This window comes from Podarcis muralis, chromosome 6 (genome assembly GCF_964188315.1).
Source record: "Podarcis muralis chromosome 6, rPodMur119.hap1.1, whole genome shotgun sequence".
Lineage (NCBI taxonomy): Eukaryota > Metazoa > Chordata > Lepidosauria > Squamata > Lacertidae > Podarcis > Podarcis muralis.
In genome coordinates, this window is record NC_135660.1 from 88,432,860 (window position 1) to 88,493,807 (window position 60,948).

The window sequence follows — 60,948 nt, forward strand, 5'->3', positions numbered from 1 at the left end:
ACCTTTTCTGCCGGTTAGGTTCTCAAGGGCTGATTTCTTTTCCTGTGATAAAAAAACCTTCTGTTTCGACCGACAAACCTCTCAGGGGAGCATTTGCAACCGTTTGGCACCATTTTTGAGTGAATGGCCGAAAGTCAGATTTTTGATGAAATTGTGACCCTGGGGCTTAGGGAGTTTTTCAAAAAAATCTTTTTCTGCCGGTTAAGTTGTTGAGGGCTGATTTCTGTCCCTGAGATATAAAGCCTTCTGTTTCGACCGCCAAACCTCTCAGGGGAGCATTTGCAACCGTTTGGCACCATTTTTGAGTGAATGACCGAAAGTCAGATTTTTGATGAAATTGTGACCCCGGGGCTTAGGGATTTTTTTTTTAAAAAAAATTCTGCCAGTTAAGTTGTCGAGGGTTGATTTCTTTTCCAGAGCTAAAAAGCCTTCTGTTTCGACCGCCAAACCTCTCAGGGGAGCATTTGCAACCGTTTGGCACCAATTTTGAGTGAATGGCCGAAAGTCAGATTTTTGATGAAATTGTGACCCCGGGGCTGAGGGATTTTTTCAAAAAAATCTATTTCTGCCGGTTAAGCTGTCGAGGGCTGGTTTCTTTTCCAGTGATAAAAAGCTTTCTGTTTCGACCGCCAAACCTCTCAGGGGAGCAATTGCAACCGTTTGGCACCATTTTTGAGTGAACGGCCAAAAGTCAGATTTTTGATGAAATTCTGACCCCGGGGCTTAGGGGTTTTTTCAAAAAAAGCTTTTTCTGCCGGTTAAGTTGTCAAGGGCTGATTTCTTTTCCAGTGATAAAAAGCTTTCTGTTTTGACCGCCAAACCTCTCAGGGGAGCATTTGCAACCGTTTGGCACCATTTTTGAGTGAATGGCCGAAAGTCAGACCGGGGCTTAGGGATTTTTTCAAAAAAAAAAAATCTGCCAGTTAAGTTGTCGAGGGTTGATTTCTTTTCCTGAGATAAAAACCATCTGTTTCGACCGACAAACCTCTCAGGGGAGCATTTCCAACCGTTTGGCACCATTTTTGAGTGCATGGCCAAAAGTCAGATTTTTGTTGAAATTGTGACCCCAGGGCTTAGGGAGTTTTTCAAAAAAATCTTTTTCTGCCGGTTAAGTTGTTGAGGGCTGATTTCTTTCCCTGAGATATAAAGCCTTCTGTTTCGACCGCCAAACCTCTCAGGGGAGCATTTGCAACCGTTTGGCACCATTTTTGAGTGAATGACCGAAAGTCAGATTTTTGTTGAAATTGTGACACCGGGGCTTAGGGATTTTTTCAAAAAAAAAAATTCTGCCAGTTAAGTTGTCGAGGGTTGATTTCTTTTCCAGAGCTAAAAAGCCTTCTGTTTCGACTGCCAAACCTCTCAGGGGAGCATTTGCAACCGTTTGGCACCAATTTTGAGTGAATGGCCGAAAGTCAGATTTCTGATGAAATTGTGACGCCGGGACTTAGGGAGTTTTTCACCCAAAAACTTTTTCTGCCGGTTAAGTTGTCGAGGACTGATTACTTTTTTTGTGATAAAAACGCTTCTGTTTCGACCGCCAAACCTCTCAGGAAAGCATTTGCAACCATTTGGCACCATTTTTGAGTGAATGGCCAAAAGTCAGATTTTTGATGAAATTCTGACCCCGGGGCTTAGGGGTTTTTTCAAAAAAAGCTTTTTCTGCCGGTTAAGTTGTCAAGGGCTGATTTCTTTTCCAGTGATAAAAAGCTTTCTGTTTCGACCGCCAAACCTCTCAGGGGAGCAATTGCTACCGTTTGGCACCATTTTTGAGTGAATTTCCGAAAATCAGATTTCTGATGAAATTGTGACCCCGGGGCTTAGGGAGTTTTTCAAAAAAATCTTTTTGTGCCGGTTAAGTTGTCGAGGGCTGATTTCTTTTTTTGTGATAAAAACGCTTCTGTTTCGACCGCCAAACCTCTCAGGGGAGCATTTCCAACCATTTGGCACCATTTTTGAGTGGATGGTCGAAAGTCAGATTTTTTATGAAATTGTGACCCCAGGGCTTAGAGATTTTTTCAAAAAAAATAATTTTCTGCCGGTTAAGTTCTCAAGGGCTAATTTCTTTTCATGTGATAAAAACCCTTCTGTTTCGACCGCCAAACCTCGCAGGGGAGCATTTGCAACCGTTTGGCACCATTTTTGAGTGAATGGCCGAAAGTCAGATATTTGATGAAATTGTGACCCCGGGGCTTAGAGATTTTTTCAAAAAAAATCATTTTCTGCCGGTTAGGTTCTCAAGGGCTGATTTCTTTTCCTGTGATAAAAAACCTTCTGTTTCGACCGACAAACCTCTCAGGGGAGCATTTGCAACCGTTTGGCACCATTTTTGAGTGAATGGCCGAAAGTCAGATTTCTGATGAAATTGTGACCCCGGGGCTTAGGGATTTTTTCAAAAAAATCTATTTCTGCCGGTTAAGTTGTCGAGGGCTGGTTTCTTTTCCAGTGATAAAAAGCTTTCTGTTTCGACCGCCAAACCTCTCAGGGGAGCAATTGCAACCGTTTGGCACCATTTTTGAGTGAACGGCCAAAAGTCAGATTTTTGATGAAATTCTGACCCCGGGGCTTAGGGGTTTTTTCAAAAAAATCTTTTTCTGCCGGTTAAGTTGTCAAGGGCTGATTTCTTTTCCAGTGATAAAAAGCTTTCTGTTTTGACCGCCAAACCTCTCAGGGGAGCATTTGCAACCGTTTGGCACCATTTTTGAGTGAATGGCCGAAAGTCAGACCGGGGCTTAGGGATTTTTTCAAAAAAAAAAAAAATCTGCCAGTTAAGTTGTTGAGGGTTGATTTCTTTTCCTGAGATAAAAACCATCTGTTTCGACCGACAAACCTCTCAGGGGAGCATTTCCAACCGTTTGGCACCATTTTTGAGTGCATGGCCAAAAGTCAGATTTTTGTGGAAATTGTGACCCCAGGGCTTAGGGAGTTTTTCAAAAACATCTTTTTCTGCCGGTTCAGTTGTTGAGGGCTGATTTCTTTCCCTGAGATATAAAGCCTTCTGTTTCGACCGCCAAACCTCTCAGGGGAGCATTTGCAACCGTTTGGCACCATTTTTGAGTGAATGACCGAAAGTCAGATTTTTGTTGAAATTGTGACACCGGGGCTTAGGGATTTTTTCAAAAAAAAAAAATTCTGCCAGTTAAGTTGTCGAGGGTTGATTTCTTTTCCAGAGCTAAAAAGCCTTCTGTTTCGACTGCCAAACCTCTCAGGGGAGCATTTGCAACCGTTTGCCACCATTTTTGAGTGAATGGCCGAAAGTCAGATTTTTGATGAAATTGTGACTCTCCGGGGCTTAGGGATTTTTTCAAAAAAAAAAATTCTGCCGGTTAAGTTGTCGAGGGTTGATTTCTTTTCCAGAGCTAAAAAGCCTTCTGTTTCGACCGCCAAACCTCTCAGGGGCGCATTTGCAACCGTTTGGCACCATTTTTGAGTGCATGGCCAAAAGTCAGATTTTTGTTGAAATTGTGACCCCAGGGCTTAGGGATTTTTTCAAAAAAATCTTTTTCTGCCGGTTAAGTTGTTGAGGGCTGATTTCTTTCCCTGAGATATAAAGCCTTCTGTTTCGACCGCCAAACCTCTCAGGGGAGCATTTGCAACCGTTTGGCACCATTTTTGAGTGAATGACCGAAAGTCAGATTTTTGTTGAAATTGTGACACCGGGGCTTAGGGATTTTTTCAAAAAAAAAAATTCTGCCAGTTAAGTTGTCGAGGGCTGATTACTTTTTTTGTGATAAAAACGCTTCTGTTTCGACCGCCAAACCTCTCAGGAAAGCATTTGCAACCATTTGGCACCATTTTTGAGTGAATGGCCAAAAGTCAGATTTTTGATGAAATTCTGACCCCGGGGCTTAGGGGTTTTTTCAAAAAAAGCTTTTTCTGCCGGTTAAGTTGTCAAGGGCTGATTTCTTTTCCAGTGATAAAAAGCTTTCTGTTTCGACCGCCAAACCTCTCAGGGGAGCAATTGCTACCGTTTGGCACCATTTTTGAGTGAATTTCCGAAAATCAGATTTCTGATGAAATTGTGACCCCGGGGCTTAGGGAGTTTTTCAAAAAAATCTTTTTGTGCCGGTTAAGTTGTTGAGGGCTGATTTCTTTTTTTGTGATAAAAACGCTTCTGTTTCGACCGCCAAACCTCTCAGGGGAGCATTTCCAACCATTTGGCACCATTTTTGAGTGGATGGTCGAAAGTCAGATTTTTTATGAAATTGTGACCCCAGGGCTTAGAGATTTTTTCAAAAAAAATAATTTTCTGCCGGTTAAGTTCTCAAGGGCTAATTTCTTTTCATGTGATAAAAACCCTTCTGTTTCGACCGCCAAACCTCGCAGGGGAGCATTTGCAACCGTTTGGCACCATTTTTGAGTGAATGGCCGAAAGTCAGATATTTGATGAAATTGTGACCCTGGGGCTTAGGGATTTTTTCAAAAAAAAAATTTCTGCCGATTAAGTTGTCGAGGGCTGATTTCTTTTCCAGAGCTAAAAAGCCTTCTGTTTCGACCGCCAAACCTCTCAGGGGAGCATTTGCAACCGTTTGGCACCATTTTTGAGTGAATGGCCGAAAGTCAGATTTTTGATGAAATTGTGACTCCGGGGCTTAGGGATTTTTTCAAAAAAAAAAATTCTGCCGGTTAAGTTGTCGAGGGTTGATTTCTTTTCCAGAGCTAAAAAGCCTTCTGTTTCGACCGCCAAACCTCTCAGGGAAGCATTTGCAACCGTTTGGCACCATTTTTGAATGGATGGTCGAAAGTCAGATTTTTTATGAAATTGTGACCCCGGGCCTTAGGGATTTTTTTAAAAAAAAAAAATTTCTGCCGGTTAAGTTCTCAAGGGCTAATTTCTTTTCATGTGATAAAAACCCTTCTGTTTCGACCGCCAAACCTCGCAGGGGAGCATTTGCAACCGTTTGGCACCATTTTTGAGTGAATGGCCGAAAGTCAGATTTTTGATGAAATTGTGACCCCGGGGCTTAGGGATTTTTTAAAAAAAAAAACCTTTTCTGCCGGTTAGGTTCTCAAGGGCTGATTTCTTTTCCAGAGCTAAAAAGCCTTCTGTTTCGACCGCCAAACCTCTCAGGGGAGCATTGGCAACCGTTTGCCACCATTTTTGAGTGAATGGCCGAAAGTCAGATTTTTGATGAAATTGTGACCCCGGGGCTTAGGGATTTTTTTTTAAAAAAAAAATTCTGCCGGTTAAGTTGTCGAGGGTTGATTTCTTTTCCAGAGCTAAAAAGCCTTCTGTTTCGACCGCCAAACCTCTCAGGGGAGCATTTGCAACCGTTTGGCACCATTTTTGAGTGGATGGTCGAAAGTCAGATTTTTTATGAAATTGTGACCCCGGGGCTTACGGATTTTTTCAAAAAAAAAAATTTCTGCCGGTTAAGTTCTCAAGGGCTAATTTCTATTCATGTGATAAAAACCCTTCTGTTTCGACCGCCAAACCTCGCAGGGGAGCATTTGCAACCGTTTGGCACCATTTTTGAGTGAATGGCCGAAAGTCAGATTTTTGATGAAATTGTGACCCCGGGGCTTAGGGATTTTTTCAAAAAAAAAACTTTTCTGCCGGTTAGGTTCTCAAGGGCTGATTTATTTTCCTGAGATAAAAAGCCTTCTGTTTCGACCGCCAAACCTCTCAGGGGAGCATTTGCAACCATTTGGCATGATTTTTGAGTGAATGGCCGAAGGTCAGATTTCTGATGAAATTGTGACCCCGGGGCTTATGGATTTTTTCAAATAAAATCATTTTCTGCCGGTTAGGTTCTCAAGGGCTGATTTCTTTTCCTGTGATAAAAAAACCTTCTGTTTCGACCGACAAACCTCTCAGGGGAGCATTTGCAACCGTTTGGCACCATTTTTGAGTGAATGGCCGAAAGTCAGATTTTTGATGAAATTGTGACCCTGAGGCTTAGGGAGTTTTTCAAAAAAATCTTTTTCTGCCGGTTAAGTTGTTGAGGGCTGATTTCTTTCCCTGAGATATAAAGCCTTCTGTTTCGACCGCCAAACCTCTCAGGGGGTTTGGCACCATTTTTGAGTGAATGACCGAAAGTCAGATTTTTGATGAAATTGTGACCCCGGGGCTTAGGGATTTTTTTTTTAAAAAAAAATTCTGCCAGTGAAGTTGTCGAGGGTTGATTTCTTTTCCAGAGCTAAAAAGCCTTCTGTTTCGACCGCCAAACCTCTCAGGGGAGCATTTGCAACCGTTTGGCACCAATTTTGAGTGAATGGCCGAAAGTCAGATTTTTGATGAAATTGTGACCCCGGGGCTGAGGGATTTTTTCAAAAAAATCTATTTCTGCCGGTTAAGTTGTCGAGGGCTGGTTTCTTTTCCGGTGATAAAAAGCTTTCTGTTTCGACCGCCAAACCTCTCAGGGGAGCATTTCCAACCGTTTGGCACCATTTTTGAGTGCATGGCCAAAAGTCAGATTTTTGTTGAAATTGTGACCCCAGGGCTTAGGGAGTTTTTCAAAAAAATCTTTTTCTGCCGGTTAAGTTGTTGAGGGCTGATTTCTTTCCCTGAGATATAAAGCCTTCTGTTTCGACCGCCAAACCTCTCAGGGGAGCATTTGCAACCGTTTGGCACCATTTTTGAGTGAATGACCGAAAGTCAGATTTTTGTTGAAATTGTGACACCGGGGCTTAGGGATTTTTTCAAAAAAAAAAATTCTGCCAGTTAAGTTGTCGAGGGTTGATTTCTTTTCCAGAGCTAAAAAGCCTTCTGTTTCGACTGCCAAACCTCTCAGGGGCGCATTTGCAACCGTTTGGCACCAATTTTGAGTGAATGGCCGAAAGTCAGATTTCTGATGAAATTGTGACGCCGGGACTTAGGGAGTTTTTCACCCAAAAACTTTTTCTGCCGGTTAAGTTGTCAAGGACTGATTACTTTTTTTGTGATAAAAACGCTTCTGTTTCGACCGCCAAACCTCTCAGGAAAGCATTTGCAACCATTTGGCACCATTTTTGAGTGAATGGCCAAAAGTCAGATTTTTGATGAAATTCTGACCCCGGGGCTTAGGGGTTTTTTCAAAAAAAGCTTTTTCTGCCGGTTAAGTTGTCAAGGGCTGATTTCTTTTCCAGTGATAAAAAGCTTTCTGTTTCGACCGCCAAACCTCTCAGGGGAGTATTTGCAACCGTTTGGCACCATTTTTGAGTGAATTTCCGAAAATCAGATTTCTGATGAAATTGTGACCCCGGGGCTTAGGGAGTTTTTCAAAAAAATCTTTTTGTGCCGGTTAAGTTGTCAAGGGCTGATTTCTTTTTTTGTGATAAAAACGCTTCTGTTTCGACCGCCAAACCTCTCAGGGGAGCATTTCCAACCATTTGGCACCATTTTTGAGTGGATGGTCGAAAGTCAGATTTTTTATGAAATTGTGACCCCAGGGCTTAGAGATTTTTTCAAAAAAAATAATTTTCTGCCGGTTAAGTTCTCAAGGGCTAATTTCTTTTCATGTGATAAAAACCCTTCTGTTTCGACCGCCAAACCTCGCAGGGGAGCATTTGCAACCGTTTGGCACCATTTTTGAGTGAATGGCCGAAAGTCAGATATTTGATGAAATTGTGACCCCGGGGCTTAGGGATTTTTTCAAAAAAAAATTTTCTGCCGATTAAGTTGTCGAGGGCTGATTTCTTTTCCAGAGCTAAAAAGCCTTCTGTTTCGACCGCCAAACCTCTCAGGGGAGCATTTGCAACCGTTTGGCACCATTTTTGAGTGAATGGCCGAAAGTCAGATTTTTGATGAAATTGTGACCCCGGGGCTTAGAGATTTTTTCAAAAAAAATCATTTTCTGCCGGTTAGGTTCTCAAGGGCTGATTTCTTTTCCTGTGATAAAAAACCTTCTGTTTCGACCGACAAACCTCTCAGGGGAGCATTTGCAACCGTTTGGCACCATTTTTGAGTGAATGGCCGAAAGTCAGATTTCTGATGAAATTGTGACCCCGGGGCTTAGGGATTTTTTCAAAAAAATCTATTTCTGCCGGTTAAGTTTTAGAGGGCTGGTTTCTTTTCCAGTGATAAAAAGCTTTCTGTTTCGACCGCCAAACCTCTCAGGGGAGCAATTGCAACCGTTTGGCACCATTTTTGAGTGAACGGCCAAAAGTCAGATTTTTGATGAAATTCTGACCCCGGGGCTTAGGGGTTTTTTCAAAAAAAGCTTTTTCTGCCGGTTAAGTTGTCAAGGGCTGATTTCTTTTCCAGTGATAAAAAGCTTTCTGTTTTGACCGCCAAACCTCTCAGGGGAGCATTTGCAACCGTTTGGCACCATTTTTGAGTGAATGGCCGAAAGTCAGACCGGGGCTTAGGGATTTTTTCAAAAAAAAAAAATCTGCCAGTTAAGTTGTCGAGGGTTGATTTCTTTTCCAGTGATAAAAAGCTTTCTGTTTCGACCGACAAACCTCTCAGGGGAGCATTTCCAACCGTTTGGCACCATTTTTGAGTGCATGGCCAAAAGTCAGATTTTTGTTGAAATTGTGACCCCAGGGCTTAGGGAGTTTTTCAAAAAAATCTTTTTCTGCCGGTTAAGTTGTTGAGGGCTGATTTCTTTCCCTGAGATATAAAGCCTTCTGTTTCGACCGCCAAACCTCTCAGGGGAGCATTTGCAACCGTTTGGCACCATTTTTGAGTGAATTTCCGAAAATCAGATTTCTGATGAAATTGTGACCCCGGGGCTTAGGGAGTTTTTCAAAAAAATCTTTTTGTGCCGGTTAAGTTGTCGAGGGCTGATTTCTTTTTTTGTGATAAAAACGCTTCTGTTTCGACCGCCAAACCTCTCAGGGGAGCATTTCCAACCATTTGGCACCATTTTTGAGTGGATGGTCGAAAGTCAGATTTTTTATGAAATTGTGACCCCAGGGCTTAGAGATTTTTTCAAAAAAAATAATTTTCTGCCGGTTAAGTTCTCAAGGGCTAATTTCTTTTCATGTGATAAAAACCCTTCTGTTTCGACCGCCAAACCTCGCAGGGGAGCATTTGCAACCGTTTGGCACCATTTTTGAGTGAATGGCCGAAAGTCAGATATTTGATGAAATTGTGACCCCGGGGCTTAGGGATTTTTTCAAAAAAAAAATTTCTGCCGATTAAGTTGTCGAGGGCTGATTTCTTTTCCAGAGCTAAAAAGCCTTCTGTTTCGACCGCCAAACCTCTCAGGGGAGCATTTGCAACCGTTTGGCACCATTTTTGAGTGAATGGCCGAAAGTCAGATTTTTGATGAAATTGTGACTCCGGGGCTTAGGGATTTTTTTTAAAAAAAAAAATTTCTGCCGGTTAAGTTCTCAAGGGCTAATTTCTTTTCATGTGATAAAAACCCTTCTGTTTCGACCGCCAAACCTCGCAGGGGAGCATTTGCAACCGTTTGGCACCATTTTTGAGTGAATGGCCGAAAGTCAGATTTTTGATGAAATTGTGACCCCGGGGCTTAGGGATTTTTTCAAAAAAAAACCTTTTCTGCCGGTTAGGTTCTCAAGGGCTGATTTCTTTTCCTGTGATAAAAAAACCTTCTGTTTCGACCGACAAACCTCTCAGGGGAGCATTTGCAACCGTTTGGCACCATTTTTGAGTGAATGGCCGAAAGTCAGACCGGGGCTTAGGGATTTTTTCAAAAAAAATATTCTGCCAGTTAAGTTGTCGAGGGTTGATTTCTTTTCCAGAGCTAAAAAGCCTTCTGTTTCGACCGCCAAACCTCTCAGGGGAGCATTGGCAACCGTTTGGCACCATTTTTCATTGAATGGCGGAAAGTCAGATTTTTGATGAAATTGTGACCCCGGGGCTTAGGGATTTTTTCAAAAAAATCTTTTTCTGCCGTTTAAGCTTTCGAGGGCTGATTTATTTTCCTGAGATAAAAAGCCTTCTGTTTCGACCGCCAAACCTCTCAGGGGAGCATTTGCAACCATTTGGCACAATTTTTGAGTGAATGGCCGAAGGTCAGATTTCTGATGAAATTGTGACCCCGGGGCTTATGGATTTTTTCAAATAAAATCATTTTCTGCCGGTTAGGTTCTCAAGGGCTGATTTCTTTTCCTGTGATAAAAAAACCTTCTGTTTCGACCGACAAACCTCTCAGGGGAGCATTTGCAACCGTTTGGCACCATTTTTGAGTGAATGGCCGAAAGTCAGACCGGGGCTTAGGGATTTTTTCAAAAAAAATATTCTGCCAGTTAAGTTGTCGAGGGTTGATTTCTTTTCCAGAGCTAAAAAGCCTTCTGTTTCGACCGCCAAACCTCTCAGGGGAGCATTGGCAACCGTTTGGCACCATTTTTCATTGAATGGCGGAAAGTCAGATTTTTGATGAAATTGTGACCCCGGGGCTTAGGGATTTTTTCAAAAAAATCTTTTTCTGCCGTTTAAGCTTTCGAGGGCTGATTTATTTTCCTGAGATAAAAAGCCTTCTGTTTCGACCGCCAAACCTCTCAGGGGAGCATTTGCAACCATTTGGCACAATTTTTGAGTGAATGGCCGAAGGTCAGATTTCTGATGAAATTGTGACCCCGGGGCTTATGGATTTTTTCAAATAAAATCATTTTCTGCCGGTTAGGTTCTCAAGGGCTGATTTCTTTTCCTGTGATAAAAAAACCTTCTGTTTCGACCGACAAACCTCTCAGGGGAGCATTTGCAACCGTTTGGCACCATTTTTGAGTGAATGGCCGAAAGTCAGATTTTTGATGAAATTGTGACTCCGGGGCTTAGGGATTTTTTCAAAAAAAAAAATTCTGCCGGTTAAGTTGTCGAGGGTTGATTTCTTTTCCAGAGCTAAAAAGCCTTCTGTTTCGACCGCCAAACCTCTCAGGGAAGCATTTGCAACCGTTTGGCACCATTTTTGAGTGGATGGTCGAAAGTCAGATTTTTTATGAAATTGTGACCCCGGGGCTTAGGGATTTTTTTTAAAAAAAAAAATTTCTGCCGGTTAAGTTCTCAAGGGCTAATTTCTTTTCATGTGATAAAAACCCTTCTGTTTCGACCGCCAAACCTCGCAGGGGAGCATTTGCAACCGTTTGGCACCATTTTTGAGTGAATGGCCGAAAGTCAGATTTTTGATGAAATTGTGACCCCGGGGCTTAGGGATTTTTTCAAAAAAAAACCTTTTCTGCCGGTTAGGTTCTCAAGGGCTGATTTCTTTTCCTGTGATAAAAAAACCTTCTGTTTCGACCGACAAACCTCTCAGGGGAGCATTTGCAACCGTTTGGCACCATTTTTGAGTGAATGGCCGAAAGTCAGACCGGGGCTTAGGGATTTTTTCAAAAAAAATATTCTGCCAGTTAAGTTGTCGAGGGTTGATTTCTTTTCCAGAGCTAAAAAGCCTTCTGTTTCGACCGCCAAACCTCTCAGGGGAGCATTGGCAACCGTTTGGCACCATTTTTGAGTGAATGGCCGAAAGTCAGATTTTTGATGAAATTGTGACCCTGGGGCTTAGGGATTTTTTCAAAAAAATCTTTTTCTGCCGTTTAAGCTTTCGAGGGCTGATTTATTTTCCTGAGATAAAAAGCCTTCTGTTTCGACCGACAAACCTCTCAGGGGAGCATTTGCAACTGTTTGGCACCATTTTTGAGTGAATGGCCGAAAGTCAGATTTTTGATGAAATTGTGACCCTGGGGCTTAGGGAGTTTTTCAAAAAAATCTTTTTCTGCCGGTTAAGTTGTTGAGGGCTGATTTCTTTCCCTGAGATATAAAGCCTTCTGTTTCGACCGCCAAACCTCTCAGGGGAGCATTTGCAACCGTTTGGCACCATTTTTGAGTGAATGACCGAAAGTCAGATTTTTGATGAAATTGTGACCCCGGGGCTTAGGGATTTTTTTTAAAAAAAAAATTCTGCCAGTTAAGTTGTCGAGGGTTGATTCCTTTTCAAGAGCTAAAAAGCCTTCTGTTTCGACCGCCAAACCTCTCAGGGGAGCAATTGCAACCGTTTGGCACCATTTTTGAGTGAACGGCCAAAAGTCAGATTTTTGATGAAATTCTGACCCCGGGGCTTAGGGGTTTTTTCAAAAAAAGCTTTTTCTGCCGGTTAAGTTGTCAAGGGCTGATTTCTTTTCCAGTGATAAAAAGCTTTCTGTTTTGACCGCCAAACCTCTCAGGGGAGCATTTGCAACCGTTTGGCACCATTTTTGAGTGAATGGCCGAAAGTCAGACCGGGGCTTAGGGATTTTTTCAAAAAAAAAAAAATCTGCCAGTTAAGTTGTCGAGGGTTGATTTCTTTTCCTGAGATAAAAACCATCTGTTTCGACCGACAAACCTCTCAGGGGAGCATTTCCAACCGTTTGGCACCATTTTTGAGTGCATGGCCAAAAGTCAGATTTTTGTTGAAATTGTGACCCCAGGGCTTAGGGAGTTTTTCAAAAAAATCTTTTTCTGCCGGTTAAGTTGTTGAGGGCTGATTTCTTTCCCTGAGATATAAAGCCTTCTGTTTCGACTGCCAAACCTCTCAGGGGAGCATTTGCAACCGTTTGGCACCATTTTTGAGTGAATGGCCGAAAGTCAGATTTTTGATGAAATTGTGACCCCGGGGCTTAGAGATTTTTTCAAAAAAAATCATTTTCTGCCGGTTAGGTTCTCAAGGGCTGATTTCTTTTCCTGTGATAAAAAAACCTTCTGTTTCGACCGACAAACCTCTCAGGGGAGCATTTGCAACCGTTTGGCACCATTTTTGAGTGAATGACCGAAAGTCAGATTTTTGTTGAAATTGTGACACCGGGGCTTAGGGATTTTTTCAAAAAAAAAAATTCTGCCAGTTAAGTTGTCGAGGGTTGATTTCTTTTCCAGAGCTAAAAAGCCTTCTGTTTCGACTGCCAAACCTCTCAGGGGAGCATTTGCAACCGTTTGGCACCAATTTTGAGTGAATGGCCAAAAGTCAGATTTCTGATGAAATTGTGACGCCGGGACTTAGGGAGTTTTTCACCCAAAAACTTTTTCTGCCGGTTAAGTTGTCGAGGACTGATTACTTTTTTTGTGATAAAAACGCTTCTGTTTCGACCGCCAAACCTCTCAGGAAAGCATTTGCAACCATTTGGCACCATTTTTGAGTGAATGGCCAAAAGTCAGATTTTTGATGAAATTCTGACCCCGGGGCTTAGGGGTTTTTTCAAAAAAAGCTTTTTCTGCCGGTTAAGTTGTCAAGGGTTGATTTCTTTTCCAGTGATAAAAAGCTTTCTGTTTCGACCGCCAAACCTCTCAGGGGAGCAATTGCTACCGTTTGGCACCATTTTTGAGTGAATTTCCGAAAATCAGATTTCTGATGAAATTGTGACCCCGGGGCTTAGGGAGTTTTTCAAAAAAATCTTTTTGTGCCGGTTAAGTTGTCGAGGGCTGATTTCTTTTTTTGTGATAAAAACGCTTCTGTTTCGACCGCCAAACCTCTCAGGGGAGCATTTCCAACCATTTGGCACCATTTTTGAGTGGATGGTCGAAAGTCAGATTTTTTATGAAATTGTGACCCCAGGGCTTAGAGATTTTTTCAAAAAAAATAATTTTCTGCCGGTTAAGTTCTCAAGGGCTAATTTCTTTTCATGTGATAAAAACCCTTCTGTTTCGACCGCCAAACCTCGCAGGGGAGCATTTGCAACCGTTTGGCACCATTTTTGAGTGAATGGCCGAAAGTCAGATTTTTGATGAAATTGTGACCCCGGGGCTTAGAGATTTTTTCAAAAAAAAATCATTTTCTGCCGGTTAGGTTCTCAAGGGCTGATTTCTTTTCCTGTGATAAAAAAACCTTCTGTTTCGACCGACAAACCTCTCAGGGGAGCATTTGCAACCGTTTGGCACCATTTTTGAGTGAATGGCCGAAAGTCAGATTTCTGATGAAATTGTGACCCCGGGGCTTAGGGAGTTTTTCAAAAAAAATATTCTGCCAGTTAAGTTGTCGAGGGTTGATTTCTTTTCCAGAGCTAAAAAGCCTTCTGTTTCGACCGCCAAACCTCTCAGTGGAGCATTGGCAACCGTTTGCCACCATTTTTGAGTGAATGGCCGAAAATCAGATATTTGATGAAATTGTGACCCCGGGGCTTAGGGATTTTTTCAAAAAAAAAATTTCTGCCGATTAAGTTGTCGAGGGCTGATTTCTTTTCCAGAGCTAAAAAGCCTTCTGTTTCGACCGCCAAACCTCTCAGGGGAGCATTTGCAACCGTTTGGCACCATTTTTGAGTGAATGGCCGAAAGTCAGATTTTTGATGAAATTGTGACTCCGGGGCTTAGGGATTTTTTCAAAAAAAAAATTTCTGCCGATTAAGTTGTCGAGGGCTGATTTCTTTTCCAGAGCTAAAAAGCCTTCTGTTTCGACCGCCAAACCTCTTAGGGAAGCATTTGCAACCGTTTGGCACCATTTTTGAGTGGATAGTCGAAAGTCAGATTTTTTATGAAATTGTGACCCCGGGGCTTAGGGATTTTTTTTTAAAAAAAAAAATTTCTGCCGGTTAAGTTCTCAAGGGCTAATTTCTTTTCATGTAATAAAAACCCTTCTGTTTCGACCGCCAAACCTCGCAGGGGAGCATTTGCAACCGTTTGGCACCATTTTTGAGTGAATGGCCGAAAGTCAGATTTTTGATGAAATTGTGACCCCGGGGCTTAGGGATTTTTTCAAAAAAAAACCTTTTCTGCCGGTTAGGTTCTCAAGGGCTGATTTCTTTTCCTGTGATAAAAAAACCTTCTGTTTCGACCGACAAACCTCTCAGGGGAGCATTTGCAACCGTTTGGCACCATTTTTGAGTGAATGGCCGAAAGTCAGACCGGGGCTTAGGGATTTTTTCAAAAAAAAAAATTCTGCCGGTTAAGTTGTCGAGGGTTGATTTCTTTTCCAGAGCTAAAAAGCCTTCTGTTTCGACCGCCAAACCTCTCAGGGGAGCATTGGCAACCGTTTGCCACCATTTTTGAGTGAATGGCCGAAAGTCAGATTTTTGATGAAATTGTGACCCTGGGGCTTAGGGAGTTTTTCAAAAAAATCTTTTTCTGCCGGTTAAGTTGTTGAGGGCTGATTTCTTTCCCTGAGATATAAAGCCTTCTGTTTCGACCGCCAAACCTCTCAGGGGAGCATTTGCAACCGTTTGGCACCATTTTTGAGTGAATGACCGAAAGTCAGATTTTTGATGAAATTGTGACCCCGGGGCTTAGGGATTTTTTCAAAAAAAAAAATTCTGAAAGTTAAGTTGCCGAGGGTTGATTTCTTTTCCAGAGCTAAAAAGCCTTCTGTTTCGACCGCCAAACCTCTCAGGGGAGCATTTGCAACCGTTTGGCACCAATTTTGAGTGAATGGCCGAAAGTCAGATTTTTGATGAAATTGTGACCCCGGGTCTTAGGGAGTTTTTCACCCAAAAACTTTTTCTGCCGGTTAAGTTGTCGAGGGCTGATTACTTTTTTTGTGATAAAAGCGCTTCTGTTTCGACCGCCAAACCTCTCAGGAAAGCATTTGCAACCATTTGGCACCATTTTTGAGTGGATGGTCGAAAGTCAGATTTTTTATGAAATTGTGACCCCGGGGCTTACGGATTTTTTCAGAAAAAAAAAATTCTGCCGGTTAAGTTCTCAAGGGCTAATTTCTATTCATGTGATAAAAACCCTTCTGTTTCGACCGCCAAACCTCGCAGGGGAGCATTTGCAACCGTTTGGCACCATTTTTGAGTGAATGGCCGAAAGTCAGATTTTTTATGAAATTGTGACCCCGGGGCTTAGGGGTTTTTTCAAAAAAAAACCTTTTCTGCCGGTTAGGTTCTCAAGGGCTGATTTCTTTTCCTGTGATAAAAAAAACTTCTGTTTCGACCGACAAACCTCTCAGGGGAGCATTTGCAACCGTTTGCCACCATTTTTGAGTGAATGGCCGAAAGTCAGATTTTTGATGAAATTGTGACCCTGGGGCTTAGGGATTTTTTCAAAAAAATCTTTTTCTGCCGTTTAAGCTTTCGAGGGCTGATTTATTTTCCTGAGATAAAAAGCCTTCTGTTTCGACCGCCAAACCTCTCAGGGGAGCATTTGCAACCATTTGGCACGATTTTTGAGTGAATGGCCGAAAGTCAGATTTTTGATGAAATTGTGACCCTGGGGCTTAGGGAGTTTTTCAAAAGAATCTTTTTCTGCCGGTTAAGTTGTTGAGGGCTGATTTCTTTCCCTGAGATATAAAGCCTTCTGTTTCGACCGCCAAACCTCTCAGGGGAGCATTTGCAACCGTTTGGCACCATTTTTGAGTGAATGACCGAAAGTCAGATTTTTGATGAAATTGTGACCCCGGGGCTTAGGGATTTTTTTTTAAAAAAAAATTCTGCCAGTTAAGTTGTCGAGGGTTGATTTCTTTTCCAGAGCTAAAAAGCCTTCTGTTTCGACCGCCAAACCTCTCAGGGGAGCATTTGCAACCGTTTGGCACCAATTTTGAGTGAATGGCCGAAAGTCAGATTTTTGATGAAATTGTGACGCCGGGGCTGAGGGATTTTTTCAAAAAAATCTTTTTCTGCCGGTTAAGTTGTCGAGGGCTGGTTTCTTTTCCAGTGATAAAAAGCTTTCTGTTTCGACCGCCAAACCTCTCAGGGGAGCAATTGCAACCGTTTGGCACCATTTTTGAGTGAACGGCCAAAAGTCAGATTTTTGATGAAATTCTGACCCCGGGGCTTAGGGGTTTTTTCAAAAAAAGCTTTTTCTGCCGGTTAAGTTGTCAAGGGCTGATTTCTTTTCCAGTGATAAAAAGCTTTCTGTTTCGACCGCCAAACCTCTCAGGGGAGCAATTGCAACCGTTTGGCACCATTTTTGAGTGAATTTCCGAAAATCAGATTTCTGATGAAATTGTGACCCCGGGACTTCGGGAGTTTTTCAAAAAAAAAAATTCTGCCGATTAAGTTGTCGAGGGCTGATTTCTTTTCCAGAGCTAAAAAGCCTTCTGTTTCGACCGCCAAACCTCTCAGGGGAGCATTTGCAACCGTTTGGCACCATTTTTGAGTGAATGGCCGAAAGTCAGATTTTTGATGAAATTGTGACCCCGGGGCTTAGGGATTTTTTCAAAAAAAATCATTTTCTGCCGGTTAGGTTCTCAAGGGCTGATTTCTTTTCCTGTGATAAAAAAACCTTCTGTTTCGACCGACAAACCTCTCAGGGGAGCATTTGCAACCGTTTGGCACCATTTTTGAGTGAATGGCCGAAAGTCAGACCGGGGCTTAGGGATTTTTTCAAAAAAAATATTCTGCCAGTTCAGTTGTCGAGGGTTGATTTCTTTTCCAGAGCTAAAAAGCCTTCTGTTTCGACCGCCAAACCTCTCAGGGGAGCATTTGCAACCGTTTGGCACCATTTTTGAGTGAATGGCCGAAAGTCAGATTTTTGATGAAATTGTGACGCCGGGACTTAGGGAGTTTTTCACCCAAAAACTTTTTCTGCCGGTTAAGTTGTCGAGGGCTGATTACTTTTTTTGTGATAAAAACGCTTCTGTTTCGACCGCCAAACCTCTCAGGAAAGCATTTGCAACCATTTGGCACCATTTTTGAGTGAATGGGCAAAAGTCAGATTTTTGATGAAATTGTGACCGCGGGGCTTAGGGATTTTTTCAAAAAAAAAAATTCTGCCGATTAAGTTGTCGAGGGCTGATTTCTTTTCCAGAGCGAAAAAGCCTTCTGTTTCGACCGCCAAACCTCTCAGGGGAGCATTTGCAACCGTTTGGCACCATTTTTGAGTGAATGGCCGAAAGTCAGATTTTTGATGAAATTGTGACCCCGGGGCTTAGGGATTTTTTCCAAAAAAATCATTTTCTGCCGGTTAGGTTCTCAAGGGCTGATTTCTTTTCCTGTGATAAAAAAACCTTCTGTTTCGACCGACAAACCTCTCAGGGGAGCATTTGCAACCGTTTGGCACCATTTTTGAGTGAATGGCCGAAAGTCAGATTTTTGATGAAATTGTGACCCTGGGGCTTAGGGAGTTTTTCAAAAAAATCTTTTTCTGCCGGTTAAGTTGTTGAGGGCTGATTTCTTTCCCTGAGATATAAAGCCTTCTGTTTCGACCGCCAAACCTCTCAGGGGAGCATTTGCAACCGTTTGGCACCATTTTTGAGTGAATGGCCGAAAGTCAGATTTTTGATGAAATTGTGACGCCGGGGCTGAGGGATTTTTTCAAAAAAATCTTTTTCTGCCGGTTAAGTTGTCGAGGGCTGGTTTCTTTTCCAGTGATAAAAAGCTTTCTGTTTCGACCGCCAAACCTCTCAGGGGAGCATTTGCAACCGTTTGGCACCATTTTTGAGTGAATGGCCGAAAGTCAGATTTTTGATGAAATTGTGACGCCGGGACTTAGGGAGTTTTTCACCCAAAAACTTTTTCTGCCGGTTAAGTTGTCGAGGGCTGATTACTTTTTTTGTGATAAAAACGCTTCTGTTTCGACCGCCAAACCTCTCAGGAAAGCATTTGCAACCATTTGGCACCATTTTTGAGTGAATGGGCAAAAGTCAGATTTTTGATGAAATTGTGACCGCGGGGCTTAGGGATTTTTTCAAAAAAAAAAATTCTGCCGATTAAGTTGTCGAGGGCTGATTTCTTTTACAGAGCGAAAAAGCCTTCTGTTTCGACCGCCAAACCTCTCAGGGGAGCGTTTGCAACCGTTTGGCACCATTTTTGAGTGAATGGCCGAAAGTCAGATTTTTGATGAAATTGTGACGCCAGGACTTAGAGAGTTTTTCACCCAAAAACTTTTTCTGCCGGTTAAGTTGTCGAGGGCTGATTACTTTTTTTGTGATAAAAACGCTTCTGTTTCGACCGCCAAACCTCTCAGGAAAGCATTTGCAACCATTTGGCACCATTTTTGAGTGAATGGCCATAAGTCAGATTTTTGATGAAATTCTGACCCCGGGGCTTAGGGATTTTTTCAAAAAAAGCTTTTTCTGCCGGTTAAGTTGTCAAGGGCTGATTTCTTTTCCAGTGATAAAAAGCTTTCTGTTTCGACCGCCAAACCTCTCAGGGGAGCAATTGCAACCGTTTGGCACCATTTTTGAGTGAATTTCCGAAAATCAGATTTCTGATGAAATTGTGACCCCGGGGCTTAGGGAGTTTTTAAAAAAAAAAAATTCTGCCGATTAAGTTGTCGAGGGCTGATTTCTTTTCCAGAGCTAAAAAGCCTTCTGTTTCGACCGCCAAACCTCTCAGGGGAGCATTTGCAACCGTTTGGCACCATTTTTGAGTGAATGGCCGAAAGTCAGATTTTTGATGAAATTGTGACCCCGGGGCTTAGGGATTTTTTTAAAAAAAATCATTTTCTGCCGGTTAGGTTCTCAAGGGCTGATTTCTTTTCCTGTGATAAAAAAACCTTCTGTTTCGACCGACAAACCTCTCAGGGGAGCATTTGCAACCGTTTGGCACCATTTTTGAGTGAATGGCCGAAAGTCAGACCGGGGCTTAGGGATTTTTTCAAAAAAAATATTCTGCCAGTTCAGTTGTCGAGGGTTGATTTCTTTTCCAGAGCTAAAAAGCCTTCTGTTTCGACCGCCAAACCTCTCAGGGGAGCATTTGCAACCGTTTGGCACCATTTTTGAGTGAATGGCCGAAAGTCAGATTTTTGATGAAATTGTGACGCCGGGACTTAGGGAGTTTTTCACCCAAAAACTTTTTCTACTGGTTAAGTTGTCGAGGGCTGATTACTTTTTTTGTGATAAAAACGCTTCTGTTTCGACCGCCAAACCTCTCAGGAAAGCATTTGCAACCATTTGGCACCATTTTTGAGTGAATGGCCAAAAGTCAGATTTTTGATGAAATTGTCACCGCGGGGCTTAGGGATTTTTTTTTAAAAAAAAATTCTGCCGATTAAGTTGTCGTTGGCTGATTTCTTTTCCAGAGCTAAAAAGCCTTCTGTTTCGACCGCCAAACCTCTCAGGGGAGCATTTGCAACCGTTTGGCACCATTTTTGAGTGAATGGCCGAAAGTCAGATTTTTGATGAAATTGTGACCCCGGGGCTTAGGGATTTTTTCCAAAAAAATCATTTTCTGCCGGTTAGGTTCTCAAGGGCTGATTTCTTTTCCTGTGATAAAAAAACCTTCTGTTTCGACCGACAAACCTCTCAGGGGAGCATTTGCAACCGTTTGGCACCATTTTTGAGTGAATGGCCGAAAGTCAGACCTGGGCTTAGGGATTTTTTCAAAAAAAATATTCTGCCAGTTCAGTTGTCGAGGGTTGATTTCTTTTCCAGAGCTAAAAAGCCTTCTGTTTCGACCGCCAAACCTCTCAGGGGAGCATCTGCAACCGTTTGCCACCATTTTTGAGTGAATGGCCGAAAGTCAGATTTCTGATGAAATTGTGACCCCGGGGCTTAGGGATTTTTTCAAAAAAATCTTTTTCTGCTGTTTAAGCTTTCGAGGGCTGATTTATTTTCCTGAGATAAAAAGCCTTCTGTTTCGACCGCCAAACCTCTCAGGGGAGCATTTGCAACCGTTTGGCAGTATTTTTGAGTGAATGGCCGAAAGTCAGATTTCTGATGAAATTGTGACGCCGGGACTTAGGGAGTTTTTCAAAAAAATGTTTTTCTGCCGGTTAAGTTGTCGAGAGCTGATTTCTTTTCCTGAGATAAAAACCATCTGTTTCGACCGACAAACCTCTCAGGGGAGCATTTCCAACCGTTTGGCACCATTTTTGAGTGCATGGCCAAAAGTCAGATTTTTGTTGAAATTGTGACCCCAGGGCTTAGGGAGTTTTTCAAAAAAATCTTTTTCTGCCGGTTAAGTTGTCGAGGGCTGATTTCTTTTCCAGAGCTAAAAAGCCTTCTGTTTCGACCGCCAAACCTCTCAGGGGAGCATTTGCAACCGTTTGGCACCATTTTTGAGTGAATGACCGAAAGTCAGATTTTTGATGAAATTGTGACCCCGGGGCCTAGGGATTTTTTCAAAAAAAAAAAAATTCTGCCAGTTAAGTTGTCGAGGGTTGATTTCTTTTCCAGAGCTAAAAAGCCTTCTGTTTCGACCGCCAATCCTCTCAGGGGAGCATTTGCAACCGTTTGGCACCATTTTTGAGTGAATGGCCGAAAGTCAGATTTTTGATGAAATTGTGACGCCAGGACTTAGAGAGTTTTTCACCCAAAAACTTTTTCTGCCGGTTAAGTTGTCGAGGGCTGATTACTTTTTTTGTGATAAAAACGCTTCTGTTTCGACCGCCAAACCTCTCAGGAAAGCATTTGCAACCATTTGGCACCATTTTTGAGTGAATGGCCATAAGTCAGATTTTTGATGAAATTCTGACCCCGGGGCTTAGGGATTTTTTCAAAAAAAGCTTTTTCTGCCGGTTAAGTTGTCAAGGGCTGATTTCTTTTCCAGTGATAAAAAGCTTTCTGTTTCGACCGCCAAACCTCTCAGGGGAGCAATTGCAACCGTTTGGCACCATTTTTGAGTGAATTTCCGAAAATCAGATTTCTGATGAAATTGTGACCCCGGGGCTTAGGGAGTTTTTCAAAAAAAAAAATTCTGCCGATTAAGTTGTCGAGGGCTGATTTCTTTTCCAGAGCTAAAAAGCCTTCTGTTTCGACCGCCAAACCTCTCAGGGGAGCATTTGCAACCGTTTGGCACCATTTTTGAGTGAATGGCCGAAAGTCAGATTTTTGATGAAATTGTGACCCCGGGGCTTAGGGATTTTTTCAAAAAAAATCATTTTCTGCCGGTTAGGTTCTCAAGGGCTGATTTCTTTTCCTGTGATAAAAAAACCTTCTGTTTCGACCGACAAACCTCTCAGGGGAGCATTTGCAACCGTTTGGCACCATTTTTGAGTGAATGGCCGAAAGTCAGACCGGGGCTTAGGGATTTTTTCAAAAAAAATATTCTGCCAGTTCAGTTGTCGAGGGTTGATTTCTTTTCCAGAGCTAAAAAGCCTTCTGTTTCGACCGCCAAACCTCTCAGGGGAGCATTTGCAACCGTTTGGCACCATTTTTGAGTGAATGGCCGAAAGTCAGATTTTTGATGAAATTGTGACGCCGGGACTTAGGGAGTTTTTCACCCAAAAACTTTTTCTGCCGGTTAAGTTGTCGAGGGCTGATTACTTTTTTTGTGATAAAAACGCTTCTGTTTCGACCGCCAAACCTCTCAGGAAAGCATTTGCAACCATTTGGCACCATTTTTGAGTGAATGGCCAAAAGTCAGATTTTTGATGAAATTGTGACCACGGGGCTTAGGGATTTTTTTTAAAAAAAAAATTCTGCCAATTAAGTTGTCGAGGGCTGATTTCTTTTCCAGAGCGAAAAAGCCTTCTGTTTCGACCGCCAAACCTCTCAGGGGAGCATTTGCAACCGTTTGGCACCATTTTTGAGTGAATGGCCGAAAGTCAGATTTTTGATGAAATTGTGACCCCGGGGCTTAGGGATTTTTTCCAAAAAAATCATTTTCTGCCGGTTAGGTTCTCAAGGGCTGATTTCTTTTCCTGTGATAAAAAAACCTTCTGTTTCGACCGACAAACCTCTCAGGGGAGCATTTGCAACCGTTTGGCACCATTTTTGAGTGAATGGCCGAAAGTCAGACCTGGGCTTAGGGATTTTTTCAAAAAAAATATTCTGCCAGTTCAGTTGTCGAGGGTTGATTTCTTTTCCAGAGCTAAAAAGCCTTCTGTTTCGACCGCCAAACCTCTCAGGGGAGCAGTGGCAACCGTTTGCCACCATTTTTGAGTGAATGGCCGAAAGTCAGATTTCTGATGAAATTGTGACCCCGGGGCTTAGGGATTTTTTCAAAAAAATCTTTTTCTGCTGTTTAAGCTTTCGAGGGCTGATTTATTTTCCTGAGATAAAAAGCCTTCTGTTTCGACCGCCAAACCTCTCAGGGGAGCATTTGCAACCATTTGGCACGATTTTTGAGTGAATGGCCGAAGGTCAGATTTCTGATGAAATTGTGACGCCGGGACTTAGGGAGTTTTTCAAAAAAATGTTTTTCTGCCGGTTAAGTTGTCGAGAGCTGATTTCTTTTCCTGAGATAAAAACCATCTGTTTCGACCGACAAACCTCTCAGGGGAGCATTTCCAACCGTTTGGCACCATTTTTGAGTGCATGGCCAAAAGTCAGATTTTTGTTGAAATTGTGACCCCAGGGCTTAGGGAGTTTTTCAAAAAAATCTTTTTCTGCCGGTTAAGTTGTTGAGGGCTGATTTCTTTCCCTGAGATATAAAGCCTTCTGTTTCGACCGCCAAACCTCTCAGGGGAGCATTTGCCACCGTTTGGCACCATTTTTGAGTGAATGACCGAAAGTCAGATTGTCATGAAATTGTGACCCCGGGGCTTAGGGATTTTTTCAAAAAAAAAAAAATTCTGCCAGTTAAGTTGTCGAGGGTTGATTTCTTTTCCAGAGCTAAAAAGCCTTCTGTTTCGACCGCCAAACCTCTCAGGGGAGCACTTGCAACCGTTTGGCACCATTTTTGAGTGAATGGCCGAAAGTCAGATTTTTGATGAAATTGTGACGCCGGGACTTAGAGACTTTTTCACCCAAAAACTTTTTCTGCCGGTTAAGTTGTCGAGGGCTGATTACTTTTTTTGTGATAAAAACGCTTCTGTTTCGACCGCCAAACCTCTCAGGAAAGCATTTGCAACCATTTGGCACCATTTTTGAGTGAATGGCCATAAGTCAGATTTTTGATGAAATTCTGACCCCGGGGCTTAGGGATTTTTTCAAAAAAAGCTTTTTCTGCCGGTTAAGTTGTCAAGGGCTGATTTCTTTTCCAGTGATAAAAAGCTTTCTGTTTCGACCGCCAAACCTCTCAGGGGAGCAATTGCAACCGTTTGGCACCATTTTTGAGTGAATTTCCGAAAATCAGATTTCTGATGAAATTGTGACCCCGGGGCTTAGGGAGTTTTTCAAAAAAATCTTTTTGTGCTGGTTAAGTTGTCGAGGGCTGATTTCTTTTTTTGTGATAAAAACGCTTCTGTTTCGACCGCCAAACCTCTCAGGGGAGCAGTTCCAACCATTTGGCACCATTTTTGAGTGGATGGTCGAAAGTCAGATTTTTTATGAAATTGTGACCCCAGGGCTTAGAGATTTTTTCAAAAAAAATTATTTTCTGCCGGTTAAGTTCTCAAGGGCTAATTTCTTTTCATGTGATAAAAACCCTTCTGTTTCGACCGCCAAACCTCGCAGGGGAGCATTTGCAACCGTTTGGCACCATTTTTGAGTGAATGGCCGAAAGTCAGATTTTTGATGAAATTGTGACCCCGGGGCTTAGGGATTTTTTCAAAAAAAATCATTTTCTGCCGGTTAAGTTCTCAAGGGCTGATTTCTTTTCCTGTGATAAAAACTCTTCTGTTTCGACCGACAAACCTCTCAGGGGAGCATTTGCAACCGTTTGCCACCATTTTTGAGTGAATGGCCGAAAGTCAGATTTTTGATGAAATTGTGACCCTGGGGCTTAGGGATTTTTTCAAAAAAATCTTTTTTTGCCGGTTAAGTTGTCGAGGGCTGATTTTTTTTCCAGAGATAAAAAGCCTTTTGTTTCGATCGCCAAACCTCTCAGGGGAGCATTTGCAACCGTTTGGCACCATTTTTGAGTGAATGGCCGAAAGTCAGATTTTTGATGAAATAGTGACCCCGGGCCTGAGGGATTTTTTCAAAAAAAATCATTTTCTCCCGGTTAGGTTTTCAAGGGCTGATTTCTTTTCCTGTGATAAAAAAACCTTCTGTTTCGACCGACAAACCTCTCAGGGGAGCATTTGCAACCGTTTGGCACCATTTTTGAGTGAATGGCCGAAAGTCAGACCGGGGCTTAGGGATTTTTTCAAAAAAAAAAAATTCTGCCAGTTAAGTTGTCGAGGGTTGATTTCTTTTCCAGAGCTAAAAAGCCTTCTGTTTCGACCGCCAAACCTCTCAGGGGAGCATTTGCAACCGGTTGGCACCATTTTTGAGGGAATGGCCGAAGGTCAGATTTTTGATGAAATTCTGACCCCGGGGCTTAGGGATTTTTTTTAAAAAAACCTTTTTCTGCCGGTTAAGTTGTCGAGGGCTGATTTCTTTCCCTGAGATATAAAGCCTTCTGTTTCGACCGCCAAACCTCTCCGGGGAGCATTTCCAACCGTTTGGCACCATTTTTGAGTGAATGGCCGAAAGTCAGATTTTTGATGAAATTGTGACCCCGGGGCTTAGGGATTTTTTCAAAAAAATCTTTTTCTGCCGGTTAAGTTGTCGAGGGCTGATTTCTTTTCCTGTGATAAAGAGCCTTCTGTTTCGACCGCCAAACCTCTCAGGGGAGCATTTGCAACCGGTTGGCACCATTTTTGAGGGAATGGCCGAAGGTCAGATTTTTGATGAAATTCTGACCCCGGGGCTTAGGGATTTTTTCAAAAAAAAACTTTTTCTGCCGGTTAAGTTGTCGAGGGCTGATTTCTTTTCCGGTGATAAAAAGCCTTCTGTTTCGACCACCAAACCTCTCAGGGGAGCATCTGCAACCGTTTGGCACCATTTTTGAGTAAATCGCCGAAGGTCAGATTTTTGATGAAATTCTGACCCCAGGGCTTAGGGATTTTTTCAAAAAAAACTTTTTCTGCCGGTTAAGTTGTCGAGGAATAAAATTTACTGCATGTAATGCTTTGCAACAGAATGTGATGAAAATGATGTATAGATGCTATATAACACCAGTGAAACTAGCTAAAATGTATAAAGTAAGCAACACATGTTGGAAATGTAAGGATGAAGAACGTACCTGTCAGAGCTGCCCGAGGTCCCAGCTCACAAAGGACCAACGCCAGTTCGTTTTATATAAAACAGTCTTTATTGAAGTTCAGTTTCGCTTCCACAGCCGCGGCGCGCAGCTCTACGTCTCAAACTCTAGACCGCTGAAGCTCCGTCTGAATCTCCTCCCCCCAGACACCAGTTTAAGACTCTAGCCTTGCTCCACCTCTTCCTTTGCTCTTTCCTCCTCTGGTTCCGCCTGTCCGCTGGGGTCTTGCCCTTCCTAGACTCTTCTGACGCTGAGTCCCCTGAGTCTTCCCCCTGCCTCCGGCGGGCTTTAGGACCTGGTTCCCAATCCGGGTTTTCTGCTGTCCCGCGCGCCTGTACATTCGAACTTGGCGCGCGCGCCCAGCCGGCCACCTTCCTCCTGACCGTTACACTGCTCCTGTCACTGCTTCCCCCTTCAGGGAGGCTAGCTGGACCTGACCTCCCCTCCGTTCCCCCACTCTCCGATAGAGGCGTGGTCAGCCCTGACTCATCTTCTCTCCCTGCTGGAGGAGACACTGGCCCTGACACATGGGACTCTTCCCCCCCACTACGCTCTGGTGGGGAAGCTGGTCCTGATCTCCCGCTGCTGCTTTGGGAGTCCCCGCTGGCCCCTTGCTTCTGGTGCGTCCCCCCTGGGACCCCCCTTGCCCTGACCATCGGCGCCCCCTTCTGGGAATCTTCTGATTCACTGGAGAAGCTCATGGAATCTCTCGGGTCACTGTCATTCTCCCCTACGCTGCCCTCAGATTCTTCCCCTTCGCTCTCCATTTCCTCTCTCCCCTGTGCCTCTGCTCCTGAGCCCCTGACAGTACCTTTTATCATATGTGGTGGGAATGTAAGAAAATGAAAGGCTTCTGGGAAATGATATACAATTAACTTAAAAGGATGTTGAAATATACATTTGTTAAAAAACCAAAAGCATTTCTACTTGGAATTGTAGGTACCGAAATAAATAGACAAAAAATTATTTTTATATGCAACTACGGCTGCAAGAACATTATTAACACAGTAATGGAAACAAGAAGAATTGCTGACCAAAGAAGAATGGCAGATGAAATTGATGGATTATGCAGAACTGGCAAAAAAGACAGGGAGAATCTGAGAACAGCGGGACCAGAAGTTCCTGAAAGACTGGAGTAAATTTGTAAATTATTTGAAAGACAATTGTAGTCAAATGACTAGGTTTGTAGAGTTACAAGAAGTTTTGTAATGATAATTATAAGAAATATTGTTGATGAGATTTAACAGAATTGATTAGAGGATTTTGATGACTAAGCAATAGTTATGAGATAAAATGCAGGAATAGGAGATGAATTTTGAAAATCATTAGGAGGGATTGATGGAAGACATAGGCTAACAATAGCCACCAATGTATAAGAAGAGAAGGGGTGGTTGCTTTGTTTGGAAAGTATGTTAAAACTAATAAAAATAAAATAAAATCTGCACCTTTTCAGAACCCAAACCTGCCTCTGACATGAGTCCGTCTTTGGTAGACTATAGAGGCAGAGTAAGTTAGAAGTCATCTACCGAACAGAATGGAGAGCCAAAAACCACCTCTGCCCAAGACACACGATCAAATACAATAGGGTGACAAGCGATATACAAGCTACACACAAATTAAATACAGCCAAGTTGGCCAATTTAGAAGGAAAATAAATCTAAATTAGGGCAACGGACTTATTAGGTCAACCAAAATGTGACAAGACAGCGTATAAGTTCTCCAGAAGACTAAATAAGACTAAATAAGCCAAGTGGAGTAAGGGTGGAATCCTTAAATGAAACAGGTTGGGAAGGAGGTAGCAAATATTCAGACGAGACTTGGTTGGGTGCTGTGCAGGTTTGGGAAGGCAAAACATAAAAGGTTTATTACCCATCTTTAGAAAAAACCAAAATCTTATATGCATGTAATTACATTTCCATACCCTCCAACATTTCTCCGATGAAAATAGGGACATCCTCCCCTCACCCCCAGAACAGCAAACTTGTAACTTTAAACATTTTCAAAGGATAAGCTTTTGTAGACTAGATTCCACTTCATCAAACTGTTACCCGCACCTGGCAGGGGGTAACAGTGGATTTTTGGAGGAATGGCACCAAACTGCAATTAAATGCAAAAAAAGTGGGGGGGGGGGCGGTGATTGTGACAATTGATGTAAAACTCAAGATAAAGCAACTATTCACAGCTGTACTGACTGGTGATAAAGGCACCATCCCAAATTTGTTGTGTTAATTAACACCTGCAATGAAACGGAGAGCCAACATCTTTATCCAAGCTTCAAAGGATACATTTCCAAGCTGAGCAGCTAAATTAAATTTCTAATTTAGCAGTTTCAGGCTAATCTCCCTCCTTTTGAAAGGCAAATCTGGAGGATGCCCAACATTTTTATTGGCAGGGGTTCCTCTCTCTTTTAACAAACTGAAATTTGTTAAATTTCAAATTTAAATTCAACAGGAGAAGCTTTTCAACCACCTTGGTTTAATCTCCCTGCTTGGAGAGGCTTTACTTATCTCTGCCTGTTATGCAAACACATGAACTCCGTGAGAGGAAAAAAAGTGAAGAAACCTGTAAAAGAGTTGATGTGAAACAGGAAAGAAGAGGTAAAATGTGCAAGGCAGGGAGGGATAAAGATTAATATATTTTTTGCAGGGGAAGCCTTAAAATTGCTGCGTATTATTTTACACTAAAAATTAGAAATGGATTTATCAGCATTTCTTGTGAAGCCTTCACCCTGTACTTGTGAGGAGTGCGGGAACTCCAGTGGGCAATGTTGCTGCAAAGGAAGGTTTGCACACTTCTTTCACAGAATCCGGGAATGGGAAGGGACCCTGAGGGTCATCCAGTCCAACCCACTGCAACAACAGATCCCTTTCTGAGGAGCAGCAGCAGCAGAGTGCATTTAACCTGTAAGGTTTAAGTGCTAAGAATCAAGGCAGCAGCCACAGGGAAGGAGGGTCGGGGGCTGTGATGGCAGAGAAGGGGACGTGGCGAGACCCAAAGGTTAGAGCATGGGTAGGGAAACTAAAGGGACACGGGTGGTGCTGTGGGTTAAACCACAGAGCCTAGGGCTTGCCGATCAGAAGGTCGGTGGTTTGAATACCCGCGATGGGGTGAGCTCCCGTTGCTCGGTCCCAGCTCCTGTCAACCTAGCAGTTCGAAAGCACGTCCAAGTGCAAGTAGATAAATAGGTACCGCTCCGGCGGGAAGGTAAACGGCGTTTCCGTGCGCTGCTCTGGTTCGCCAGAAGCGGCTTAGTCATGCTGGCCACATGACCCGGAAGCTGTACGCTGGCTCCCTCAGCCAATAAAGCGAGATGAGCGCTGCAACCCCAGAGTCGGCCACGACTGGACCTAATAGTCAGGGGTCCTTTACCTTTAGGCAAACTAAGGCCCAGGGGCCGGATCCGGCCCAATCGCCTTCTCAATCCGGCCCGCGGACGTTCCGGGAATCAGCATGCCTTTACGTGAGTAGAATGGGTCCTTTTATTTAAAATGCATCTCTGGTTTATTTGTAGGGCATAGGAATTCGTTCATTTTTACCCCCAAAATATAGTCCGGGCCCCCACAGGGTCTGAGGGACAGTGGACCAGCCCCCCACTGAAAAAGTTTGCTGACCCCTGGGTTAGAGCTTCTACATCATTATGGTTCTTGCTGGCATTGGTTGAAGTGCAGAGAGATAAGGAAAGATCGTATTCCCTCCTCCAAACTCGCCCATGTCCTGAGGTCTTCAGAAGAGACCCTTCTCTCCATCCTGCGCCCTCACTGGCACGCTTGGGGGTGGGCGCGGGAAATGGCCTTATCGGTGGTGGCTCCTCCCACACAACTTTGGAACTCCCTGCTTAGGGAAGCTACGCTGGTTCCTTGCTTGGTGCCTTTCTGCTGACAGCGAAAGACCCTTCTCATGCCACCCGGCTTGGGGGAACTGACTGCTTCTGGTGAAGGGGCTGGGGGTGTGCTATATCGATTGCAATTCTCTGCGTGTTTTTAATATTGAATATTCTCTTTTAATCGTGTTTTTATTGCAGTTATTGGCTTGTTTTTAACAGAGCCCCCCCACTATGATCAAAACATATATTTGGTATTTATTTTTCCCCTTAACTTGTCTTATTTTTAAGCCACCTATACCCTGCTTGAGTGTAAAAATAAAATAAAATCAAAAACTCTGAAAGCAGGTATTTAATTTTAAACATGCGACTTTTATTTTATTTTTAATTTTTGCTTTTGTATCTGCCGACCAATAACCACCAGTGTTTGTTACAAAGGTCCGTATAGTTAAAAGCCATTGTTTTCCTAGTCGTGATATATGGAAGTGAGAGCTGGACCATAACGAAGGCTGATCGCCGAAGAATTGATGCTTTTGAATTATGGTGCTGGAGGAGACTCTTGAGAGTCCCATGGACGGCAAGAAGATCAAACCGCTCCATTCTTAAGGAAATCAGCCCTGAGTGCTCACTGGAAGGACAGATCCTGAAGCTGAGGCTCCAAGACTTTGGCCACCTCATGAGAAGAGAAGACTCCCTGGAAAAGACCCTGATGTTGGGAAAGATGGAGGGCACAAGGAGAAGGGGACGACAGAGGACGAGATGGTTGGACAGTGTTCTTGAAGCTACCAGCATGAGTTTGACCAAACTGCGGGAGGCAGTGGAAGACAGGAGTGCCTGGTGTGCTCTGGCCCATGGGGTCACGAAGAGTCGGATACGACTAAACAACAATTATATATATATATGTGTGTGTGTGTGTGTGTGTGTGTGTGTACAGTATAGGGAGAACCCGAATATATTTATAACGTAGCTGTTTCAGGGGAAACTGTGTTATTATTATTGCTGCTATTTTTAAACACACACACACACACACACACACAGAGAGAGAGAGATAGATATATAATTATCGCTATTTTTAAACAAATATGCATTATTGCTAGTTATTTTAAATAATTATTGTGTGTGTGTGTGTGTGTGTTACAAAACAGTAATTGTTTAAAATAACTAGCAATAATTATATATATTTGTTTAAAAATAGCAACTATATATATAAGCAATATATATGTGTATCTACTGTTATGTTTAAACAAATAAATTGTTAAAAAATAACAGTAAATAGATACACACAATTTTTAAACAATTGTGTGTGTGTGTGTGTGTGTGTGTGTGTGTGTGTATTTGTTTAAAAATAACAGTAGCAATAACGGCAGTTCCCCGTGAAACAGCTACGTTAGAAATATATTGGGTTTCTGCCATTTCGCCTCCGGACTGACTCTTCCCCTTTCCTTACAACGCAGGCGAAAGGGGCAAATAGCTCAGCCCGTAGTAGCGCATGGAACTCCGAATCTCGGGGTCGCGGGTTCGACTCCCGACGTCGGACTACAGAACCCTGCCTCGCGAGGGGGTCGGACTAGATGACCCCTGGGGTCCCTCGACGGCTATCCTGAGCCAACGACTCCCATCGAAAAGCCCGCAGCGCGTCCCTCTACCCTTTTCCCTCTGCTATCTCTCTAGGGATTTGTTGTCTCGGCTATCCTGAGCCGACAACTCCCCTCGAGAAGCCCGCAGCGCGTCCCTCTACCCTTTTCCCTCTGCTATCTCTCTAGGGATTTGTTGTCTCGGCTATCCTGAGCCGACAACTCCCCTCGAGAAGCCCGCAGCGCGTCCCTCTACCCTTTTCCCTCTGCTATCTCTCTAGGCATTTGTTGTCTCGGGAGTTTCCCGCGAAAGCGCCGCTTCGTTCCCCCTCTTCTCGCGATATTTGGAAAGCGCGCGGTTTTTTTTCACCCCTCCCCCGCCCACTCCGCCGGAAGCGCCGCGAGGCGTTCGAAACCCGGCGCGAGTCAGAAGCAGCGGCGCGATGCCCGTGGAGGAGAACGGCGGAGCCTCGTCCGGGAGCCACGCAGGTGGGGAGCCGCCAAGGGAGGCCGGGCTGCCTCCTCAGGGTCCTGGGGGGGGGGGAGGGATGTTTATTGTAGGCTAAGGGGTCTCCCGAGCATGTGCAGAGCGCTCGTGCTCTCTCTCCGCCTCGCCCGCAGAAAGCCCGGGAAGGAAAGCCCAGCAGCAGCAGCAGCGGCGCCCTTCTTTTTATCGCTTATTGTGCAGGCGAGGCTATCTCCCCCCAGGTTGCCCTAGAGCATGTGCAGAGTGCGCTCCCCTCCAAAAAAATAATAAGCGCCCTTATTTTTCCTATTTATTGTTCTTTGCACGCCGCCATCGCTTTGGCTCGATGGTAGCTTTGGAAGCCTGGAGGAGCTCTCTATGTATATCTATAGATATCTATAACTATATATGACTATATATATAATATATAAATCTATATATTATCTATATATATATTAAATATATACATCTCTCTATATAAATATATATCTATAGATATTTATATAAAATATATATTTATATTTAATATCTATTATATTAAATATAAATATCTATATAGGTATGCGAGAGGAGGGAAGTCAGAGAGGCGGAAAAAAATATGGGGCTGGTGTTGGTGGGATTATAACCTCCTTCATGAGGATAAGTCGGAATTTAGCTAAGTAGGGTGCAGCTTTCCTCCCCCCCCCTCCAAAAAACAAACAAACAGGAAAGTTTGTAGCACTGATCCTCGAGCCAAAGTACAACTTTTAACATGCTGCTATTATTTTCCACCTCATTTCGCTTTGTAGCTGGTGTATCCGTTACTTGTTTGTATTGTTCTTGATGAACGCTATATTATAAAGAGACAACAAGAGGGGACGATGGAAGAATTCGGGAAATAGATGGTGGCAAAGGGGTTGGAAGTCTTTTAAGATAGAGGATTCAGGAGCTAGAACCAACAAGTACTGTGTTTTATGTGTGTGTGTGTGTGTGTGTGTGTGTGTGTGTGTGTAACACATAACAAGAAGCAACAGGTACTCTGTGTGTGTGTGTGTGTGTGTATTAAACTCTGCTGCCCCCTCTCCCCGGCCTGCTTTTCTTTTTGCCCAGGTCAAAGTGTGCCCTAGACCCATGTTAGCGGTTTCCTAGTCATGCTTGTCTTGTGTTTTTCTTTAGGACACCTGCAGGAAGACATGGGTGCAGAAGCTGGAGCCACCGAAATCACAGCAGCGATGCTGCAGGAGGAGAAGCAGCTTGAGGCAGAAGGAATAGAGGAAGAGAGGCAGATAATGGAGAAGGTAAATTGCGTTTGCTGCAAGGAGAGTTTGGGTTTAAGGGGGGTGGAGTATGCAGTTATTAATAAACAATAACCAGAAATCCTTTTATTTGAAGTATTTGTGTCCTGCTGTTCCTCATAAAATGTTTCTGGGCAGCTCGCAGAATAACCCAAGAAATAAACTATATAATAAATAAGAAACACAGCTTGCGTGGAATTAAAAGCAGTCACAGCTGGCTTTGTGACAATGCTGCAGTCCAAACCAAGGTGATTTTTAGATACTTGTTTCAACTTGTAGGTTGAAAAATTTGCTGTAGGCATTGAAGTGAGATCCCTGCTACTGGCTTGTTGAAAAATTCCCATAATCTGTTAATCACTTAAGAACCCAAGAAGAGCTGGATCACACCAAAGGCCTGTCTCCCCCATCCGGCATCTGTTTCCCCCGCAGTGGCCATCCAGAGGCCAATGGTAAATCATGCCCTTAGTTATCACTTGCATGATGGAAATACAGTGGTACCTCGGGTTAAGTACTTAATTCGTTCAGGAGGTCTGTTCTTAACCTGAAACTGTTCTTAACCTGAAGCACCACTTTAGCTAATGGGGTCTCCCGCTGCTGCCATTCCGCTGGAGCCCGATTTCTGTTCTCATCCTGAAGCAAAGTTATTAACCCGAGGTACTATTTCTTGGTTAGCGGAGTCTGTAACCTGAAGCATATGTAACCTGAAGCGCATGTAACCCGAGCTACCACTGTAGTGGGTCATATCTAGGGCCGTGTGCTCAGAGCTCGCACAATGGGACTTGCATTTTGTCTCTTCCCCCAACCCTCTGAAGCAGATTTTGAGGATGTGCAGGGGGCTTCAGAGGAGAGATGGGGAAAGTTCAGTTGCACATGTAGAATTGGAGCATTTGATACAGTGTAAAGTTCTAGGTTATGGGATGCGGGTTAAAAACCACAGAGCCTAGGACTTACTGATCAGAAGGTCGGCGGTTTGAATCCCCACGATGGGGTGAGCTCAGTCCCTGCTCCTGCCAGCCTTGTAGTTCGAAAGCACATCAAAGTGTAAGTAGATAAATAGGTACCGCTCCGGCAGGAAGGTAAACGGTGTTTCCATGCGCTGCTCTGGTTCGCCAGAAGCGGCTTAGTCATGCTGGCCACATGACCCGGAAGCTCTACGCCGGCCCCCTCGGCCAATAAAGCGTGATGAGCACCACAACCCCATAGTCGGTCACGACTGGACCTAATGGTCAGGGGTCCCTTTACCTTTACCTTTTAAAGCTCTAGCTTACTTAAGAACTTTTAAGAGATTAACATAAAAGTGTAGAAGTGGAGCACCATCTTGTCCCTTCGAACATCCCCGTCTATAGCTACCTCTGAATGCTGTTCTGGTGGGTCCACCACACATGCTCCAAGCAGCCTAATTCTTCAAGCCACTCTTGAACTGAGGATTTTCTTCCCTTCCTGTTCAAGGCAGTGAATGTAATAGAGCTGGTTTAGCAATGTGACCATAACTTACCCAAAATACAGAACCAGAAAAATAAAGGGGCATAGTAAGACATTTTTCCAAGGACATAATTGTCACAGCCTTTCATTTTCTTAAGATTTTTTGGGACATAAGGTAAAGGTAAAGGTACCCCTGCCCGTACGGGCCAGTCTTGACAGATTCTAGGGTTGTGCGCCCATCTCACTCAAGGGGCCGGGGGCCAGCGCTGTCCGGAGACACTTCCGGGTCACGTGGCCAGCGTGACATCGCTGCTCTGGCGAGCCAGAGCCGCACACGGAAACGTCGTTTACCTTCCCGCTAGTAAGCGGTCCCTATTTATCTACTTGCACCCAGGGGTGCTTTCGAACTGCTAGGTTGGCAGGCGCTGGGACCGAGCAGCGGGAGCGCACCCCGCCGCGGGGATTCGAACTGCCGACCTTTCGATCGGCAAGCCTTAGGCGCTGAGGCTTTTACCCACAGCGCCACCCGCATCCCCTGTTTTTGGGACATACAGCCGATATAAATACAGTGGTACCTCAGGTTAAGAACTTAATTCGTTCCAGAGGTCCGTTCTTAACCTGAAGCACCACTTTAGCTAATGGGGCCTCCCGCTGCCGCCGCCATGCGATTTCTGTTCTCATCCTGAAGCAAAGTTCTTAACCCGAGGTTCTATTTCGGGGTTAGCGGAGTCTGTAACCTGAAGCGTCTGTAACCTGAGGTACCACTGTAGTCTGTAACACCCCCCCTTTTTTTTGACTGAAGTGTCTAGTGCTTAATATAAACAAATTTTATGTTATTTCCTTAAGAAAATAGGTTACTCTGATGGTTCCCCTACCTTCTTGGGCCCTTTTCTCCAAGGTTAGAGGATACGTTTTAAAGAATGGGAATAAAATGTATGGCATTTGCTGTTTCCTTTAAATTTGAAGCCTGGATAGTAAGCGTGTGTTCAGATGCATCCTGCTTGCTAGGGCTTCCATCATTTAGATTAAGGAAATGTTGGGTAGTGTAATCTGGAACTTTAAAAAGGCCCTACATAAATTGATTGAGGCAGCTCTTCCATCATGACTAGTGCTGTCCCAGAAGGTGCTGTTGATTAACCCTTGCACTATGGTTGATGTTGTGACCTAGGTACAATTATTGTAAGATACCGCATTTCAGATTTAAATTCTTTGGGGCAAACTCTCCAGAGATTCTTTGAAATAAAATTTGGTTGCAATGAAAGACAACAACCAGGCCAGGCAGAGGGCCTTCTCGGTAGTGGCGCCCGCCCTGTGGAATGCCCTCCTACCAGATGTCAAAGAGAAAGATAACTACCAAACTTTTAGAAGACATCTAAAGGCAGCCCTCTTTAGGGAAGCTTTTAATGTTTAATAGGTTATTCTATTTTAGTGTTTTGTTGGAAGCCGCGCAGAGTGGCTGGGGAAACCCAGCCAGATGGGCGGGGTACAAATAATAAATTATTATTATTTCCAATACTTCTTGTGGAAAGCTAAAGAAGAGTTGAGTGACCTCGGTTTAATATTGGTTTCTCTTTCTATTGACAATGTGCTGTGCATTTTAATGGCTGCAATAATACCACACTGGGTTACTGCTGATAATGGCTTCTTGTTTGTCTCCTAGGCTCGCATGTCCTGGGACAGAGACTCAACTGAAATGCGCTACAAGAGGCTTCAACACTTGCTTGAGAAAAGCAACATCTACTCAAAGTTCTTGCTGACCAAAATGGAACAGCAGCAGCTGGAGGTAAGTGTGCTCTAAAGTTGGAAGTGAAGAAATTAGACTGATAAAGTACATTTAAAAAGTACACTGATGTGAGCCTCAGGTTCACATGCCTTCCCCTCTGGCTGTGAAGAAGGGTTGAGAACCTTTCAGTTGCATTTATGATTGGCCACAGTTTGTTTTTTCTGAATTTAACAATGGTTAGTTTTAAATATTGTTTATTTGAAACAAGCCTTCAAACAATGGGTTATGGAGCTGGCTTGTTGCAGCAAACCATGGTTAATATTTACCAAAGTTTAGAACTCGGGCGTTGATACAGTTCTCAGGACATCTTAGCACAGCCATTGAGAGGTATCTGTAACACTTAGGACACTCAGCATTCATCATAATAAAAATGAAGCTATTTCTATATTTGGTCTCCTTTTTTACTTGTGTAGACTCTTGAAAGTTCAATTCTTATGCATAATTTCAACAGCATTCATTTAACACTGGCTCTGAAAGTTACAAAACAGTACATGAAGCAGGGTAGATTTAGAGTGTTGTTTTAAGCTTTTAAGGAATGCGGGGGGTGCTGTGGGTTCAACCACAGAGCCTAGGGCTTGCCGATCAGAAGGTTGGCAGTTCGAATCCCCGTGACAGGGTGAGCTCCCATTGCTCGGTCCCTGCTCCTGCCAACCTAGCAGTTCAAAAGCACGTCAAAGTGCAAGTAGATAAATAGGTACTGCTCCGGCAGGAAGGTAAAAGGCATTTCTGTGTGCTGCTCTGGTTCGCCAAAGCGGCTTAGTTATGCTGGCCACATGACCCGGAAGCTGTACGCCGGCTCCCTCGGCCAATAAAGCGAGATGAGCGCCTCAACCCCAGAGTCGGCCACGACTGGACCTAATGGTCAGGGGTCCCTTTACCTTTACCTTTAAGCTTTTAACAAGTCTGCTATAAGGTCATTTTAAGAATGGAGATAGAATGGTTTGTTTCCCAGTATTACATTTAAATATGTTAAGTTCGTTTTGCTGTCCAAACATTCCCTTCTTTCAGATACCCACCTGCCTGCACTATTTCCTCCAGTATTTACAGAATATAGAATGTAGATGCACTGTCTCAAAATGCCACAGTAGTGGTTGAGGCGTAAAGCATTCTTGCCTCTTAGTGTAAAGAAATAAAAGGAAACAAACTCTTACTGGCAGAATAGATGTTTAACAGCCATTGGGTGGCAGGTGGAATATTTCCTTAACTTGGTGGCAACTTTCAGATCTGGACCCTGGATATAAACATATCAACATAAAATGCCCGTTATTGAGGAGTTTAGAGTCCTTTTTACTTGCTGTTAATAAGATTGGCAAACTGCTGTGTGCTTTCAACCTTGTTCTTAGGGTGCATTGGACATTTAAACCTGTTGCGGTATTTTTCGCAATGCTTTAAAATGCTTGAGAGATTTGGTGGATAGAAACATGTGCGTTCTTTTTCTTTCTTTAAGGAGCAAAGAAAGAAAGAAAAGCTAGAAAAGAAGAAAGCATCACCAAACACTACAAAGGTAAAATAATTTTCTTTAGGGAAATTCTTTTCTTTAGGGAAAGGTTTCTTGGGTGATAGTGGGAGAAAGTTAAGTCCCTGGTTGAAGGAGATAAGAGTGCCTTGGTTACCCAGGTGGGAAATGGGTATTTTGACCCTGTTTGGAAGAACCACTGGGGGCTGGAGAAGTCCATAGCCTGTGGGTACTGCTTTTCCTAACTGTGTTCCTGGGTTTGAAGCTTGTTGCTGTAGCTGAACTGCTTCTTAACAGCTTTGTTTGGCTAAACCATCTGCTGGAAGATAGAGATTCCGCTACCTGAAGACTTCTAGTTATGTTCTGTGTGGGGCTGACTTGAAAAAAGAATTTTTCTGAAACCCTTTGGCTATCCAGCATTGGTCATGCACAAGAGTAGACCCATTAAAATTGGTGGGTTGGTACTAATTTGCCCTACGCTAGGTTTTTAATTTTGTTTGCATTTTATTTTTTAAAAAGGTCAAATACTGTTTGATACAGCGAAGCAATATTTGTTTTAAAACATTTATATTAAAGAGAGACCCTTGTGTCTACATAAAGTTCTGTTGCAATTGCTGGTATGTTCTCTAGTTTCTGACCATAGTGCAATACACTTGTAGTGAGATGATGATGATGATGATGATGATGATTATGATTATGATTATGAAGTCTTATATAAAATATAAGCTTGTTAATGGTTTTGTCCTAAATGCTTTGCTTCAGAATGAAAATGATGGAAGAGAAGGAAAATTGGGTAAGACTTATCACATTCTTTAAAAAAGAACCTGTTGTGTTTTTGCTGTTAAAAGTTCAGCTGCTGATTCCTGTCCAATACTTTGTTGCAGCTACAAAAAAGAAGAGAGCCAGAGAAGACGAAACCTACAGTATTTCGGAAGTCATATCGAAAGAGGTAAATAGCTAGGGTGAAAATGCACCAAGGTTATTGAGTGATTTTCATGGCTATGTGGAGTCTGTCCAGTAAAAAACTCTGAATTTTCAGTTAGGTAGCATCTTTACAATATCTGTTTTAACGGCAGAATGAGTTGAAAGGGGAACCCATGTTATCAAGAAAAGGTTTTCAGTGGATATCACCATTTATTTTAATACAAGGTACTGCTCCTGGTGCATTCTGATTTGGGTAGAAGAGCTGGCATTCTTAAAATACAGGCATAGCTGGGATTTGATCCGCTTGCCTCAGGAGGTGGTGTCTGTACCTGGAGGGAGCCTAAAATGCCATTTTGTTTCTTCCTTCCTACCTGCATGCACGGGCATGTTCCCAGGCAGCGCAACAGGATGTTGAAGCTATGAGCAGCCTGGGCATGCCTCCATAACCCTGCCAAGGCCTAGGTAACCTTGCAACTCCCTGTGTCTTGGAGCAACTTTAGCTAAGCAGAGAGAGAAAAGTGGATATGAGAGATGGAGGAGGAGGAGTAATGATGATGATGATGATGATAAATTTTATTTATACCCCGGCCAAGACCAGGCTCAGAGCGGCTAACATCAAATATATGTTAACAGTCAACCCCCAACTGTATTACCTGGGTTATGAAGGAGCCCTAAAGACGTTAAAGCAAAGATTATGAGATAATGCACGCAGTGACTTGCGATCTCGATCACACGCAGTCTGTAGTCCGCTGGCAGTAGGAGTACAATATGGGCATGTCTTTAAGTTAACATCTTACATTAAAAACCGGACAGTACCAAACTATTGAAGGCTTTTCACCAAAGCCAGACTAAACGTCTTTCCTTCTGCAGTGTTGGATGGCAGGTTGAGAGGAGTTCCCTACCAGGACAGACTTTGCTCGTGTGCTCAAGACATCGATTCCATAAAACATATTTTGTTGCACTGTGCAAAATATGAGCAAGCCAGGGTTGAATTGATATTACCCTTGCTTGTACCTTTCCCGGGAAAATCAGAGGCTCACTATGTCAGGTTCCTATTGGAAGACCGGACAAACGCTAGAACATTAGCAGTGGCAAAGTTTTTATCGGTGGTTTCAAGAACCAATGATCCCTATATTCTGAACAGAATGCTTGTTTAACCTGGAGGTAGGCTGTATGAAGGGACGCGGGTGGCGCTGTGGGTAAAACCTCAGTGCCTAGGACTTGCCGATCGTATGGTCGGCGGTTCGAATCCCCACGGCAGGGTGAGCTCCCGTCTTTCGGTCCCAGCTCCTGCCCACCTAGCAGTTCGAAAGCACCCCTAAGTGCAAGTAGATAAATAGGTACCGCTTTATAGCGGGAAGGTAAACGGCGTTTCCGTGTGCTGCGCTGGTGCTGGCTCGCCAGAGTAGCTTCGTCACGCTGGCCACGTGACCTGGAAGTGTCTCCGGACAGCGCTGGACCCCGGCCTCTTAAGTGAGATGGGCGCCCAACCCTAGAGTCGGACACGACTGGCCCGTACGGGCAGGGGTACGTTTACCTTTACCTTTAGGCTGTATGAATTGTGTATTGCTTTGTAATGATTTGTTGGGTCTCTGGACCGTAATAAAGATTGATGGTGATGATGATATATTAACATAAAATCAGGCAATCGATTAAAATACATCCTAAAATCAAATCAGAATCAAAGTGAAATCCAATCAGATGGCAACCCACAGATTAGGGTTGGGGACCTTAAATGCTCACCGGCCTAACTGTTTGTACTGATCTTATATGAGCCTGTGAGAAAAGTTGAGGGGCCACTTTCATACAAGTTCTTATAAGGAGAGAGGGGGAGTCAGAATGGACCCCGACCAAAGGCCTGGCGGAACAGCTCCGTCTTGCAGGCCCTGTGGAAAGATGTCAGATCCCGCAGGGCCCTGGTCTCTTGTGGCAAAGCATTCCACTAGCATTAGCCACTAGCCATAGCAATAAAATAAAATAAAAATGTACTGAAGATAGAGGTAAAAGCTTAACTATACAAAATATATTTTGGAGGTTTACATCAATAATCAGATCTTGTTCTAAGTGCCCCCACTAAAAACCTTGCAGTTTTTGCTGTCACCTAATCATCTTGATCTGCTAAAAGAAAGGACATAGTAGGAATGGTTTAGCAACCCAACATGGAGAATAATAGAGGGGTAATAACCTCACTCCTCAAATCTTTATAAAGAGTGCAAGCCAGAAGTACATGAGCCATGGGCTCAATACTGCCATCTCTACAGGGACATAACTGTTTTCCCAGTGGAATTTTTTGAAATCGACCCTCAAGTACAGCCAAAGGCAATATATTCAGTCTTGCGAAAATGAAAGCGCATCTGTATTTTGGAATTGTTAAATTCCTCAAATGACTAGGTAGAAAATAATCATACCATGGACAAAATTTCCTTGTTGTGGCCAGATAATTCTGTCACTCGATATCATATAGGCGCTGTCTAGTTAAATTATTTGCTTTACTGAAGCCCAGTGTTAGTAACTGTTGTGGTGATAAACCAGAAAAGTAAAGCTTTTGGTTGACAATTTTAGTCCCAAGCGATCTAATGACAGCCTTGCAATACTAAGGGTAGTAGACCAGTGGGGTTTATATTTAGGCGAAGCCAATAATTAAATGTCGTACGCCAAATCTGTAATTCAACAGAGGGGAGGTTAGTCTCTAAGTGCAATCAAGCATTTGGAAGACAGGATGGAACAGAAAAAAAATTGCCCTATATAAAACGGTAGGATTGCTACGGAGTTTGGGGTACAGGAGTGCTAATGGTACGTCATTCTTCTCATTAGTCTTCTTGCACCTGCCCTCACTGGCAGATGGCTTCACTTGCAGAACAGGTTTTTCTGAACCCTTCAAAACACTCTGCTTATCAGGAGATGTCGTTCCAGTAGCTGTAACCGCACTGGCAGCAGCAATAACTGCTTCAGACGGCACAAGAAAACCGATGGTACTTAGCTCTGCATGCTGTTCTCTTCCACTGTTTGTATTTCTGAGAGCACGTGGAAAGACAGGGTTCAGAGCGCTTTAGGCCAGAGCTTTCCAATCTGTGTGTCATGACAACCTAGTGTGTCGGCTGCAGTCTGTGGATATGTCATGCGAGTGTTCTCCACACTCCTCCCAGGGCTGGAAAGGGTTTAGTTTAACCTCTGGTTTGCTAATAAAACTGAATCACTGTGTCTAAAAAGTGTGTCACGTTTGGAGAGCTCTGCTTTAGGCCTTCTAAAGCCAGTGTGGTGTAGTGGTTGAGAGCGGTGGACTTGTAGTCTGGTGAACCGGGTTCGCTTCCCCGCTCCTCCACATGCAGCTGCTGGGTGACCTTGGGCCAGTCACACTTCTCTGAAGTCTCTCAGCCCCACTCACCTCACAGAGTGTTTGTTGTGGGGGAGGAAGGGAAAGGAGAATGTTAGCCGCTTTGAGACTCCTTCGGGTAGTGATAAAGCGGGATATCAAATCCAAACTCCTCCTCCTCCTCCTCTTCTTCTTCTTCTTCTTCTTCTTCTTCTTCTTCTTCCTCTTCCTCTTCCAAACAGGCACAAGCCCTTCTCTTTGGAGGTTTAGAATATCTGTTCCATATTTGCAGTCTGCTTTGTCTGGTGTTCCTGGACTCGGGGGGGGGGGGGGGTGTGGCGTTACTATTGTCTTGTTGTCCTTCGACCTCAGGGGTCAGCAAACTTTTTCAGCAGGAGGCCAGTCGGCTGTCCCTCAGACCTTGTGGGGGGCCGGACTATTTTGAAGGGGGGGAAATGAACGAATACCTATGCCCCACAAATAACCCAGAGATGCATTTTAAATAAAAGGACACATTCTACCCATGTAAAAATGCCAGGCAGGCCCCATAAATAACCCAGAGATGTATTTTAAATAAAAGGACACATTCTACCCGTGTAAAAACACCAGGCAGGCCCCACAAATAGCCCAGAGATGCATTTTAACTAAAAGCACACATTCTACTCATGTAAAAGCATGCTGATTCCCAGACCGTCCGCAGGATGGATTTAGAAGGCGATTGGGCCAGATCTGGCCCCAGGGCCTTAGTTTGCCTACCCATGTTCTACCTGTTCCACAGGGATGAAGTTAGTCCCACTTTCATGTCATTGCACAGGCGTATTTCTCAGCCTCTTCAGAGGTCTTCCTGTGTGCACCCCTGCCAAGTGAAGGGAGGCAGAAGTCCTTCTTATCAGTGTCTTTTTAAGTGTTCCAAACAAACAGGTTTTGCAAACGAAGCTGCTGATTAATTGTTTCATCTGCCAGAAAGGAGACTTTTGTGCTGCATTTTCATGTGTGGTTTTTGTTTTTTTAAAAAGTTTGGATTTTAATAGTCATTTTTACTCGGATTTGTAGGCTGCCCAGGACCATATAAATTTAGTAAAAATAACAATGCACTCCTCCCCTCCCCAGATTTTAGCTAAGGCTTAATGAAATTTTGCTTCCATGATCTAGGTTAGGGGCACAGTGTCCCATAGGAAGACAAACACTGTGACAAAAGTATTGGCTGGATGTGGTGAGTGATGAACACCCACATTCTTTCTGATTTTTTGCTATCTGGCATCGTGAGTGCTCGCATGGAGTAAATATTTTAGATGTGCATTAGCATGCTCTGCAATGCTTCCGTATATTATACTGTATATGGATGGCATGTGTGAATTATATTCATGTTGTGTTAAATGTGTGTGCCCTTCATTTCCTCCCCTTTGGCCTTTTAATATCCTTTTTTGTTAGTGCACTGTGGAATTTTATGTTGAGAAGTTCATTTTTAAGTTGTCAACGAATGATTTCATTGTTGTACTCTCTTTTTTTGGTAGGAAATCTTGTCGGCTGCAAAGAAAAGCAGAGTTGAAAATCAGGTATATCAGCTTTGCTTAAATCTTGTTTGTAAATACTGATTGCCTTGGAGTTACACGTTTCGTATCAGCGCCTCATGTTTCGGTACATAAATGAGCATGGCACAGCAGCCTTTTGCTTGTTTCTGAAATTTCCTTTAACAACTGTGAAGATGGATTTATTACATATCAAAGAAAAGTTAACTAGAGGAGAATCTAAATTGGATTATTTTTAAGCTATTTGGTCTAAATACATGTCAATACAACAGAGAAAGAAACATAGAAACTCCCCCCTTCCAATGGTTCAATTAAGTTTGTGGAGAGGATATATTTTAGAAGATTCAGATAAAGTGACATTTTTATGACTTGGATTGCGATGATAAAAGATGCAGCACATGAATTCATGCCTATTCCCTTTTCTTTCATCCGTTTTAGTTTTCCTCCTCCCATTCTGTATCATAATGTTTGATGGCGTTTGTACTTTGCCTTTATTTATAAATTCGTAGTAAGTTTGTGAAATATTTGTCTATCAACGTCCTCCTGCAGAATGAAAGCTCTCCTCCAAAACTGTGTACAGAAGAACTCCAGAATAACGGGGACTCAAATAGCATCATCAAGGACAGACTGGCACAGGCGGTGCGTAACACTGCCAAGCAGTTCGTCGACCCAGTACGGAAATTTAACGGGCAGCCTGTGCCCTTTCAGCAACCCAAGCTCTTCACTGGAGGGATAATGAGGTGGTACCAAGTTGAAGGCATGGAATGGCTTAGGGTAAGGATTTAACTCGACTCAAAAACCTATTCGTTGTGTAGAGTAAAAGAAGCCATGTTTCCAGTTGGCTAGATCTTTGGTGCAGTCGCTTGCAATTAGCAAGTACTTGTGATACTGATCTCAAACATTACATTTGGGGAACCCAAACTGTGAAAGCACTCACTAGGCTTTGGCAAGGAGGAGAGAGGATTCTAGGACCCAGAGTGTGCACAATGCTCTTGGTTGTTTAGTCGTGTCCAGAGCACGCCAGGCACTTCTGTCTTCCTGCAGTTTGGTCAAACTCATGTTCGTAGCTTCGAGAACACTGTCCAACCATCTCGTCCTCTGTCATCCCCTTCTCCTTGTGCCCTCCATCTTTCCCAACATCAGGGTCTTTTCCAGGGAGTCTTCTCTTCTCATGAGGTGGCCAAAGTATTGGAGTCTCGGCTTCAGGACCTGTCCTTCCAGTGAGCACTCAGGGCTGACTTCCTTGAGAGTGGATAGGTTTGATCTTCTTGCAGTCCATGGGACTCTCAAGAGTCTCCTCCAGCACCATAATACAAAAGCATCAATACACCGCCCTAAATCCGCCCCTAACTCGATCACAATTCATGCACCATTCCTTCCCCACGATGCCTGAGAAGCTTTTAACTGAGGTTTGATGGTAGTGCCTGACTTAACAGTAATGGTGGCTGTTCCATTTCCGGCGGATGCTGGTTCTAGAGACTTAGATATTGAGTAAATGGAAACTGAAAGCAGCTAAGCAGCTCTAAAGCATGGTTTGCCTGTACATTGGAAGCTCAGTTACCAATATTAAGTAATTCTTGAAAACAATAGGCTACATTCATGAAAGAGCATTAACTGGATTGTAAATGTTAGGCAAGTCAAATTTCAATGATATCCATTAATCGGGTGTAACGAAAACATTTTTCTCTCTTGTATGCAGATGCTCTGGGAGAACGGCATCAATGGCATTTTGGCTGATGAAATGGGCTTAGGAAAGACAATCCAATGTATCGCAACAATAGCATTGATGATAGAGAGAGGGGTCACTGGGCCATTTCTGGTATGTGGGCCCCTGTCCACGCTTCCTAACTGGATGGCAGAATTCAGAAGGTTTACTCCTAAGGTAAAAATGACTTTTAAAGTAATGGAACAAAACTCTTTTTTATGAGAGGACCACATCGTGCATTGCAGGTTGGGGGGGTGGGTTGGACTAGATGACACTTGAGGCACCTTCCAACTCTAGAATTCTGTGATTCCCGGGGGAACCTTTAGCCACTTCCGAGGCTTCTGGAATTGGTCTGTATGTGTGTTAAGGAGCTTTGCCAAGCAGTTTCAATGATGGGATAAGAACTGGGTATATGTACCGACGTTTATTTCTGGGTGTTGGTGGTTTGCTTAAAACGACAGTCTTGGAACAAGGTCCATTCATTTCAAGATCTTCCAATCCAACTAGTGTATTGCAGTCATAGACCAGCAGTTTTTTCAAGATCTTAATAAATTATTTTGTGCTAGTTCTTAAGGCAGACATATCCAAAGTCTGCTTTGGGGCCCAATTCGGCCCTCCGGACGATTTTATCAGGCCCCTGTGGCAGTTCATTCATTTATTCCTGTCAACTCCTTTAAAAAGGTCAATAAACCTTGGGGGGACATCCCCCCAAAAGCTCTTCAATCCTTAAAAAAGCTCAACTGGTCGGCCCTCATGCGTGCTCACTTCCATCAAATCTGGCCCTCTTTGAAAAATGTTTGGGCACCCCTGTCTTAAGGGCTTTAAATGTCATATTTGTTAATGAGGATGTGAGGGGCAACAGAGGAGGTGTTGGGAGACGCAGAAGAGGACCGTAACATTTAGTCAAATTAGTTAAACTATTTTAGTCAAATATCCCCCTGATTGGACAGTACATTGAAAACGCTGACTTTTTAAAATACTTAAAAACTGTAGGTGATAGGTACCATCTTACCAAAGCATCGCCTTCTGAATTTCTTGCTCTGTGTTACCTGCTTTCATTTGCTATTGTTGAAGATGCTAACTTTATTATAATTGGTACTGATGGATGCTGCTTTAACCCTGTTTCCCAAACGTATGGAGAGAATGCCTGAAGGTCCCAGGCCACAGAGAGGTTAGGCTGGCCTCAACCAGAGCCAGGGCTTTCTCGGCTGCAGCTCCAATCTGGTGGAACGCTCTGTCACAAGAGACCAGGGCCCTGCGGGACTTGACATCTTTCCGCAGGGCCTGCAAGACAGAGCTGTTCCACCAGGCCTTTGGTCAGGGCGCAGCCTGACTCCCTCCTTTGGCAATCTGCACAGAATTTTTGCTTAATGGTTGCCATCAGTTTGATTTTAATTAATTTTTATAATGAAATGTTTTTAGAATGTTGCATTATTTTATTGTTGTTAGCCGCCCTGAACCCGGCTTCGGCTGGGGAGGGCGGGATATAAATAAATTATTATTATTATTATTATTATTATTATTATTATTATTATTATTATTATTTATTAAATAAATCTTACTTCCGGGTGCTGCTGAGCTGTTTTAGGGAAATCGTGTTGGGAGTTCCCCTTAAGGGTTTTTCTTGTTTGTTTCTGCAAACCTCAGGATTCCTCTCAGCTTGCATGAATGGGGTTTTTTTCGGGGGGGGGGGGAGGGATTGGCTGCATAAGCAAATTACATTCACATCCTGAACTTTGGATACGGAGGAAGTGTTGGAGGAATTAATGGCATTTTAATACTGTACCCATGGGGTCTACATAGGATTTGGTTGACACTTTTGTTTTTTAAAAATTATTTTAGGTTCCTATAATGCTGTATCACGGGACCCAGCAAGAACGGCGTTCATTGGTTCATAAAATCCGAAAAAGAGATGGTTCTCTAAATGTCCATCCCGTGGTCATTACTTCTTTTGAAATAGCTATGAGAGACAGAAATGCCCTTCAGGTGCGTAAGAAAATGCTATTTCATAAGTATGGTCACTCTTGGGCATATGGATGGATGGTTGTGTGTTTTTTTTGAGGTAACCAGTGACTTCTCTTCTCCAGAACTTGTACTGGAAATACTTGATAGTGGATGAAGGACACAGGATTAAGAATATGAATTGCCGCCTTATACGGGAATTAAAACAGTTTCGCACCGACAATAAACTTCTGTTAACTGGAACTCCCTTGCAAAACAACTTATCCGAGCTTTGGTCCCTGCTTAATTTTCTGCTTCCTGATGTGTTTGATGACTTGAAAAGGTAGGCAGCGAACTCTCCCTGCCCCCCATGTTAAAATATGATATAGCAAATGTCTGAAGTTTGGTAAATGGCCGACAATCCCAGACAAACTTCTAATACCTGAAAAGAAATATATATATTCTGCAAAGCAGGCTATTCTTACATAGATTGCTCCCACCGCTCTTTACAGCAGACGGGGTTATGTTAAGAGGCATTTTCTGTAGGAAGAAGCCGCTTCCATTTTTGGCCCTGTTTAGCTCCAAAGCACAATGGCATTTTGTCACATGGCAAAGTATCCCGACTTTCCCTTTCCACCCTTCTGTGGAATAGTTGATGGGCTGTCCTTGAAGACTAATCAGTAACTTCATTTTGTCCAGAATGCAGCTGGCAGATTACTGGCCAGGATTCTCATGCAACCCCCCCACCTTAAAAAAAAAAAACAAAAACCCCAGCTGCCCTGGCTGCCAGTTGGATTTTAGGCCCAATTTAGCATTCAAAGCCATAAAGAACCCAAGTCCCAAATACCTGAAATTCTGCCCCCTTCCCTACAGACCCTGTTGGGTGCGGAGACTGGCAGAGACAGCCCCCTTTTGGTAGTTTGCGAACACATTCCCTTGACGAACCATAATTCGCAGATCCCGAGCTTTCATTTAAAGACAGGCAGACTTTCTGGTATTTATAGGACTTTAGATGTGAAGTGCTGTTTTAATTCCTTGCGGAAAAACTAGCCTGCTTCCCTGTTTCAGTGCTTTATTTGTCCAGCTCCCTAAAATAAATAAATTCTGCAAGTCCAGGCATTCAGAGATTTGGGAGCACAATATAAACCTAGCCTGAAATGCCCTTGTTATACATGTTTAGTTTTTTAAATGTGGAACGTTAAGCTAATGTTTTATCCAGTAATTGCAGGTTTTGCTTCACATAGGTTTTCAGAAAATGTACTTACCCCATCCTGAAACTCTGGTTAATGCTGCACACAGGGATTTGGGTGTGTAGTGGATTTTGTTATGGGAGGATATATTATTGCACATGCAGGGGATTTAATTTTCGGTGTTGAATTCAGTGCCTTGCTTATCAAATTTCTAGATTTTAAGAGGTGTGGAAGCTTTTATTTCAAGGAAGGGGTGAGGAATGAGCAGTTTCGGCTCCCCGCATTCCTCTTTTTACCTCCCTTAACAAGCCGAGTAAATTAAGGCAGCAGCAAATACGTTCAAATTTGGATAATCTATACAGGCCTTTGCTTTCTTCAGCACAGAACCCAACTGCACATCTCACCAGTTCTCAAATTTGTCTCCCGATTTTGTTTCCTTCACCACAGCTTTGAGTCCTGGTTTGACATCACCAGTATATCGGAAATAGCAGAAGACATTGTTGCTAAGGAAAGAGAACAGAACATCTTGCACATGCTGCATCAGGTCTGTTCCAATTGCTTAAAGTGAACGAATCGTCTGAATGGTAGCCTGTTGGTCCGTTGAAGCAAAAACATCTTGTGGCATCTTTGACAAACTTATTACGACACACACAAATTCAAAAGCAAATGGCACTATAACTGTTAGTCTTTGTTGGGCCTCAACTTTGGACTAGCCTCACTAAACAGATTCAGCTGGTACTTACTTTTGATTGCTTATAGACACCACGAGTATTAAATTTTCTAAAACGTTTGGCTTTAATGGTACATTTTTACAGTTGTACTAATTTTTGATGTGTGCTTGTATTGCATCTTTATTTTGCCTTAACCTGATGTGTGCCTACATATGTATACAAATTTTGGGAACCTGTGGGGGTGGAATTGGCCCATGGATTGTGGGTTTGTAACCCCCGACTTAAAAGTTCCTTGCGAGTCTCTTTGCTTTTATTCAGTGTTGATCATGTCTACTGGGCCCCATGGGATGTAAGAGCATACCAGGGTACAAGTACAACCTTTCCCTGCAGCTACACATAATACGTACTTCATAGTGCACTGCAGGACATGATACCCTTTGAAATTACCGTATTTTTCGCCCTATAGGGCACACCGGCCCATAGGGCGCACCTAGGTTTTTTGGGGGGGATAAAGAAAAAAAATTATTTCCCCCGACCCCAGCCCCCAGAACAGGCTGCTATCCGCAGGCCTGGGGAGACCGGCAGGAACTCCCACGGGCTCCCAAGGGTTGTGCAGAGCTTCCTGAAGACTGGAGAGCGAGAGGGGTCGGTGCGCACCGACCCCTCTTGCTCTCCAGGCTTCAGCGAAAGCCTGCATTCGCCCCATAGGACGCACACACATTTCCCCTTCATTTTTGGAGGGGGAAAAGTGCGTCCTATATGGCGAAAAATACGGTAGTCATCTTTCCCATTTTCTTTCCCTTCATAGGCTAAAAATACTTGTTGCGTTGTGTGGGCTGTTATTATCAAAACCAGAAGTGCTGTGCCTTTTAAAGAAGCTGTTTGAGTATTATGCGTCATATATAAGGGATCTGCCCAACACCATTATCGGACAAACAAGCGTAACACTGCACATGGCAGTGTGCAGAAACCCTGTCTTTGTATATTGTTGCATTTCCCTTTCGAGCCAGCAGCGTTCTATTATTTAAGCTTGAGTTGTTGGAAACTTTCATATCTGAAACTTTTTCAAACTCTAGATTTTGACCCCTTTCTTGCTGAGACGACTGAAATTGGATATCGCTCTTGAAGTTCCTCCCAAACGTGAAGTTGTGGTTTATGCGCCACTGGTCAAGAAGCAAGAAACTTTCTACAGTGCCATTATAAACAAGACCATTCGAAAGCTGCTGGGAAACAGTCAGGTGTGTGCTGTGATGCCCGGGTTATCCTAATCATATCAACCTACATTTTGGCTTTGAATCAGTTTATTTTGGCCTCTGCAACTGCAGATGGGATGCCTTTCTGTTTCTGAAGACATTCATTTTAAAAAAACATGTTGCATATGACTGTGAAATTTGAGCAAAACACTAGAGCAAAGGTTTTCAAAATAAGAGAATATGAATATTGTGTGCATTTCTGCTAAAGGAGAACTCAAATGGTGCTTGTTTTCATCTATTATATGAAAAGTTCAAAAGGTTTGTTCTGGTTTTTTTGTCACTGAACAGAGAGTTAAAAACAAGTTCGTTCGGAGTACATGACCTATTTTCTTATCACAGCTGCTTTTTGGTTTTTCCCCAATGCATCACAGTGAACTGTAGCAATGTTTTCCGCTATTTAGGAAGAAGCTGTTGAGCTGAGCTCTACAGGCCGGCCAAAGCGGCGGAGTCGGAAGGTGGCTAGTTACCGTGAGCTTGATGAAGATGATTTTCCTGATCGACTGGAGCAGATGATAGCCGAAATGCAAGAGGAAGTTGAAAAAGAGAGGTACTTATCTAACCATGGCTTGTGTATTTGCACTTAAACTGGTGGCATTTACAAAGAACCATCACAGTAGAGAGTTGGAGAATAAACTGTCTCTATAAAATGTGGTGTTGTACAGGTGATTGAGCAGTCCTTTACTTACCTTACCTCTGAATCCAGAGATAGTATCACCAGTACAGTGGTACCTCGGGTTAAGAACTTAATTCATTCCGAAGGTCCGTTCTTAACCTGAAACACCACTTTAGCTAATGGGGCCTCCTGCCGCCACTGCGCAATTTCTGTTCTCATCCTGAAGCAAAGTTCTTAACCCAAGGTACTCTTTCTGGGTTAGCAGAGTCTGTAACCTGAAGCATCAAGGTACCACTGTATCAGGAAGAACTTTCTGACACTAAGAGCTGTTGGGATAGCAGAACGGAGTCCCCTGGGAGGTGTTGGCTATCCTTCCTTGGAGATTCTTAAGCACAGGTTGGATGGCCAGCTGTCATGGATGATCTAGTTGAGATTCCTGCATTGCAGAGAGTTGGGATAACATGCACATTTCATGCTAGAGGTCGCTGTCTTGAATCCAGGAGACAGCCTCTCGTCCCCCACAAGCAGGGGCATCTGAGCTCAACGTGCAGACTGGCTGCATGAGCCATCCAGCCTTTTCAGGCCACCCTTCCCCCATGCCGACATTTTTGAATAAGTCAGTGCTGAAATCATAGAATCGTAGAACTGTAGAGTTGGAAGGGACCACGAGAGTCATCTAGTCCAACCCCCTGCAGTGCAGGAATCTTTTGCCCAATGTGGGGCTAGAACCCACAACCCTGAGATTAAGAGTCTCGTGCTCTTCCAACTGAACTATCAAGAAGGTAAAATGAAGAACTTACTGAATAAATTAAATTATTGAGCACACCAGTCTCATGCACGCAGTAGCCAGTGTCCCCAGATTCCTGAACTTCAGTTAAACCCAGGTATAAATTCTCCCTTGAGGTTTTTTTCAGATCAGGAAGTGTGAGCAGCCAGGGAGGCTGCAGAACTTTGGAGAAATAGAAAGAAAAGCACAGGGCTCTTTTGCAGGGGAAGAACACTTTAAAGGAAAATGGAGAACAGGTTTCGGAGTATAGAACTAGCCCTTTTCTACCATTTCCCCAGTTCTTACACATGCAACACAGGGCACATGCACACACACACCTTTTGTTTCTCTCTCAAGTCCAAAGCTAATGAGAACTCCGGAGTAGAATTCTTGCACTTTAAAGAATATCATCATTTTTAAATTTTGTTACCTTTCTCCAGGGCTGGAAACCAAATTGAGACATTTCTGGAGCAGGCAGCCTTCTAGCCCCGTGTTTTATTGAAAGGTCAATTGCTTTGCAATCAACATTGACCAGTTTCCCCTGCTATTGCCACCAAGGCTCAGTGCCCTTATTTCACACCCAGAATCCATCCCAGCAGGCTGCCCCCTCCATCCCTTTTCTGCTGGCACACTTGGTTTCTGTGCTCCCAGCAGAGGAAGGAAGACCAGTCTTCGGCCTGTTTGATGGAATGCATTTTTTGCTATCTTGCTCAGAGGCTGGTATCTCTTCGCTGTGGCTCTACAGCCATTGTGAAAACACATGCTGCTAGCAACGTATCTTTTGTGGGCTTAGCTAGATTCCAGCTGTAATTCGCATTGTCGTTTGATTCCATCATGCTTATAAACTCGCTTGTCGTTTGCAAGGCCAGTAATAGAAATGAGTACGCCGTTGGATTCAGAAATCAACCTGAAGTTGCAGAACATTATGATGTTACTGAGGAAGTGTTGCAACCACCCATACCTTATTGAATACCCATTGGACGCTGCCACCCAGCAGTTTAAGGTAATTCCTCCCATCGCTTACTTAGAAGGCCTTTTGTTCATTCCAGTGTTGTTTGAAGGGCTTTGCCTGATGGCATCGCAGTTTGATTTGCATCTCGTGAATGAAGTGGGTGACGAGCAGTCAAAAGACTCATGTCAGGACTTTGAAAGGGGACAGGAGAGCTTCCTTACATCCCACAATTTCTCTCGTCTTCCAGCCACCTTTGCACACTATGCAAAGAATTGCTGGGGCCGCCATTAGTCCAGCCACAAGATTATTGCACGCCCAGCGGGTAGGGCAGTCTATAGAGGAGGCTGCGGCCCAGTTGAAAATGCCCAAGGCCACTGTTTGAGGGAAGCTACACTATTGTATCGCTCCCTCTTATTTGCCTTTGCTTGTGTGCAAAAGTTATTTGCTAGGATATAATAGGATCCTAACCTCACTGGAGTAGTTTTCTATAACCCAGAACTTTGCCCTAACCTAGAAACTCTGTGTGTGTGTGTGTGTGTGTGTGTGTGTGTGTGTGTGTGTGTTGTTGTTGTTGTTGTTGTTGTTGTTGTTGTTTTTAACCATACATTTTGTTACTTGGGGTTATCTTCCCACCCAATTTTTTAAAAAACAGAACCCAGAAAATCAAGACTCACTGACTTTGATTTACTGTATTGGAAGGTTCAAACATCTCAGCATTTGACTCGTGAGTCCAGTCGGTTGTCCTTTTGATACTTTCTTCAACATTTCTTATAATTTTGGGCCCATTACAAGAAAGAAGAACATTCAAACAGTGCACTGTGTTTTATACATAGCTTTTATTGGTGGTGGTTTAGACTTCAGAGGCTTTTTCCCCAACTCCAGGCTCTTTTCCTGGTGCCATTCTTGAGGCCTGCCAACAAGGGGATAAAACCTTCTGGGGTAAATAACCCTGGAACCACCGGGCAGGGGATGGGAGAGGAAGGGGGAGTGAGTTCAAATTGTCCTTTTTAGCTGTTCACCGGTGACGCTATTGCTTGATGAAATGTTTTGGAAGAAATGAAGGCAGCATATTTACAAACATCATTGCCAGAAGAGCAGGGAAAGCTGTTACGGAAAGCAGAGTTGGGGAAGCTGTGGCTCTTCCGATGGGCTGCATCTCCCATCACTCCTGCCGTGCTGATCAGGGACTATTGCGGGTTGGAGTCCAACAGGTGACTAGAGGGCCACAGGTTCCTCATGCGAAGCTAGTTGCTTCTAATGCAAATATGATTCAATTAAAAGGTAAAGGTCCCCTGATCGTTAGGTCCAGTCGTGGATGACACTGGGGTTGCGCGCTCATCTCGCTCTATAGGCCGAGGGAGCCAGCATTTGTCCACAGACAGCTTCTGGGTCATGTGGCCAGCATGACTAAGCCGCTTCTGGCAAACCAGAACAGTGCACAGAAACGCCGTTTACCTTCCCGCCGGAGTGGTACCTATTTATCTACTTGCACTTGACGTGCTTTCGAACTGCTAGGTGGGCAGGAGCAGGGACTGAGCAACGGGAGCTCACCCCGTCGCGGGGATTCAAACCACCAACCTTTTGATCAGCAAGCCCTAGGCTCTGTGGTTTAGACCACATGGTTTAGACCTATGATTTAATTAGAATGTCCTAAATTGTACGTGTGTGTTCTTGCATCAAGGTCGACGAGGATCTAGTGAAGAGTTCGGGCAAATTCTTACTCTTGGATCGCATGCTGCCAGAACTAAAAAAACGAGGACACAAGGTATTGTTAGTTTGTGGTGGTACCAGACGTTATTTGCCTGGAAACCTGAGTTCAGATTATTGAAGAATCTTTGCTCTGTTCAGGTGCTGCTGTTCTCTCAGATGACAAAAATGTTGGATATTCTGATGGACTATTGCTATCTGAGGTCGTACGAGTTCAGTCGCCTAGACGGGTCCATGGCGTATGCAGAGAGGGAAGAAAACGTAGGTGATAAATTTATTGGAGCCTGGTTTGTTTGACTCTTCTGAGATTCCCTTTGCATCGCAGCAAAGAACTTTTGTCAACAATGTATAAAAAGGAAGCCGAGTTTAGCTAGAGATATCAGCAAGTTCTGGCTTAGTCTATGAACTCACTAGCCTGAGGCAGCCTCACCACCCACTACAGTGCTGGGATTTCTCAAAGATGATGCTTGAAAAGTGTTATTTGTGTTCTGCTTATTATCAGTAGGTAGCTTGCGCCTTAAAATGTATTGATGACATGTTTAGGTAGAAGCTGTCCTGACTAACTGAGGCGGTGATGAATATTGCAGTTGAAATTAAGTCTTACACCCAACATTTGTAGTCCTCTTTGAACATGTGCTTCACTTATACGATAGTCATTGTGTGACATAGTCCGTGGATGCACTGGCAAGTCCTGTCCCCAGGGCTCAGTGCCTTGGCCATCCTTGCAGCCCTTCATGATTTATGGGGATTATTCCTGAACTGGAGAATCTCCACAGTTTGTGGAGGCTGCCTGCATGGTTTAGTGTGTGTTTGGTTGGCACCGTAAAGGTACATTATTAACCTAATGTGTTTACCGTTTGTCATTTGCAGATAAATAAGTTTAACACAGATCCGGAGGTTTTTATCTTTCTGCTGAGCACAAGGGCTGGAGGTCTTGGCATTAATTTGACGGCAGCGGACACAGTAATCATTTATGACAGTGACTGGGTATGTTTTGCATGTTGACGTGTATAAATTGCCATGGGCCCTGATCTCAAAGGGCTGTGTGCTGAGTGACACACATGGGAAGGGGGGCTTCAGGGATCAGAGTTGGAAAGGATCCCGAGGGCAATCTAGTCCAACTCCCTGCAATGCAGGAATCTCAAGTAAGTGTTTTATGGTGGCAGCCCTCATCATTGCCCAGCAAGCTGCCTCCAAAGCCTGGTGCAGATGGAGAAATAGTTCCCCAGGGAAGCACAATGAGGGGAAGATTTACATTTCTGCCCCTCTTAAATTCAGGTCGTGTGTTCTGCTATGAAAAGCCTGTTCTGCTTCTACAGAAACATGCCAACTTCTAAACAGCTCACAGGAATGGCATGAGGCTCAGAAGATTTTGTTTCAGAAATCCCAAAGTTCAGTCAAGCAATTATGTATTTTTAATACAGTGGTGCCCCGCAAGACGAAATCAATTCGTTCCGCAAGTTTTGCCGTCTAGCGAATTTTTCGTCTTGCGAATTATTATTTAGACAAAGGAAACAAAGTCGTGAGACGTTTTCGTCTTGCGAAGCAAGCCCATAGGGAAATTCGTCTTACGAGGCAACTCGAAAACAGAAAAACCTTTCGTCTAGCGAGTTTTTTGTCTTGCGAGGCATTCGTCTTGCGAGGTACCACTGTATCTGTATCAACTAAGCCAGGCATAGGCAAACTCGTCCCTCCAGATGTTTTGATACCACAATTCCCATCATCCCTGACCCTGTTAGCTAGGGATGATGGGAGTTGTAGTCCCAAAACATCTGGAGGGCTGAGTTTGCCTATACCTGAACTAAACAACTCTGGCTGAGGTACAGCACTTTACATCAGATTGAAATAACCAGGTAAAGTGAAATTAAGAAAACCCCAGCTAGTCTTTTTTGCTAGGTAGGATGGACCTGCCCTTATGTCAGAGACAACAGAGCACGTGGTCTGCATGTAGCAAGTCAAATCTGGCATCACGAACGCAGCACTTTGTAAACTTTTATTATTTCTCTCTTCCCCCCCAACCCCAGATGTTTAATGGTTTCTGCATTCCTGATAGTCAGAAGGGGTCACATTTTGTGTGTGTGAAATACATTTGTATGGGAGAAGCTTGCCTTAGCTGTCACTAGTCAAAGTAGACAATACTGGACTATGTGGACCACTGGTCTAACCTAGCATAAAGCAGCTCCATATATTAATATATTTTTCCTTAATCCCAAACTTGCAGAAAGCTAGAACTAGTTCTTCAGAGAAAGCTGGCACTGCCTGCAAAAAAAGGAAAACAAACCCCTTAATTTTATCTCTGGAGTTCATTTCCCTTCTTTCCCATTCTTAGAACCCTCAGTCTGACCTCCAGGCCCAAGACCGATGTCACCGAATAGGCCAGACGAAGCCGGTGGTCGTCTATCGCTTTGTAACTGCAAACACCATCGATCAGAAGATTGTGGAGAGAGCTGCTGCCAAAAGGAAGTTAGAGAAGCTGATTATCCACAAAAGTTAGTAGCAACTTCATTTTTCTTACCAAAATTGACAGGTTTTCCTTCTTGGGCTAATAGCTATGAATGTGGTTTCTCTAAATGTACAAGGCGTGACCGGAAAGTTCGATGAATGGTCACAGAAATCGGACAGCGAGAAATATTCATACATACATACAGGCCTTCAAAGTAGGCCCCCTCTGATACAATGCACTGTTGACAACGTTCATAGAACTGTTGGAAACTTCTGGAGAAGTCCTCTTTCTGTACTGCTTTCAGTTCCCTCATCACAGCAGCTTGGACGTGTGGAACGTTGGAAAATCTGTGCCCTTTCAGTGCAGATTTCAGTTTAGGAAAAAGAAAGAAATCCAGTGGGGCCAGATCAGGAGAATACGGAGGGTGGGACAACTCAGTCACGATTTCACGCAGAATATGCATTTCTTCCACCATCATTTGGACAGACAAATACTGATCCCGCATCAATAACTCACGAACTCTGTTGACATTTTCCACCATTCTTCTCATCGACAGTCTTCAATGGCTTGCTGCCCTTCACGGAAACGTTTAAACCATTCACACATCTTCATCTCTGTACACAATTGTGAGCATTTCATGGGTTTCTGATGCCAATTGTATATTCAAATATTTCTCACTGCCCGATTTCTGTGACCTTTCACCGAACTTTCCGGTAACACTTTGTATATACTTTGCTTGGCTATGCATTGGATTGTGTACCGTGGTAGAACCCACAGGCTTAAATCGGCTGATGTGGAGAGTAACAAATGATCACACACTTAAGAGAACTTTTGCCCACTGCTCTGCCTCAAGGGCTGTTGCCATTTGCACCGTCTTGAGCAGACGAAGAAGAAGAGTTTGGATTTGATATCCCGCTTTATCACTACCCGAAGGAGTCTCAAAGCGGCTAACATTCTCCTTTCCCTTCCTCTCCCACAACAAACACTCTGTGAGGTGAGTGAGGCTGAGAGACTTCAGAGAAGCGTGACTGGCCCAAGGTCACCCAGCAGCTGCATGTGGAGGAGCGGAGACGCAAACCCGGTTCCCCAGATTACGAGTCTACCGCTCTTAACCACTACACCACACTGGCTCTCAGAGCAGAGTTTTGCTGCTGTGTTTCCTGGCTTCTGGGACTTGCGAGACAAAAATGATTTTGGAAGTAAACCTGCCTTGTGTTCACAAGATTGTAGCCTGCTTGATGGTGCTAACTAGCACTCAGTGTGTTGGGTGAGAGGCACCATCCAAGCTGTTGAAAGGCAGAAGAAAACAGATGGCATCCGATTGTAATGGAGATCAAATCTCAGGCTCTTGCAAGCTCCTTGCCATGTGCGCTGTCTCTCCTGCCGTCGCCGGAGAGATGCAGGGCTAGTGTGCAGATTCTACACGCAACGTGGGGTTTCAGATGTGCTGCTCTGTGGGCAGAGAAAAGACTCGTTGATGGCAGTCTCCTCTTAAAAGGAGCTGAATCTCAAATCCCTCCGTGATAAGCCGAGTCAAGGTTGCAAGTAAAAAGGAGAAAAATAGCCGTATCCAGGCAGCATCAGTTTCCAGTAATCTTGACTGAAAGGCAGCACCTCGAAAATATGCAGGAACGTAATGGATATGTGTCGGTTGTGATGGACAGGAACAAGCAGGGAGGTGCTTCTGCATTTTCCCTATTACTTTGGTTTAACGTCCTGTTGCTTTCGACACCTGGGCATAACTATTTATAGACCCAGTGATCACCTGATGGAAACAGTGACAGGCTTGAGTTTATACTTCCTTTTTCCTTCATATGTTTGGGCTTTGGCACGTCCATCTTTGGCCGCCACCGGCCAGCAGGGTTAGCCAAGAGGGAATATTTCCATAAAAAGCACCCGTTTTGCACCGATGGCTCTTCTCCTTTTGTACGTCAAAGATACATGTCAAACGTTTGCAATCCTAGGGGATCTTACTTGCACAAACCTAGCTGGGAGAACGAGTTACCAAGACAAGGTCTTGCCGTGTAACATGAATGTTGCCCAAGTTGGCTAAAAGCAACTGGGATCTAGGTTAAAGGTAAAGGACCCCTGGACGGTTAAGTCCAGTCAAAGGCGACTATGTGGTGCGGCGCTCTTCTCGCTTTCAGGCCAAGGGAGCCGGTGTTTGTCCACAGACAGCTTTCCGGGTCCTGTGGCCAGCATGACTAAACCGCTTCTGGCGCAACGGGATACCGTGACGGAAACCAGAGCGCATGGAAATGCCGTTTACCTTCCTGCTGCAGTGGTACCTATTTATCTACCTGCACTGGCGTGCTTTCAAACTGCTAGGTTGATGAGTTGACAGAGCAATAGGAGCTCACCCCATCGCAGGGATTCGAACCGCCAGTCTTCTGATCGCCAAGCCCAAGAGACTCAGTGGGTTGGACCACAGCGCCACCCACGTCCCAACTGGGATCTAATGGTGTTTTCACCACGTAAACGTGCCTGTCAAATTAATTTACTCATAAGTTTTCTTGTACTGAATGTTTTCAGAAAACTCTGATCCATAATTGTGTGCAACGAGACAAAATGGAATGTGCAGAGAACAGAACGTTTATGAACTAATAGCTTTTGTACCAGTGTTATGGCCAGATGTTTCTTAATACTATCAGAAAGCCCAAGCGACAGTGCTTTCTCTCTCTCAAAGATGTTTTTTTCCCCTTTTCTAACTTCAAGATCAGTTTAAAGGTGGGAAATTTGGAATAAACCAGTCGAAGAGTTGCTTGGACCCCAAGGAATTAATGGAGCTGCTACAGTCCAGGGACTACGACAGGTATGTCACACTTACAAAGAAACCATTTGGTTTTTTATGTGCAAAAATTCATTATGCTTATTTAACGAAGGGTTTGTTTGTTGGAGGTGCTTTAATGACTTGCAGTCCTAATGGCGGGGCTTAGTTTCAAGTAAATAAATATGGTTGCACTGGAACTCAGCTATCTGAAATTAATACATACTTACTTTCCATCTGTAGAGAGGTTAAAGGATCAAGAGAAAAAGTAATAACTGACAAAGATTTAGAGCTACTGCTGGACAGGAGTGACCTTATCGGTAAGTATAGATATCAGTGTCTTTTCATTTGAATCTCTCAAGAAACGAGCTTCAAATGTGAACTATGTGTGTAGCGTGAACTCTCCCAGCTGAGAGGTACAATTCCTTAAGGTGGGATTCCCCAATTACAATTGTTTGTTGCTGCTTCTGACCAACTATCTGTTTTTTAAATATTGTTGTTTCTCTGTTTTTACTGTGCAAGTTGCTTAGCACAAAATGTGCAGCTGATAACTCCGATATGTACGCACAGTTTTGCCACAAAGGAGCATTTTTTGCTGCAGCAATTGTGCTAGGAGAGAAACAACTGCATTGGTAGTGACTTAACTTTCGGCCTAGCTACTTAAGTCCGATTCTTACTACTGAATAATTGTCAATTTGATTGTGTTATCAAAAAAAGAATGCTAGAGTTTGAAACTACACAAGACAAAGTTCAGAGAGCATGGTCTTTTTATAAAGGAGGGCTAGGTTGGTTTAAAAAGAACAACCTGGCTGTTTACTGACACTCTAGTCTTTCTGAACACAGGTATCTTCAAGCTTTTCAGACCTAGGGCCCATTTTTAACCCAAACATGCATTTTGGGGACTTTTTCCTTAATCATTCACCATATATTTTGCACGATAGCACTCCTGTTGCGACCCACCTTGGATCAGGCCACAACCCACTCGAGTTTCCCGGTCCACCAGTTCAAGGCAGGTGCTCTAAACTGTGTCTTGGTTTCTTTCTCCCTAGACCAAATGAAAACTTCTGAGCAACTTAAAGAGAAAATGAGAGCGTTCAAGGTTTTAGAAAGCTCTGAAGATGTCAGCACAGAGAGTGTGTTTTGAGATACAGGTGACTGTAACCTTAGAGTTGCTTTGTTCTTAAGAGTTCAGAAATGCATTCCAGACTATTGTTTTGGTTGTATCATTTTCCAGAAAGAAAATAAGGCTCTAAAATGTAACATTACTAAGTGTAAATGTGAAAAGAGAGCTTTTGGACTCCCCTTGGATTTTAGATCCTCTGACCTTGTACAAACTGGAAAGCTAAATACTACTATAGTTTCCTGTGGAAGTTCTGATAAATGGTAGGATTTGGAGTTTTTGGTTTTTTTTACTTCTCAGTATGCTTACTCCTTGCCCTCAAGTATAGTTTTATTTGGTCGATGTATTTTGTTTCAAAGTCCAAACCTGTATGACTTCAGTTTTTGATAATTTTGCTAAATAAATTGTTTTGTAACAAGCAGAGTTACTGCAAATCCACGTGTTCAGTTGTCTCCTAGAAGCACTACAAAAAATAACCCCCAGCTTGAAATTGTACACCTGGAGGTGCCAGGTTCTGAGAACCTAAGTCCATGTTACTACTTAACTTGTGTCTCATTTACACATCTTTTGAGATCGTTTTAGGTTTTGTCAGTAATGGTTGGTGTAAAAGTACCAACTGATGATAGTAAAGAGCCAAAAAAAATGATCAAGGCAGGGGAGTTTGGCACTCCTGGATGAAAG

The 60,948-nt window shown here is 43.5% G+C and overlaps 1 protein-coding gene across 1 annotated transcript; it reads left to right on the forward strand.

Moving 5' to 3' along the window:
* Nucleotides 1–31,336: 31,336 nt before the first annotated feature.
* On the forward strand, nucleotides 31,337–60,690 carry HELLS (helicase, lymphoid specific). Its single transcript, XM_028728944.2, has 22 exons — nucleotides 31,337–31,461; nucleotides 32,594–32,715; nucleotides 35,795–35,917; nucleotides 37,365–37,421; nucleotides 38,136–38,166; nucleotides 38,258–38,322; nucleotides 43,125–43,166; nucleotides 43,689–43,913; nucleotides 44,839–45,021; nucleotides 46,687–46,830; nucleotides 46,932–47,128; nucleotides 48,423–48,519; nucleotides 49,723–49,884; nucleotides 50,301–50,446; nucleotides 52,143–52,281; nucleotides 53,912–53,995; nucleotides 54,079–54,198; nucleotides 54,808–54,924; nucleotides 56,267–56,426; nucleotides 59,096–59,192; nucleotides 59,391–59,467; nucleotides 60,197–60,690. The coding sequence occupies exons 1-22, from the start codon at nucleotides 31,416–31,418 to the stop codon at nucleotides 60,289–60,291; spliced, it is 2,529 nt and encodes an 842-aa protein (XP_028584777.2). The 5' UTR covers nucleotides 31,337–31,415; the 3' UTR covers nucleotides 60,292–60,690.
* Nucleotides 60,691–60,948: the final 258 nt, after the last annotated feature.

Bases quoted from the DNA above. Each gene is read 5' to 3' on its own strand.
- HELLS (XM_028728944.2), top strand. From the start codon at position 31,416: ATGCCCGTGGAGGAGAACGGCGGAGCCTCGTCCGGGAGCCACGCAG. The intron at 32,716-35,794 runs GTAAATTGCGTT...TTTGTCTCCTAG, and splicing joins AGAGGCAGATAATGGAGAAG to GCTCGCATGTCCTGGGACAG. The intron at 46,831-46,931 runs GTGCGTAAGAAA...TCTCTTCTCCAG, and splicing joins GAGACAGAAATGCCCTTCAG to AACTTGTACTGGAAATACTT.